Raw genomic sequence first — 72,089 nt, forward strand, 5'->3', positions numbered from 1 at the left:
GACAGGGGCCTTTTTGCAAAAACAGAGGGACCTATTTGTAATTATGGGAAAAATCAGGGACTAAACTGCAAAAAGACAGGGCTTTTAACTAATTTCAGAAGAGTTCAGGGCTTTATTGCAAAAGTACCAATTTCTGGAATTCTTGGAATTACTTTTGTACTAAAAAAGGCTGATTTAGCTGACTGGGCTGCTGCGGTTGACGTGGCATGATGACTGGGATGACACGTCGGTATGGTTGCTGAGGTGGCAGGCTGACATGGCGCTGACTGGGTTTAAGTGGTGACACGTGGCGGCTCAGGATGGGGTGGCTGAAGGGGTATTCGGGATCTAATCCAAACCGTCCAGAACAGATCCAACGGCTACCAGGCGAGGGGGGCTTCGGCCGACCGGCGCTAGAGGAGACGGTGGCAGACCGTTCGGCGCGGCGGTGCTACTCGCCGGAGAAGCGGCGGACCTCGTCGCTGGCTACAGGGGACGACGGCGAGCGGCGGAATAGAGAGAGGAGAGCACGGGGGTTCCATTTTAGCCACATACCGACGACGGCGCGGCTCGGGTGGCGTGCGGCGGCGGGGTAGACGTCGGCGGACCTCGGGCGATGTCGGGGAGGGTGTTCCGGCGGCCAAAAATCGATGAAGAAAGCTGCAGCGGACGCGGTGGATGACGGAGATGCTCAAGCGCAGCTTGGCTACGGCAACCGGGCGTCGGAACAGCGGCGGCGAAGCTCGGGTGGCTCGGCTATGGCGGCGGCGGCGGGCTAGACTTTGCGCACGTTTTAGATGGAAAAACCAAGGGTGCTCGGGTGTTTATATAGGCGGGTGTGCGGCTGTGGATATGTCCGAGTCAGTTGGGATTCGGTTGTGGAAGGTTCGGCGAATCGGCGTCGGTTTTGATCCTATCGAGCGGAGTCCGGCGCCGGCGGGAGAAGGAAGACGACGCTGTTCGGGTGAAAACGGAAAACTGCCAGGCACCACTTGGAGTATTAAGCCCCGGCGTTGATGGGCCGCGGCCTTCGGCCGGCCCAAGCGGGGAGGCGGGAAAGAAGCAGGCCGGCCCAGGTGGGGAGGAAGGGAAAAGGCCCGGAAAGATGATTTCGGCCCAGAGAGAGTGAGGAAGATTTTCCTTTAAAAGCATTTTCCAATTTCCCCCTTTTCTTTGTTTCTTCATTTGATTTTTCTTTTAAATTCCAAATATCGCGCTCGGAGTTTTTCAAAAAAGACTTTCCACACAATCAAACCCTAATGCATCTATTCCAACATGAATGCGACAAACAATTCCTACTTAATTATTTGCTTTATAAATTAATGTTTTTTTTTCTCTCTAGGGTTTTCAAGAGCTAGCACAACACTTCTAACAAAAATTCTTTACTGTTAGGAGAAGTTAAAAATTAGTGTGTTACAAATCGACCCCCCTTAGAAGAAATCTCGTCCTCGAGATTCAGAAAGATTGGCGAAAAGATGCGGAAACTCTGTCTTCAGATCTGCTTCTCTTTCCCATGTTGCTTCCTCTTCGGAATGGTGTCTCCATTGTACCTTGCACATGCGCACCTTTCTGTTTCTGTTAACTCTCTCTGATGTCTCTAGTATCCTGACGGGACCTTCTTGATAGGTGAGGTCCTCCCCAACTTCTACCTCCTCTAGGGGCATCTGCTCTTTGGGAACTCGTAAATATTTCTTCAACTGCGATACGTGAAAAACGTCATGAACATCTGCCAATTGAGGCGGTAGTTCCAACTGATATGCCACCTCTCCTCGCTTTTCCAACACTTTAAAAGGTCCTATATACCTGGGTGCAAGCTTTCCTTTTATTTTAAATCTACGAAACCCCCTTATCGGCGACACTCTTAAATACACAAAGTCACCTGCTTCGAAGGACAATTCACGACGTCAGTGATCTGCATAAATCTTTTGCCGTGATTGAGCTTTTCTCAAATTTTCCCTAATCTGCTGTACTTGTCTTTCTGCCTCTCTGAGAATTTCTGGGCCAAACACTTGATTCTCTCCGGTTTCATTCCAGTACAGCGGCGTTCTACATTTCCTTCCATACAAAGCCTCAAAGGGTGACATTTTCAAACTAGCCTGAAAGCTATTGTTGTAGGAGAACTCCGCATAGGGAAGATTTTTATCCCAACTAGTCTTATTTCGCAAGGCACAAGCTCTCAACATATCTTCCAAAATTTGATTTACTCTCTCGGTTTGCCCATCGGTCTGCGGGTGATATGCTGAACTGAAGTTTAACCTAGTGTCTAGTGACTCATGAAGTTTTTGCCAAAACCTGGAGGTGAACTGACTCCCTCTATCAGACACTATCCTCTTGGGTACCCCATGCAGACATACGATTCTAGCAATATGTAGCTCAGCAAGTCTAAGGCCTGTGTAGGTGGTCTTGACTGGGATGAAATGAGCCACCTTTGTCAAGTGATCCACTATCACCCAAATAGAATCATATCCGTTTTGAGTTCGGGGCAATCCAACAATAAAATCCATACTGATCTCTTCTCATTTCCACTCTGGTATTCTCAAAGGTTGGAGTAAACCTGCGGGCCTCTGATGTTCAGCCTTAACCCTTTGGCATATATCACATCTCGCTACATATTTTGCAATTTCCCTCTTCATTCCATACCACCAATATCGATCCTTCAGATCTTGGTACATCTTGGTGCTCCCGGGGTGAATTGAATATGCGGACTCATGAGCTTCTCGAAGTATAGTTTCTTTGATAGGCTTAATATCTGGAACACAGATTCGCTTCCCAAACCATACCATCCCATTCTCATCCTCGGTAAAACCTAAGGCTTTACCCTCTTTAATACGCTGCCTGATTTCCTCAACCTTCTCGTCCTCAAGTTGCCCTTTATGAATTTCTTGTCCTAAAGTCGAATCAACCTCCATTACCACGGCTTCTGCACTGTTTACCAACCCCAGATTAAGTCTCTCAAAATCTTCGCTTAGCTCAGGGTGTCTATCTCGTATGGACATTAATCGAAGATAAGTCTTTCTACTCAAAGCGTTAGCGACTACCTTCGCCTTTCCGGGATGATAGTTTATTCCTAAATCATAATCCTTGATAAGCTCCAACCACCTACGCTGTCTGAGGTTGAGATCAGGTTGAGTAAAAATATACTTCAAGCTCTTATGATCCGAATATATCTCGCACCTCTTTCCAATTATATAGTGCCTCCATATCTTGAGTGCGTGGACTACAGCGGCTAACTCCAAGTCATGTGTAGGGTAGTTCTCCTCATGCTTCCTTAGTTGTCTCGATGCATAGGCAACCACATGGCCTTCCTACATTAGCACACACCCTAATCCCTGACGGGAGGCATCACAATAAATGGAGAACGGTTTCTGAGTATCTGGCACGACCAGGACTGGCGTGGATGTTAGTCTTTCTTTCAACTCTTCAAAACTTGCCTCACAGGAAGGAGTCCATTTAAACGTTTGTCCTTTCTCTAGTAATTTGGTGATAGGCTTCGCAATCTTGGAAAATCCTTCTATGAATCAGCGGTAATATCCCGCCAATCCAAGAAAACTACGGATCTCGGAGACACTCTGGGGGGATTTCCAATTCAAGACATCTTCTACCTTTCTTGGGTCGACTGCTATTCCTCCGGCTGAGATGATATGACCGAGAAACGAGACTTGATCTAGCCAGAACTCACACTTGCTCAACTTAGCATACAACTGATTATCCCTGAGCTTCTGTAGGACCAACCCTAGATGTTCTTCATGCTCCTTTTTATCCTTTGAGAAGACTAGGATGTCGTCAATAAATACTACTACGAACTTATCCAGAAACTCCATGAACACTTTGTTCATTAGGTACATGAAGTAGGCAGGGGCGTTGGTCAATCCGAAAGACATAACTGTGTACTCATATAATCCATAACGGGTGATGAAGGCGGTTTTAGGGATGTCCGAAACTCGAATCTTCAGCTGATGGTACCCTGAGCGTAGATCGATCTTGGAGAACACACATGCACCTCTAAGTTGGTCAAATAAGTCATCTATCCTGGGAAGAGGGTACTTATTCTTGATTGTCACCTCATTCAAGGCGTGATAATCTATACACATTCTTTGGGTGCCATCCTTCTTGGGTACGAAGATCACAGGTGCACCCCATGGTGATGAACTAGGTCGGATATAACCCTTATCTAACAACTCTTGCAATTGCTCCTTAAGTTCTGCTAGCTGATTAGCAGCCATTCTATACGGCCTCTTAGATATCGGAGCTGTACCCGGTACTAGTTCTATAACAAACTCGATGTCACGGTCAGGTGGCATACCTGGTAATTCTTCTGGAAAAATATCCGGATAATCACGAACAACTGGAATGCTCTCCATCGGTGTTCCATCAGCTTGATTAACCGTTCCTTTGTCCCTTGGGGAACCTTTTGCAATGTATTCCACTTCTTTTCCTCCTCTCGCAGACAGACGAACGGCTCTTCTTGCACAGTCAATAACCCCATTGAACTTGGTTAGCCAATCCATCCCTAGTATGATGTCTATTCCTTCGGATTCCAAAACGATAAGGTTTGCCGGGAAATCTACCCCCCTTATCTCAATACTAAGGTTCGGGCATACATGCCTTGCTTTTATTTCTCCACCCGGAGAGCTAACAACCATTCTATTCTTCATAAGAGATATAGGTAAATTATGGCTTGCTACATACTTGGTTGATATGAAAGAATGTGATGCTCCAGAATCAAAAAGTACAGTAGCGGGGTTGGAGTTGATGAGAAACATACCGATCACCACATCCGAGGCATCCTGAGCTTCTTCCACTGCCACGTGATTCACACGGCCCCTTGCCATATTCTGCTTTGTTTGGTTCTGGGGTTGATTCCTATTGCGGTTCTGCTGCTTTGCACCTTGGGTGGGTATATGATCCGGACGCTTATGAGGGCATTGATATGCAAAATGTCCCTCTACTCCGCAATTGAAATAGGGTTTTCCTTTAGTGGAGGCTTGTGGGTTGTTACCAGTGTTGTTGTTCTTTTGAGGGATTTGACTTGAATTGCGGGGAGGTTGAAAATTGGAGTGCTGGTTCTGTCCTGCATTCCTGGATGAGTTCTGATTTGTTGACTGGGCCCTGGGTTGATTGTACTGCTGACCGGTACGATTTATAGATCCAGACTGAGGGGTGTCATAACGGGGCCTAGCATTACTGCCTGACTGACCCGGGCGATCCATCTTGCGCTTGCGTTCAATATTGTTTCTCTTATGTTCCAGGATAAGAGCACGATCTACCAGGGACTGAAAATTCTTGAAATCCCGAGAAGCCAGAGAATACTGCAGTCCATCATTTAGTCCTTCCAGGAAACAGTCTTGCTTTTTCTCATCGGTATCTACATCCTCTGGTGCATACCGGGACAACTGGGTGAACCTAGTGACATACTCACTCACGGTCATTCCTCCTTGCTTGAGCGACATGAATTCCTTTCTCTTAATTTTGATAGCTCCTTGGGGTACATGATGAGCTCAAAAAACGTTCTTGAACTCTTGCCAGTTGATGCTGTCAGGTTCTTCATGAGCAGCGACATAGGCATCCCACCAGTCCGCAGCAGGTCCCATCAGTTGGTGTGAAGCGAACAGAACCTTCTCCCTGGCGTTGCACTGGGCGACTGAGAGTTTCTTTTCAATGACCTTGAGCCAATCATCAGCGTCCATAGGTTCAACCGCATGAGAAAAGGTAGGCGGTTTAGTCCTTTGAAATTCCCCGAGCTTGTCACGGGATTGATGTGGTGGTGCTGGTGCGGTGACAAGTGGATTTTGCTGCATTTGGGACATGGTTCGAGCCACTCCTTGTAGAATCTGCGTTTGCACTGCCAAAAGTTGCTCGAGGGATGGCTGTGGCGGTGGGGAAGGATTCTCATTGTCTTGCCCGTCAGAAATATTGCCATTAGCGTTGGCGCGGTTCCTTAGGTTCACCATCTGAGATCAGGGCAGGTAGATGAGGAAACAAGGAATTTATGAAGAACAACAGAAGGAAAACAAAGATAGGCCCCCAATATAACTATTATATTAATTATAAGGATGCATTCGTGAAGAGAAACTTCACAAAACATCACTCACTCAAACAAAAATCCAAATCATTACATATCACACCACCAGATCAACCTACTCTCTAACACACGATTTGCTAACGACTCATAACCACTAAGGGGCAGCCTCCTAAACAACTACTACTTATGCCGAAACCTCAAGGGGCTGGAGCTGGACAACACTGTGCCTGGAGACGGTGCGGGGAACAGGTAGTCTCTTCCTCAGATCCAGAGTCAGACGCAGAAGATTCCCAGCAGTCCGGGTGGTGACGCTTCTTGTTGCGTAGCTCACTCTGAGCTTGAGCCAACTTGCCTCTGATGTACTGCAACTCCTCGGTGGTTCGATCCAACTCCTGACTCAGCTCCAAGGCCAGTGCTGTTTGTTCTCCCAGCCTGGTGGTTCCCTCCGCGATGACGGGTGTAGCGGTGATGTCGGTGAAGCCGCTGACGCGCTGAGGGTAATGGCTGAATTGCGTGAAGATCAGGTCGTCGCTGTGGCGGTGGCAGAGGACTAGCAGGGCTTGGCGGGCGGCGTCACGTATTCCAGCCTCGAAGGTAGCTCTTGGTGAAATGGCGCAATGGATGCTCGTCACCTCATAGGCTCCACGCTCTGGTAGCGAACTGTAGATCACCACTTCGACTTTCCACTCAGGAGGGGCATCGGCGTACTCCGTCTTCACTCCGGCATATTTTGGTACCTTCTCGGATCCCAAATAATGAAGTATCTCCCAAAGCTTGGAGGGAATCCATCCGGGGCGATGTCCGTCAGAGTGGTAGACACGGCTCCATCGTTGAACTCGGGGTGGCTGCGGTCTTGCCTAGGCCATGGCACGAGTCGGGGTCAAGGGTCGAGAAGGAAGGCGGCCGTTGGTGCTCTTTCGCGCTGTCTTACGTGTCCGGGCCATCTACAATCATTTTTAAAAAAAATAAATAAGGAGAGTTAGCAGCATGGTTTTAAATAGGATCAGCAAGGAAGGTATGAAATAAGACGGAGTAGAGTTTTTCAAAATTAGTTGGCTTTAGCAAAAAAGTCCCTAGAAACTCGTCCATTCTAACTAGGCTTGCGACCTACGGTCAACACGGCTCTGATACCACTTCTGTCACACCCGGTTTTAGAAAGGGGCAAAACCAGATGTAAACCACATGTATGCCAGGATCAAGTTTCATACATGTAGCGACTTCATCAGTGTATCACATCCAGTGTTATTATTACAACGCTTTAACTATAATAAATAATGAGACCAAAAGTCTTTAATAAAAAGCACACAGCGAAACTCCGCGAAACTCCAACTTCCATAGGCATTTGACCGGGGGAAACGCCAGCCTAGTAGTCTTCCTCTTCATCATCGAAGTAATCTGGATCTCCTTCATTATCTGAGCAGCGCTTGAACAGCATTTGGGGTAAAACAACAAGTGTGAGTACAACTAGTACTCCGCAAGTGTGGGAAATAAAATGCTATGCAAGCTTAAACAAGGAACAGACCATAACAGTTATAATTTTGCATAAAAGCCAACTGTACTATGAAGTTTTATGAAAGCAACCTACTTAACTAGGTTCATCATCATTAAACCTCCAGCTCCTAGAACCATCTCCACAGTGTTTCCCTCCACCTGAGTTCCCACATCAGGCTTCCCACAGACCAAAACGACCCAACCCTCTTGGCTAATCATGTGAGGATCCAAGTCTCTCATAACCGTGAGCACGACTGTTATAACAGTTTTTACACTCTGCAGAGGTTGTCTAGCTTTCCCCACAAGTCGTGATTTTCCTTGTTGCCGTGTCCGCGAAACACTTAACACACTCCAGTGGTGTGTCGCCCGGAAAGTCACTACAAAGCCGTTACAAAGTTTCATCCAGTATGTGCATACCCGCTAGGTTTCACCGCCGTCAAAGTGGCATCACACCACCCAGAAGCCCCCTTTTGCGCCTTGTAGCTCCAGGAAGTTCTCACCCTTCCCTTCCACTACACATCTCATACCACTAACCAAATGGTTTTGGCCCTTGCCGTCCCCACACAACCACCCTTCCGTTTGGCATGCACAAAACTGGAATCCACTAATTAATAGGCTAGGCCTGTCCCATACCAGGTCTCATGGTTGGTACGATATTTCTTGGGTTGTCGCTCCACGAACCGGTCCTTACTTAGGTTACGTGAGCAAAGACTAAACCAACATCATAACTTCATCATCACTGACCCAACTTTGCTCAAGGCCTAAGATTCCATGTTGCTATTGCCATCATTAATGTTCCCAACTCATAAATGCATTGATTAGTTAATCATGTTTAACCCTTAACCCTTCAATCCCTTTTGTGCGAAGCTAAGCATGACTACCCATCATATCCTCTACTATCAACATGGCGACAAGGAGTTATATGGAACAGGGTACTATACATACATAGGATTCAGGATTAACAGCATGCATATTTGAAAAGAACGCATTCTAAACAAACTGGGATCAAAATGTTCAAGGACACTTGCCTCTCCCAACTTGCTGCTCAGACTCTTCAAAAACTTGGTCCTGAAGGTTCTCGAACTGCTCTTCGTCTGCTTTCGACACGTACCGGAAAAGCAAACAACAAAGCAACTAAGAGCAGTACACCACACAGTAACTAACATCTATGAGAAAGGTACTACAAGATAGTACATGTTGCTACGAACGCGTGAGCGTCGGTTTTGATCCTATCGAGAGGAGTCCGGCACCGGCGGGAGAAGGAAGACGGCGATGTTCGGGTGAAAACGGAAAATGGCCAGGCGCCACTTGGAGTATTAAGCCCCGGCGTTGATGGGCCGCGGCCTTCGGCTGGCCCAAGAGGGGAGGCGGGAAAGAAGCAGGCCGGCCCGGGCGGGGAGGAAGGGAAAAGGCCCGGAAAGATGATTTCGGCCCAGAGAGAGTGAGGAAGATTTTCCTTTAAAAGCATTTTCCAATTTCCCCCTTTTCTTTGTTTCTTCATTTGATTTTTCTTTTAAATTCCAAATATCGCGCTCGGGGTTTTTCAAAAAGGACTTTCCACACAATCAAACCCTAATGCATCTATTCCAACATGAATGCGACAAACAATTCCTACTTAATTATTTGCTTTATAAATTAATGTTTTTTTTTTCTCTCTAGGGTTTTCAAGAGCTAGCACAACACTTCTAACAAAAATTCTTTACTGTTAGGAAAAGTTAAAAATTAGTGTGTTACAGTTGACAGGAGTACCCCCTTATGTGGGCCTATGTGGACACATGAGCCGAATGGTCCTCTTGTCATGTAGGTAAAGAAGTACCTCCTGCAGGGTGTAAAAACAATTCGAATTGCCGCGCTCTTGGTCATGAACATGCTTCTGTCCATTTGCATCGGTCGTAGAGTTTCCTATTTTGGGAATGTATGATATGGTATGGTATGTTGGGATGGTTGATTATGATTATTGGTTTCATGAGATGGTTCCAGTTACATTTATGTTCAAGTTGTTAGTTCAGGGTAGAAAGGTACTTTTGGTTAAGTGTAAATGCTCACATATAGGTGTCTAGGTTGCTTACGCACATGAATTTACTTAACATTGTGGCCTACTCCTTGCTAATGACTTAACTATATAATCCTTGGAGTCAAGCTATTATATGTACCCATTATAGATTAAGTCTTGCGAGTACCTTCGTACTCACGCTGCTCTTTCAGGTTCTGCCGGTGAGGAGGAGTCGTGTTTGGCTACTTCATGCCCGCCGATGTAGATGGCAGGAATGAGTAGTGCAAAGTACTCGTGTGGCGAGGTTTTTGGGTGGATCCTAAGGGCATATGACTTCACCTAGCTTTTGTTAGTTTATAGATGTTAATCTTCCGCTGCGCAGTCTCTAGTTTGATTAGGAGGTAATTTGTTCTTTATCCTCCTAGCTCTCTTTTGATGTAAATTGTTGTAAATGGTTAAATGCTTAAGAACTTGTAATATAATTTCATTACTCACTCTTTCTTAAGCTATGTTGTGATGCTATATATTGGAAAGACATTTGTTGCGATCTTGGGCACAAAACACGTGTCGGGACTACCGGGGTGGTATTCCGGTTAATTATCGTGGTCGTGATTAAGCAAATAATCATCCTGATGATTAATCGGAATGCTATTTGAACGATTGCTCATAGATACGCCTAAACTTCATGAGTTCATTGAAACTCACAAAAAATTAGAGACAAGAAAAATTCACTCACAGCTTTAGCTAACCAAGTGGAGCACCTATGGCATCGTCATGGAGACTAGTATTAAATGAGATCACAGGTGTGACTACTACTTTATGGATCCAAGCTTCATTTTTTTATACTCAAAAAGCACTCTAGACTATGATTATGTGAAGTTTTTGTTTATGAATCAAAGAGGGTCATATGTGTAGGGATCGGTGACGTCCTAAGAGGGAGGTGAATTAGGGCACTTAAAAACTAATGGCTTCAAAAACTTCACAAGATAAATATATCTTAATTTATATCTAAATATGCTCTACGTTTATCTAGTGTGTCTACTCTACCACTCAAGAGGATTGCAACCTACTCTAGCAAGGTAAATTACAAGTATGTAAATACAAAAACGTATAAGGTAGAGAGACAAACTCGACACAAGGGATTTTTATCCTGTTGTATCGGTGGCACACAAGCCACCCCTAGTCCATGTCAGAGCTCCACAAAGGATATGTTCCCGGTCGCCAAGTCTCTTCTGGTCACGGCTAGCTACCAAGTCACCAAGACAAGGCCTCAAGCATGATGAGCCACTAAGACAAGGTCTCACCGCTAACCTCTCTTCCAATCACTTGTACGCCATATTTACTTTGGAGCTTTAATCACAAATACAAGGGCCTCTGTGTCCCCGCACAATCTTCTTGCTGCCTCTCTACACAAAGTTGGAGGATCAACAAGTTACTGGTGAGTCACCAAGAATCCAAGGCGCCGGCTTACCTCTCAATACACGGTTGGATTACTTCTTGATCCACTCTCTAGGTTGCAGCACCTAGCAACACTTCTCTCTAGGCCTATAAGCACTAATCACTCTCTAATGGTGTGCCTAATCGCCGTGGATGAATACTTTAAGCACTTGGATGGCTTGGATGTCTTCTCAGGTGTGTATGAGGTTCTCTAGACTCCAGCCACTTCAAATGACTTAGTGGAGGAGTATTTATATCCTCAACCCCATGGACTACCCAATGCTCTAATGGCTTAACTTTACTGTGAACACCGGATGATCCAGTGACAACAATATTACAAGCAGTGGACCATCCAGTAAGTACAGCATCGGCAACTAGTCATTGGAACCCCACTCTAATACATTCTGAACACTGGATTATCTGGTGTATCTTTCACTTCCATCACCAGACTATCCGGTGTGTTGACCAGAGCCACTTCTTATTTGTGCAATTAGTCTGGTGTGTAGACCCTCTGATCATCAGGCCTTTCGGTGTGTTGACCTTCATCTGCTTTATCATCTTCCTAGAAAACACTCTGTTGTGATGGATTCTTCATCATCGGACCATCCAGTGTGTTGAAATCTTTCCTTCCCTCATTTGCACAGCTTCTGTTAAATGCTCCGGTATAGGCATCCGGTGTATAGTACTCTGATCACCGAACCATGCGGTGAGGTCTTCATTCCTCTTCTGAGTGAAAACACTCCAATGTGTATATCCTTCTAAGCATCAGTCCTTCCAGTGAGTACAATCTGATTTCAACTCAATTTTCCATCTTTTTGGAAAATGCTCCGGTGTGTATAACCCGGGTAACACCGGACCTTCCGAAGTAGTTATTTTTCCTAGGACTTGTCCAATTCAATCAAACCTTTTCCTGGCTGTGATGGCTTCTTCATGTATTGCATCCATAAGACCTATTAACATATATTCTTGACAAAATGTTAGTCCCAATGACTGTGTTGTCATTAATCACCAATATCACAATTCTGGTCTAATGGTCATTTTCGCTACAATCTCCCCCTTTTTGGTGATTGCTGACAACACAACCAAATCAAGAGGCAAATGATACCAATTAAGAAAAATACATGATTTCAAAAGCTCACAAGACCATACCTGTCGGTGAATCAGGAACCAGGGGTCCCCGAATCCCGAGGCCAGGTCAGCAATCCGCCACACAGTGCCCTCCCGCGGGGATCTCCGCGAGGTACGAAAAGACTAAGTCCTGGGAGAGGGCGCTCGGGGCCATGAATAGTGGTCCCCGAGTACCCGAGTTCCCCGATGATCTACAAAGACCAAGTACCGGGAAGAGAGTGCTTGGGGTCATGAACAGTGGCCCCCGAGCACCCGAGTACCCCAAGGACCCTAGGAAGGTAGTTCCGGGAGAGAGTGCTCGGGGCTGCGAACAGTGGCCCCCGAGCACTCGGTTCCCCGAGGATCCGAACAGTCAATTCCGGGAGAGAGTGCTCGGGGTCGTGAACAGTGACCCCCGAGCACTCGGTTCCCCGAGAGCCAAGAGAGGGCGTTTCCGGGAGAGGGTGCTCGGGGATATGAACAGTGACCGCCGAGCACTCGGTTCCCCGACAGCCCGAGAAGTCCTTCGTCGGTGGCCCCCACAGGGGTCCAACGGTGAGGTGTCAGCCAGTAAAAGGTCCGATGCCGCATTTAAGAGGGCGCGTGGCCTGTTACCTCCAACTGCTCCTGCCACGCTCGGTGTCAGTCCCTGCCACATTCTGGCAGAAGGGCGTGGGGACATTTAATGCATGAGTCCCATCCCGCGTCATCCGGCGCGCCTCGGGATAGCATCGCAAGGCTCGAGGCACCCCGCCTGCCGCCCTGCTGTGTCAGACGAACAAGACCGGGCAGGCACGCCGAGCTGCTTTGCGGCTGCCCAGTGGGCCCTCTCCACGGCGCCCGTTGCCAGCGCCATCATGACGACCGAAGACAGGGCGGGGGGTGCGTTTTCAACCCCCCGTCACTTCGCGCAGCAGCCCATAATGACCACTTTTTCATTTATAGTGCCTTGGAACTCGTGCCCACCCTTTCGGGGCACGCTACCACTGGCGGGTATTTAAGATAGCTGGCGGGCACGGACAAGAAGTCTCTCGGGCTCTCAGACTCTCAGACTTTCAGAGGCTAAAAGGCTCGGATACACATTCTCAGAGGCTGAAGAATTCACAGCGAAGACAGAAGAACACCTTAGTACAAGCACAGAGCTGAGACCACCGAAGAACAAGGAGCCCGAAGCTCTAGGATAGACAAACATTCTTGTAACCAGCAGCATTCCTGAGAGACATTCTCAGGGCATTTATAGCATCCACAGAGGAGTAGGGTATTACGCTCAGTGCGGCCTGAACCTGTCTAAAAATCCCCCCAGTGCATGTACTGCGTTCTGCATTAGATCATTCCATCCCACCTGCCATCGCATTTACATCCATTTATTTCTCCCGCAAACATATTCAGAATCATCCCCCCGACCGAACCTCAAAAAGGGGTCCCTCCGGACCCCTGCGATAGGAGTTCACCCTGTGACAATACCCCTTTGCTTGGATGCATGGTAAGAACAAATTATGATACTAATAGTAAGGACAACCATATTCTTACCAATATTATATCTCCCATTTTTCTACAATTTCCCTCAACATTATGTCTCCCTTTTAGTTGTGGCTACCATGCAGATATTTCTTCCCTTTTCTCCATGGCCACTATCTCCCTTGATCGACTCATGCAAGAGTTTTTTCACCTTTGTCAATCCGAGACGCATCCCTTTGTGTCAAAAATCTACCCGAGATAGTTCTTGTATCTTGCTTCTCTTGCATCTTGCTTTTGTCTCAAAATTCTCTCCCTTTGTCAACAATTTCAAAAAGGCTACAAACACATATTGAACTCCAGGGAAAATATTATAGCATTTGGGAGAGAGCTTCATAAAACATGATCCGTATGAATACCACTTATGAAGAATTATGAGGAATTGATATCAATTAAAAAGATATACTAATTATAAGGATATAATGCATTGATATCAATTGAAAGACAATAAGGATCATAATTCATGAAACTCGTATGATATAATCTGAACTCCCCCTATATATGTGCATACTTATAATGTAGCAATATATGCACAACTAGATAATAAGTAGAGGTAAGAAGTTTAAGCCATATCAAGCATGGAGGTAGCTTAAATGTAGAAATGAATTGACAATAATACCAATTGAAGCCTTTAAGCATTGCATACCTCTGGGGGCTTGTTGATCACTCCATGAGACTACAAAAGATATTACTTGAAGCACATGTTGGTCTCAAAATCACAACTCTTAGGATATACTCTGTCTAAATGTGTGCTTTTCAAGTGTTGAATACTTGTGAGAGATATGCTCTTGTTATTGATAACAATGGGGAGAGTACCTTATAGATTGGTTCATGGCACATAAAGGATACTATGTAGAAATAGTATCATGTAAGGAACCTACAACTAACATATCATGTAGGTTGCTCATAAGAAAGAGAGAAACACAAACAACCTACCATATGAAAAATATACACTAGGTATTATAATAAATTGAATTAAGAGCATGCAATCCTAGACAAGGCAAAGGTACAAATTTCAAGGATTTTGCATTTGATACCTTTCACGTTTGGATGGGGATTTGGGTATATGATGATCATTAGCTTCATCAATATGCCCAATCTTATACACTAGGCTTCTTTGCTTGAATTTTCACTTCATCTTGGGAGCCAAGTCTTCAAATCCCCGAGCCGACTTGTGGACTTCAAGTCTTCTTTGGAACCCAAACTGATTACGGCTCATTCATATTGGTGATGACTTTTTTCGGCACCTAAATGGGTTGGTTCCACTATTGGTCCTTTCTCCCAACCATGTGTGCAACAACTTTTCTATTGTTCTTCTTCTTGAGCTTGTATTGGTTGCTCTTGGTCTTGATCTTGTAGTTAGGCTTGGTGTAGATGTTGGAGGTCTTTTTGGAGAGGTTTATCATCTTCTTCTTCTCCTTGGTTTCCTTCTTGACTTGCTTGTATTAAAAGGACTTGTGGCCTTCTTGATGGCACTTAAAGCATGTCACATTAGACCCCTCCGTAAGCTTCTTCACTGTGGTAGCATGGTTATCTTGAGGAGGTTGGACATTGTTCTTGCTCTTTAATCTTACCAAGTCCTTCTTGAGCTTCTCCACTTCTTTCTTGAGCTCATCATTCTCTTGTACAATGAGTTCATTAGATGATTCTACAAAAACATTCTTAATACATGTCTCATTGCAAAGGGGTGAGCTAGATAAATCAATTAAATCATCATAAGAAGTGGAAGCATCTACCTTAGATTTGAAATTAAAGAGAGAGGTAGATTGCTTCAAAGGGGTCTTAGATTGAGATTCAATGTACTTAAATTTTACCTTAAGCCCTTCATGCTTCTTGTTTAGCAATTCAAATTTGCTCAATAATTGTTCATAATTAGATACAAATGTAGCATGAATATCATTAAGGGTATTGAATTTCTTTAGTTCTTTAGATTGTTTCTTTAAGGCCCTTTGTTGGTTATTGATCAAATCAAGAAGTTTTTCTTGAGAGGGTGAATCCTCATTTGATTCATCATCACTTACATCGATTTTCATACCTTTGGCCATAAGACACTTGTGTGATGACTTGCGCGATAACGACTTGTGTGATGATGACTTACATAATGATGATTTTGAGGAATAGCTTCTCTTGGACGAGTGGATGGTGACGCTCTCACCGCTTGAGCTTTAATCTTCATCTTCACTTACCCATCTTCCTATGCTTGCAAATGTTTTGCTTCTTACTCTTGTCTCCCTCTTATTCTTGATCTTCTTCTATTTCTTGATATGATCAATTGTTTTAACCAAGTCTTTCAAGAAGATTAAATGATCAATCTTGGCATCGATCCTTTTGATGTTCTTTCTTTACTTGTGAGAAGAGCTTGACCATCTTGGGATCAATCTCTTCACTACTTGAGGTGCTTTGCTCATCTTCTTCATCACTCTCTTCTTCTTCTCCATCATCATCTTCACTTGAGCTTGACTCTTACTCTTGTCTCCTCATCTTTGTCTTCATGTGTGAACATAGTACTTGCTTGCTTGTGAGGGCAAGATTCTTGGCGTCGGATGAAGTAGAAGCTTCAACCCTCATGTTTATGGTCATCTCATATGTGATGATCTTTCCTAGTAATTGGCTTGGAGTCACCTTGCTCATATCGTGGTTGTTGTAGATGATAAAGACGATTAGCTTGTACTTTGGAAGAAGTACTTGAAGTGTTCTTCTCACCACTTAAGCGTCTTCAATTTGCATCAAACCTAGTCCATTGATCTCATTGATAAAAATATTCAATCGAGAGTACATATTATTAGCATTTTCATGGGCAAATTGTTTCATGCTATTGAGCTTAGTAACAAGCACATGATATTTCTCATTGCGCATATTCTTTGTGTCTTCATATATTTCAATAAGATTAGTCCAAATATCATGTGCATTAGTGAGAGAATATAGTCTAATGAATGCATCGATGCTAAGAGATGATAAAAGGATATTCTTCGCCATAGCATCGATTCTCTCCCCTTGTTTGTGAGACGATGTCTCATCCCCTCCTCCCCTTGCTTGCAAATAACATATCATTAGAATTTTCCAACAAGAAAAATTAGAGCCGTCAAAGTGTGGAGCACTACTAATATCCATCCCAACACTGGACGTCACAACTCTAGATGATAAAACCTAACAAGAGCACGAGGCTCTGATACCAAATGTAGGGATTAATGACGTCCTAAGAGGGGGTGAATTAGGATACTTAGAAACTAATAGGCCCAAAAATTTTACAAGATAAATCTGTCTCAATTTCTATCTAAATGTCCTATAGGTTTATCTAGTGTGTCTACTCTACAGCTAAAGAGGATTGCATCCTATTCTAGCAAGGTAAATTGCAAGTATGTTAATGTGGAAATGTAAATAAGGTAAAGGGACACACTTGGCACAAAAGATTTTTATTCTGTTGTATCGATGATACACAAGCCACCCTTAGTCTACCTTGGAGCTCTACAAAGGATATGTTCCCGATCACCAAGTCTTTTCTAGTCATTGCAATCTACCAAGTCACCAAGACAAAGCCTCAAGCACGATGAGCCACCAAGCCACCAAAGCGAGGTCTCACCACTAACATCTCTTCCGGTCACTTGTCCGCCGTCTTCACTTCGGAGGTTTAGTCACAGAGACAATAGCCTCCGTATTCCTGCACAATCTTCTTGTCACCACTTCACACCAATTTGGATGATCAACAAATTACCGGCGAGTTACCAAGACTCCAAGGCACCGGCATACCTCTCAGTACACGGTGGGATCACTTTTTGATCCACTCTCTAGGTTGTAGCACCTAGCAACACTTCTCTCTAGGCTTATAAACACTAATCACTCTCTAATGGTGTGCTTAATCACCTTGGATGAACACTTTAAGCACTTGGATGGCTTTGATATCTTCTCAGGTGTGTATGAGGTTCTCTGGACTCCAACCACTTCAAATGACTGAGTGGAGGGTTATTTATAGCCTCAACCCCTCGGACTAGCTGGTGCTCCAACAGCTCAACTTTACTGTTAACACCGGATGATCCGGTGACAACAGTAGTACTAGCATCGGACCATCCGGTAAGTACAACATCAGCAACTAGCTGTTCGAACCCCGCTCAAATACATTCTAAACACTGGATTGTCTAGTGTATCCTTCACTTCCATCACCGGACTATCTGGTGTGTTGACCTGAGCCAAGCTGAGCCACTTCTTCTTTGTGCAATTAGTCCGGTGTGTAGACCCTCTTATCATCGGACCTTTCGATGTGTTAACCTTCATCTGCTTTGACATCTTACTAGAAATAGCCTGAAAAATAGGTAGAGATACGTGGTGAGTGGTGATAGGCCTGAGTTAGATTGGCTTGGGTGAAAATTATTTTTTTGACTTTTTTTCACGCCGAAAAAGTGTGAAAACCGTATATCAGTCATAAGTGACAGGTCACAGTTGTGACCCATCACCAATGACCTTAATAAGTGACGGGACAAGTTTTGACCCGTCACCAATGACCTTATTGGTGACGAGTCCTTACCCGTCACTTATTACATATCATCAGTGATGCGTTCGGGGTGACGGGTGCGGGACCCGTCACCTATGATGGTTATGACCCGTCACCCTTGTCCATTTTTCACGTAGTGCCAATTCATTGTTCTCCTAATTCATTAAGATAGTATAATACCTACTTCTGTCCATAGTCTCTATTAAATTCATATAAATGACAAGTATTTTAGAACAATATGCAGGACCACTATGCAACTGGGCATGTATTTTAACATGACAGAAAATGATACAATGTCAAAGCAGACATGCACATATAAATTTCATTTATAACAGCCAATGCCAAGATAATAGTACAGTACCTGCAAGAGATAAGCTTAACTATAATGTCTAAGAATCATTGTAACATCCAGTTGAACCAACTTGGAAGTGCCCTTCAATTACACATATCGGTCCATTACACACAAAAACTGGACTGATCTTCGAGCCTTTCTTTGATGTTTTTTGCTTATCAGTTATCAGCAACAAAGAGTCACAAGCTTCCCTAAGAACAAAGAATAATAAACCTGTTGGAGCAAGAGTTCGTCTTGCCCCAGCAAGTATGGTGAGAGTTTCTTCTAAGGAGGAGACTCAAGCTTGGAGACAAAGTTTGAGAGGAAGAAACACCACGAATATATTGATGATAGAAGAATGTATCACTCTGGGAGGAGTATCACAGCGTTCGCTGTTTTGCTCATTCTTTCCCGCTGTGTCCGTCCTTTGCCCAGAGGACCATGACCTCCTATTTATAGGGTCATGCGTAGCTTGGTGTACAAGTTATCATAATGTACAAATATCCGGGATCCGACCAAGTTACTAGGCCTTATCCCGGATAACTATCTTCTATCCTATCGGGAAGATAAATATCCACCATGGTAATTATCGTGGTGCCTATCCCATGAAGGCGGCGAGCGGGTCACTGATTGCGGCCTGATGCTGCACTGTCAGGGGTGTTAGGATAGCCTTCACCACGCCGAGGTGTTAGAGAGTCACCCATTAGCCTAGGCCTTTAATGTCGGTCACTTCCTTGCAGGCAAAGCATGACTGGTGCTCCCCTTCCAGCAAATCTTTCCTAAGGCCTGCTGACTCACCCTGCTGCCTTCGGGAAGGCGGCCTGATCAGCCTGAGGTGGGGGCCTCGGGAAGCATAGAACCGGGAGGTGAAGGCTTTGGGAAGCGGGACCCCGGAGGGCCGAGGCTTTGGGAGGCTGAAGCTTCGGAGGACCGAGGCTTCGGGAGGTTGTGTTTTGGGAGGCTTCAGAAGGTCGAGCTGGCGGAGCCAAGGGAAGTCTTCGTAGGTGCGAAGGTGTACCATGAAAGGATCTGATGACATCAGAGATCGAGCTTTTAACAAAAGGTTCGGAGATCAAAGCTCCGGAGGGACCTGGATGGTGATCTTCAACTATTATCCTCAGGCTGGTTTATTTTCCCCCCAACAATACCCTCTCATTCTCGGGCCCTGATGTTTCGGAGGGGGGAGAGGATGTAGAGGAAAAATCAACCCCAGCCGGGTGCACTATCAAGGATGCTTGATGGCAATTCTCTGTCCTTTGAAGTCGCTAGAGTAGAGGTTTCGTGTGGATTTGGAGAATCCCACACGTTCTCCTGGCGGGACAGGACATGCCACTACCGCGTTCTAACTGGATAATGAGAGGTGTCATTTAGGGTCTTGTGCCCATGATCCTGTCATGCACCAAAATAGGTTTGGGTTATTAATGTGACGGGACATTTGCACGAGAAATGAGGCATTTGTCGTGGAGCACTGCCACATGTTGGAGGGAAACTGGATATGGCCACGGCCCCCTCCCCAGGTGTTCAATGGGAGGACACGACGATGTTCGTCCCGCTTCATCTTCCAGACCTACATGGCTGTGTGGCCCAGGTATAAAGCCAAGGTTACTCGGTTGGAGTCTCCACAGCCCCATGAGCAAGCAGTTAACCTTGACTTGAGTATAGCATCATCTTCCTCCTCATCCTCCTCGGGCCTGGGGCTGGTTGGGCCTCCTTCCTAATTTGTTCCAGATTCTGACTCAGTGAAGTCCCTCTGGAACCTTTTGAGACAAACTCCGGAAGTGGTCCTTGACCCTTCGGGTTCCTTAGCGACTGTCCGGTTTGACGGTGATGATATGTTGGAGGCACAGCCCAAGGCTAGGCGAGAGAGGCGGTCCGCAACCCCCTCAGCCCTTAGCTGCTACCCGGCTCCGGAGGTATTCCGTCCAGAGCCTGGCGATGGCGCGTCGGAGGCGAAGTCGAAGGCCAGGCGAGAGAGGCGGTCCGCGACCCCCTCGGCCCTTAGCCGCTGCCCGGCTCCAGAGGTATTCCGTCCGGAGCATAACGACAGCGCGTCGGAGGTGAAGTCGAAGGCCAAGCGAGAGAGGCGGTCCGCGACTCCCTCGACCCTTTGCCACTGCCCGACTCCGGAGGTATTCCGTCCGAAGCCTAGCGATAGCGTGTCGGAGGCGAAGCCGAAAGCCAGGCGAGAGAGGCGGTCCGCGACCCCCTCGGCCCTTAGCCTATGCCCGGCTCTGGAGGTATTCCGTCTGGAGCCTTGCAATGGCGCGTCAAAGGAGAAGTCGAAGGCCAAGCGGGAGAGGCGGTCCGCGACCCCCTCGGCCCTTAGCCACTGCCCGGCTCCAGAGGTATTTCGTTCGGAGCCTGGCGATGGTGCGTCGGAGGTGAAGTCGAAGGCCAGGCGAGAGATGCGGTCCACGACCCCCTCGGCCCTTAGCCATTGCTCGGCTCCAGAGGTATTTCGTTCGGAGCCTGGCGATGGCACGTCAGGGGCGAAGCCGAAGGCTAGGCGGGAAAGGCAGTCCGCGACCCCCTCGACCCTTAGCTGCTGCCCGTCTTTGTGGTCTCTGCAATGGATAGTTGGGGGTTCTACTATGCTTCTCGCACCACGAGGCGCTAGCTTTTATTAAATGATAGTATAACCCTCATAAAATAACATGTAAAGGGTGTTTTCAAAGGAGATGGTAGGGTAATGTTGTTACCTTTTACCATACGTGTTTGAGACACGTGATCATACCTTCTCCTGTAGGGAGGGGGATCTTTATACCTCTTTGATCTATGTGCGGTGGTCTTTGGAGACCAGCGGGTTTCGTACCCCTTCGGCACGAAGGCATTAGCATTCAAGATGCCGGGGTACCTTTCCCGTTAGGCCTTTTCAGAACCTTTTCGCCCGGTGGAGTTTTTCGAAGAAACATCTCCATCTCGGGGGTTTTTGGAAGTCTCTCCATTGTGCGGAGGTTTGTAAGGCTCTCCGTTGTGCGAAGGTTTGGTAAGGCTCTCCATTTTTACCGGAGGTTTTTGGTAGAGTTCTCTGTTTTTGCCGAAGGTTTGGTAAAGCTCTCTGTCTTTACCGGAGGTTTTGGTAAAGTTCTCCATTTTTACCATAGGTTTTTGGTAGAGTTCTCCGTTTTTACCGGAGGTTTTGGTAAAGTTCTCTATTTTTACCGGAGGGTTTTGTAAGGTTTTCCATTTTTGTCAGAGGTTTTTGTAAGACTCTCCGTTTTTGTCAGATTTTTTTGTGAGACTCTGTTTTTGCCAGAGTTTTTTGTGAGACTCTCCGTTTTTACCAGACGCTTTTGTGAGACTCTCCGTTTTTTCCGGAGGTTTTTGCAAGACTTTCCGTTTTTGCTGGAGGTTTTTGTAAGACTCTCAGCTTTTGCCGGAGGTTTTTGTAAGGCTCTCCGTTTTTGTCGAAGGTTTTTGTAAGACACTCCGTTTTTGCTGTAGGTTTTTGTAAGACTCCTTGGCATGTATTAATGCCGAAGGTCCTACACACTATCAGAGCTACGCAATACCTTCCAGGAAACCTAGGTAGTCTTGTCTTCCAGGTGACCTAGGCATGCTATGTCCGCGGTGTGTAGATTTGTCGTGCTCCCGAGGAAATGCCCGGGGTGCACCGCAACATTGTCCACCAAGGATGTGCCCTGGCGCGTGGCATTTATATGACCAAAGCTATGCAATACCTTCCAGGGCACCCTAGGCATAATCTGCCTTGCAGATGACCTAGGCATAAGCAGTGCCCGTGGTATATAAGCATGTCATGCAGAGAGGATTCTTTGCAACAGCATTCCTTAGAGCACTGCATCCTCACATCAGGGCAGTCCCCTGATATGCAGCGTCCACACACTATCAAGGCTACACAATACCTTTCAGGAAACATAGGCAGTCTTGCCCCCCAGGTGACCTAGGCATGCTATGCCTATGGTGTGTGGGCTCTACTTCCTACCAAGGCAAAGCCTACCCTCCGGGAAACCTTTTCAGGTGACCTTGGGTTTAGGCAAGCGATGCTTACTGGTGCGTAGGCTTGTCACGCCTCCGGAGAAATCCCCCGGGGGCGCCGCAACTAGATTACCAAGGAAGTCCCTTGATAACCGGCATCTACACACTATCGAGGCTACATAATACCTTCCAGGAAACCTAGGCAATCTTGCCTTCCAGGTGACCTAGGCATGCTACGCCCACGGTGTGTAGGCATGTCGTTCAACGAGGATTCCTTGCGACAGCATTCCTCGGAGCACAGCAACTTCACCACCGGGAATATCCCCTGGCGCATGGCTTCGACACCCGAGGCTATGCAAATACCTTCTAGGGCACCTTGTGCATAATCTACCTTGCAGGTGACCTAGGCATAAGCGGCGCCTATGGTGTGTGGGCCTCACTGTCTACCAAGACTATGCAATGCCTTCCAGAAAATCTAGGTAGTCTTGCCTTCTAGTAGCCATGCTACATCCGCAGTACGTGGGCTTGTCACACCACCCGAAGATGCACTACGGTGGCGCCGCAACACGGTCTGTCAAGGAAATCCCTTGATACGTGGCAACTACACTTCCGAGGCCGCACAATGCCTTCCAGGAAACCTGGGCAGACCCACCCCCTAAGCGACCTAGGGACGATGCCTCTGCGGGAGTGTAGGGATTTTGCATGGTTATACTAGCTAAGTTTTGCAGTCTACTGTTGGCAATAAGAAGCTATTTGTAGCATAAAACATAGCTAAGGAATATAACTGTTCATGCTAAGTGAGAATGTAACTTAAGTTCTACTGTTTATACCTAGCAATAAGGTTGGAGGCCTCCAACAGACTCTAACCTTACCGTATGAAAGACGGATCACTAGGTAAATTACTTGGTAGTTAATAGTGGGCTTACCTTTGTAGGAATAAGGCCTCTATTGTGAGGCTTGGTGGCCTCGAAGCCTATGGCTAGGCTGGGAGAGGCAGTGCTTGACCCCCTCAGCCTTTAGCCGTTGCCCAACCCCGAAGGTAATCTGTCCGGAGCCTGACGATGGCATGTTGGAGGCATAGTTGAATGCTAGTCGGGAGAGGCGGTGCTTGACCGCCTCGACCCTTAGCCGCTGCTTGGCTCCGGAGATACCTCGTCCGGAGCCGGGCGACGGCGTGTCCCCGACTCAATTCTCGTTGCTGGATGTGGTACCGTTGGTAATAGGGTCGGTAGTGATGGTGCAGGGTTGAGGGGCCGAGGATTTGCCCGGGAGTTTGCCCCAGGCCTCTGAACCCTGCGTCGTCCTTCGCCCGCTCCTTCTGTGGCCAGGTGTTCTGCTTGCCTTTCGATGTATTCCTCCCAGAAGGTCATGAGGGTGCGGCAATCGTTGGTGTTGTGGCCGCGCCTTGGTCCGTGCAGGATGCACCTGTATGCCTTCGGAGGCGCCGGAGCTTGGAGTTGTCGTCGGGGTCACTGCCGAAGGCAGTGTGTCCCGGAGCCTGTAGTTTCCCCAGGGTCTCCTTCCCCTTTGGGAGACCATCAAGACTGCCCGGTGAACTGGCTTTTGGAGCCGAAGTGGTTCTTACTATGCCTCACCGGACGAGGTGGACTTGGGGTTCCCTGCGCTTGGTTGGCGTTGTGAGGGCGATGTCGGAGGTGCTAGCGGGATCCGCGCACCCCGGAGCCCTCCGTCTCCTTGGAACCCTCTTTCGCCTGTGGGGCCCTAGGAGGGCGCTGGGTTGACAGACTTTCCGAAAATGTTGACTCACCCTGCTGCCTTCGGGAAGGCGGCACGATCAACCCGAGGCGAGGGCCTCAGGAAGCATAGAACCAGGAGGTGAAGGCTTTGGGAAGCGGGACCCTGGAGGGCCAGGGCTTCGGGAGGCCTAAGCTTCGGAGGATCGAGGCTTCGGGAAGTCGAGCCGGCGGAGCCAAGGGAAGGCTTCGTAGGTGCGAAGGGGTACCATGAAAGGATCTGATAACATCGGAGATCGAACTTTTAACAGTAGGTTTGAAGATCAATGCTTCGAAGAGACCTAGATGATGATCTTCAACCATTATTCTCATATTGATTTATCCCCCCCCCCCCAACAAAACCAAAATAATCCCTATTGTGCAAAACGTTAGCATTGCCTTTGTATTTGAGTCCCAATGATGACAGCAACAGAAGCCATTGAGCTTGGTGATTTTATATGAATATATTGGTAGTGATCGTGATATTTTCAGTTATGCACTGGCCTTTTCCTGTATTGCTTTTGCTCTTACAACTTTGTATTATTAGCCTCTTGTCAGCTGCACATGGAAGGGAGCTGATGAAGCATCTTGCTGGAAACTTTAGAGCTTAAACAGAGTTTTGATCAGAGCCTTCAATAGTTGTTACACATTATATGCCTGACAAATGTGGTCTCTTAACTACCAAAAAATATGCAATACAGTCATTTAGTATAACAGGAACGAGATGCCAAACGTTAACATAATCAGTACTCGTACAGTTTTGAGCAGTTTCATCTAGCCTCATTTTCACCCAAAATATTGGCTCTTTTGTCTAATAAGCTTACCGACATAACAGAAAAGAGTTCAAATCCATATGCGCTCAAGTCCAAAATCCAAACCTCCTAAACTCCAAGACCGTCCTTGGTGCCAGAAAGATGACTATAGTAGTAGAATAACCTTAAGCTGTCCATTTGAATGTCATATGGTCAGCCATCTCTCTCTAAATCCACAGTAGTTGATATCCACAAAACCACAAAGACACCATGCTATAGATTGTTGATATCCCAGATGGTATATTTCTAGTACACAATCCAGATTCAAGAGCACCTTTTTGTCCATTTGATTTTACCTGCTTCCGATGCGTCCTTGGAGCTGGAGGAGGAGGAGGGGGCGTGGCCGAGCAGGGGTCGTCGGTCGGGAGCATCGATGGCTCGCAGCGGGAGGGTGGGGTGGTGGCAGCCAGCGGAGCACGACCTTGGAGCGGAGGGTTCAACCTTAGAGTGGGAAGGAGGAGGAGGAGGAGGCGCAGGCCGGGTGGGGGTCATCACGGTTGGGGGTGTCGACGGCGCGTAGCAGAAGGGTAGGGGTCATCGCAGTTGGGGGTGTCGATGGCGCACGGCGGGAGGGTGGGGTTGTGGCAGCCGGCAGATCGTGCGGCTGGAGGGCGAGGTCGCTGCTTGGGTGTCGAGTTGACGCGGGAATTGGAGCGGGAAGACGAGTCATGTGCGGGAACCAAGTGGGGGGGGGGGGGGTTGGAACGAAACTCGCTCGGTAGATTTAGCTAGGATTGGGATGTGTTTAGAGGAATGATAAAAATAGAAATCTTGTTTGGAAAGCTGTTGGAGGGTGTTTTTAGTTAAAAATCTCTAAATTTGTCTATAGGAAATAGAATAGGATGTCTCCTGAGATGCTCTAGGTAAGAGGTCATCAATGACTATATAAGGATAATATCGACTTTTCACTTCGTATAATTAAGGAAGAAAATAATATTACCATTAAAGCACAAGATAAATAAAGAAAGTTATAATTATGGTAATTATTGTTAGTTGTACATGCCAAATTTGGTTCTAATTTCTCATGCATGCACAAACTTGAGCTACGCTACTCTCTTTTCTCGAGACTCCATTTTCCTTCAACATGTTGTGCAAATTACAAATTACGATATGTGATTGTCACATAGAAATTGAAATAACGAACTTTCAGTGTTAAGGCAAGTTAGATATAAATTTACATATTATTTCTGACAACACATATAATATGCTTAATATGTTTTTAAGTACTATACTGCAGATTTTCAAAAATAGAATCACGCCCCCACGTATATATCTAACTTATTAAGATATGATGTCTAATTTTTTGTTTAGTTGAATGGATAAAATATACTAGTTTTTTGTTTGATTGGTGGGATTATAGTAAATAAGATGATCTAGTTTTTTTTCCGATGGATTGGATGAGCTGAGTTGGTTATAATAATTTTTTAGTGAATTTACCTTTTTATTGTGCAGTATTTAGTTGAATTTATGTATGGTTGAATGTATCTGAATTAAAATGAAACAATACAAATACATATAAATAGAGTATTATAAAGGAACTAACTTTTTTACCACATAATCTAGGATTGAAAATATTTTTATAAATTACTATATCACATGAGAAGAATATTAGTGGATTTTTTCAGATTTTTGGAATTTATTTGAGGCATTAAAAATTGCTAGAAATTATAAAAATATGCTTTTGAAATTTTTAATTAAATATTGGCTTAGTCTTTTTGGATCAAATTAATTAAAATAGGTTGCTAGTGAGCTATAGTTTACTCAAAAAATATTTAAAAAATTTAGACTACTCTTGTACTACCAGATAAATCGAGAATTAAATAAAAAATATAAATATGCATACACACTTCCCATCAACAGCTAGAGAGTGCATAGCGTGTGTCCGACTCACGTGTAGAGCTGGGATTTTGGGCTGTGCTTTTTGGGCCGGCCCAAACCCGGCACGGCCCGATCCAACCTAAGCCCGATCCGATCCGAACATTGATGGGCCGGGCTGACCCGACCCGATTTATGGGTTGGACCGGGCCTTGATATGGGGTTCAATGGGCTGTCCGATCCGGTAAAAAAATAGATCCGCGCCCTCATGCGCCCTCCAGTGCGGTGGAGTGTGGCGGTGCTAGGCCCGTGCTAGCCCGGCCCGACAAGGCTCATCGTGCATTCGTACCGGATCTGAGCCTAGCTGAAGATGGCTTGGACCAGCCCGATCCGACCCGAACAATTTTTCGGATCATCCTAGCACGGCCCAAAAGACCCAAGTCCCACCTCTACTCACGTGCATGACAAACGAAGGTTGGATGGCTCGGTCTGGCTGGTTCTTGCCGGTTCCAGCCATCAGTATCTTAAGATATATTCTTTATAGTTGGTCATTTTATTCACTCCATTTACCCAACTAAATACTTTTAAAACTGAGATTGTCACCTCCCATCTATACATATTTCATAAACCAAACCCACTCTAAAAGACCTCAACAATGCGAAGTCAAGCACCCGTGAAAAGCAAATTAGATTGGGCTACCAATGCTAGTTTTGCGTTTTTATGCTGCCGCTAGAAAAGACTTTGATCATCGGGAAATGGAGTCGTTAAAGTATTAGCTATCATAAAGCGGAAGAAGATAGGACCTTAGGGCACTCTGGCCATCTAACAGGGAAGCAAATTTTCTAAATCTTTTCTGAAAAGATTCTCGTATGTAAATTGTATAAAATCTTATCTAAAAAGATTCCCATACGATCTCATTTATATTATCTAAGATGTGATCTGATAACTCTAAACTGAAGAGAAAAGAGATATTGAATACATGTCATCCCTGAAGAGAGAATTTTTAAAATTTGCTTCCATCTACGAGCCAACAATAGCCTGCCAGGTGTTGTCCACTACTCCACTTCGTTTAGGGGCTTCTGGTGAATTCGTGGTCCACGACGAAGTCGATAAATGATAGCGTTCTAGTTTGGTCGCCCACACCGTGCAGGCCCCTCCTGATGCTCACCAGCCGTGAGGTGAATCAATGCCAATTCATCCGCATACTGTCTCATTCCCTCCCACTCTTCAACATCCTCGAATCAGAAACATGAAAGTATCTGCATAGTAGTATCATGCAGGAGAATTACATAATAAAGAGGCCCAGACGTGTCACCTTGTTTTGCTGCTCCTGATACAGTAGCCCGTACATTACGTCTAACGACGTGATACAGTAGCCTGTACATTACGTCTCACGACATGATTTATCTCTACCATATCATAACCGGTATATATCTTTCGTGTACGTTTTATAGTATGAGCATCTTCACATCCATCATTTCTTAGCTCGAATGTCCCGCGTAAGCTCTTAACCATCTTGACCTTTAGTTTCTTCCTGAAACTAGTTTGATCCTGTCACCTATCATGTCCGTCCTTAGAATACACCTGAATAAACAACTAATTCCGAACATAAATTTTCAAACTTCTCACATCAATCCGCACAATACCACTCATATAGTGTATTGTATATATCAAAATCACAAATATTATTATGCTATCACGATCATATCTAAATAATATATTAGCAACACATACACATCATCTAAATTACTTTGCTTTTGTTAATTTCATAATAAAATCAATATTTTAGCATACATGATCTCACAACCTCTCACTGAAATTTTCCTGTTGTCCTAATGATATCCTCAAATGCTAGGTTCCCATCAAAATTTCACACTGAAAGCACATCTCTTCTATCTATGGCTACGGTATTCCTGTGATCCTCTTTTCCTTTTTGGAATACTCATAATTACACTGAAAGTTGTGAGAATAATGACTATGCACATAGGAATGGAAATAGCTAACGCCAAGCGCGCTGTGAATTCTTCTTTTGTGATGTTCCATTATTGGAGTTGAGGCATTGCGAAATATTCGTTCCGTTGGAGAGGCTCTTCCATCTTGTTGTACGACATATCAAGTGCTGACAAACTAAGATCATTTCTAACTATATTTCTTTTATTTCGTTCCTTTTCTGATTTTCTTCCCCGTTCTCATTTCTTTTATTTTCTCTCATCTTCAACAGCTTCCCTTCGAGGGGAATCGCGAAGAGAAAGGAGAGAGAATCCCGTCCTGAAGAGAATGACCTTGGGAATCTCGTCGTGAAGGGAACCGTGAAGGGAAATTATTAGAACGCTGAAGGGAACGAAAATCTCTTCACGATGGGAATCTCGTCCGTGAAAAGAATCCCTTGGACGTGGCCTAACCATGCCAGCAAAGACGGTGGAATGCTCCCACTGAATTAACTGTGGGAGAGGTTCAACCAACAATGCAAAGTTTCCGAGCTGCGTTTGCTGCCTGGGTGTGAGATTGTTGTCACTAACACCCGAAACAATCTGGCAAATCTAATGATGTTATTTGCATTTTACTTAGCTAAATACTTTATGAATTATAGTTAGTTAAAGTTTAAACAGTAAAACTAAAAGTAATAAGTATTCTGAAATAGAGGGAGTATCATTAATTCCTCTGTCTTTTGCCCCCGCTCTCCGTCCTATCTTTCAAGAACAACAGAGGGCATTCTAAAGCAGTTGTATTCTTCACTTCCTAGGAAGCCATTATCTTTCTAAAAAGCCATTCTAGCAAACAAAAGAGCAAATTCTATTAAAGAGTAGTAAAGGTGGGCGAACAAGGAGCTTCCAGCAAAGGTGGCCATGGGCGGCACACTTTTTTTTGGGGGGCGGGGGGGACGGGAAGTGTGTATGAGCGAAAGATCGATGCAAGTCAATTTATATAAGGAATTAAACTGTTCCTATTAAGTTCTAGTAAAATATTTGTCACGGTCAATCCATACGTAACGAACATTCCCAAAGTGTAGCTAGCTAGCAACCTAGAAAAAAACTTTGTTTTCGAAATCACCATAGGCATTTTGTTTCTCCGGATTGCATTATATTATTGCCAATTCCATCTCTTCTTGTCGCCCGTGCTTGACCCGGCATTGTTGAAGTCTTGGACTCGATCGATCTCTTCTATTTCTGGTCATGCGCGCACCGAATATATCTAAAATTTGTACCTTTGCGTTATGATGCGCGTGGTGCGGTGAAAGTGTGTATTTTGAGGGAAATTTTATTCATATGGTTCTCACATGTTCAGACCTGTTATTAATAATAAATCAATTGCAGATGGGAAGTGTGTACATACTTCAAGCTATCAAACAAATCAAAGAAAGGGCCTGGAGTGCTTCACACGGTTTTTTCAGATAATAAAAGCTTTACTAACCCTTTTCATCATATCGTTAAAGAGTATACTCTCAGTCCCTATATAACTAAGATATAGATAGTAAAAAAATTAAAAAAGAAAAAAAAAGACCAAATACACGAAACTGGAGGATGAAATAGTAAGTGGGTCTAAAAATAAAAAATAAATTAAAAAAAAGATACAACAGAACCGAGTCTAAAATGTTTAAACAGTTTAGGTGCTTGACCATCCGCTCTAAGTACATACACGTCGTAGCCGTCGAAAATCATCGCTGCAAGTGCAAACGCAGTATACTACCATCGTTTTTCCTGTACCAGCTTACCATTGCAAATGTTCAAGTGAACATTAACTGTTGTCTCCTCGCAAAAAATTGAACATTAATTCATACATATGATTTTTCACACGAAATGCGTGTGCCGTATTCCGTAGGAATCGAATCCCGACAGAAAAAAGGCAATAATGTGATCAGAAGACTGCCTTTTTTTTTCAAAATGACCATGCACACTACACGGCGTTGTCTGAACGACGATCAGCTGCCACGCACCCTATATATACACCCACCTCTCCAGCCAAGCTGCTCAAGACATGCAATCCACTGGACCAAAGGCTAGCCCCCAATATCAATTGGACAGTGTGTGACCACCTCTGCCTCCCTACCTTAGAAACAAAGAAACCATGGCGACGTTGCACGCAAAGGTGGAACCAATACTAGTACTAGCTCTATTTCTCGTCCTGTTCCAGCCGTGCCTCCATTTCCTGCACGCAGACGCGGCGGGGCGTCACGGCCACGGCGGCATGTCTCTTCGTGCCCAGCAAGCGGCCCTTCTCCATTGGAAGTCCACCCTGGGAAGCTCGCCGGCGCTGGACTCGTGGCAGCGGCAAACCAGCCCGTGCAACTGGACCGGCGTCGCGTGCGACGCCGTGCGCCGTGGCCACCGCACTCCCCTGGCAGTGACCAGTATCTCCCTGCCTAACGCCGGCATCCACGGTCGCCTCGGTGAGCTCAACTTCTCGGCACTTCCATTCCTCTCAAACATCGACCTCGGCTACAATAGCCTTCAAGGAGAAATCCCACCAGCCATTGCCTCTCTACATGAGCTCTCCTACCTCGATCTCGGCCGCAACTGGCTCCATGGTCAGATACCATCGGAGATGGGCAACATGGGACACCTTATCGCGTTGGGACTTGCTTTCAACAACCTCACAGGTTGTATCCCTGCATCCCTTGGTAACCTGACAATGCTTGCCGTTCTTATCCTCCACCAAAACATGCTCACTGGGCCAATCCCGGAGGAGCTTGCGAAGCTCACCGCACTAGAGGCTTTGGACCTAGGCAGCTCCTTGTTAAGCGGCCAAATACCTGATAGCCTTGGAAACTTGACAAAACTAAGCATCCTCTTCCTTTACAGCAACCAGCTATCAGGACCCATTCCACCTTCTCTAGTCAACCTCAGGAACTTGCAGGAACTTGAGCTCGATGACAACCATTTGAGTGGTGGAATTCCTATTTTTTTGGCTAATCTCACTGAGCTAAGCAAGCTAGTTTTATATGAAAACCAGCTAACAGGTCCCATACCTCCTAGCTTGGGGGACCTTACTAGGCTAAACTACCTTGACCTCTCGCAAAACCAGCTTGCTGGCTCCATCCCAAGTGAGATAGGCAATTTGGTGGATATCAAAATTCTGCGGTTATCTGTAAATATGATTTCAGGTTCAATCCCTGCAACTTTCGCGAACCTGACGGTCATGAGAAAGCTATCGCTCTTCGATAATATGTTGTCAGGTCCTCTGCCCCGAGAATTCGCAAATCTAACACGCTTAGTTGAGCTTACTCTAGTTAACAACTCTCTCTCGGGGGAATTGCCCTCTGATGTCTGCAAAGGAGGGAATCTCAAAGTACTCAATGTTGGTGTCAACATGTTCACTGGCCCTATTCCTAGAAGCCTGAAAACATGCCGTAGCTTGAAGAGTTTTGGCCTGGCTTCCAACCAGATAACAGGAGATATATCGAGTTTTGGACCTTACCCACAGCTTCTTGGTGTAAACTTAATGGGAAACAACCTTCGAGGCCATTTGTCAAGAACTTGGGCTTCAAGCATCAATTTAACCAAAATGGTTATGTCAAAAAATATGATAACCGGAAGATTGCCACCTGAATTATCAAACCTCACAAAATTGGAGGTACTTGGACTCAGCACCAACAACCTAACTGGCAAAATACCACCAGAATTGAGCAATCTAGCCAATCTGTATGATCTCGATATATCGCAAAACCAATTGTCAGGACATATACCGCCTGAATTAGGTCGCATGAGAAATTTGCAGTACCTCGATATATCTATCAATAACTTGAGTGGGTTGATTCCACAAGAGCTTGGGAGTTGCACGAAGCTACTATCCTTGAAGATTAACCACAATAGCTTGAGTGGAGATTTGCCAATGACCATTGGTAATCTAGAGAGGTTGCAGATTGTGTTGGATGTCAGTAGCAACAAACTCACAGGCGGCCTACCTGCGCAGCTCGGGAACTTGGCGATATTGGAGTTCTTCAACCTCTCTCACAATCAATTCAATGGGAGCATTCCAACCTCCTTTGCTAGCATGGTTAGTTTGTCAACACTTGATGTGTCATACAACAACTTGGAAGGGCCTATTCCAACGGGACGACTACTCCAGAATGCCTCAATAGGATGGTTCCTCCATAATAAAGGTCTTTGCGGTAATCTCTCAGGCCTACCAATATGCCCGTCAACTCCAACGACGAACCATTACAAAGGAAAAAACAGCTTGGTGCTCGCTATTTCCATTCCTGTGGGCATAGTTATTATTATTATTGCAACTTCTGTTGTAATTATGATTATTCACAAAAAGAAAAGACCCCAAAAGACAACAGCCACAGATAGAAAAGATGTGCTTTCAGTGTGGAATTTCGACGGGAAACTAGCGTTTGAGGATATCACTAGGGCAACAGAAAATTTTAGTGATAGATACATCATTGGGTCAGGGGGGTATGGCACTGTCTATAAAGCTCAGCTTCAAGGGGGGAGATTGGTTGCAGTCAAAAAGCTTCATCCAACTGAAGAAGATATGAATGATGAAAAGAGATTCCTTAGTGAAATCGAAGTATTAATGAAGATCCGGCACCGAAGCATCGTTAAGCTGTACGGATTTTGCTCCCATCCAATGTATAAATTTCTAGTATACGACTACATTGATAGAGGAAACCTTCATGCAACCTTGGAAAATGAGGAGCTAGCAAAGGATCTAGACTGGCAGAAGCGTGCTACCATCACAAGAGACGTGGCTCAAGCTATGTACTACTTACACAATGAATGCAACCCGCCAATAATCCATCGTGATATAACAAGTAACAACATATTGCTAGACACAGACTTCAAGGCCTACATTTCAGATTTTGGCACAGCAAGGGTGATAAAACCTGATTCATCAAATTGGAGCGAACTAGCAGGGACATATGGTTATATAGCCCCAGGTATGTGGTCGGTTTCTGCTTGCACATATATAGCAAATATATTGCAGTTTGTTTTCTTACTAGATTCTGAATTTAATTGTGGTGCTTCCTTCTGCTGTAGAGCTTTCGTACACATCAGTGATAACGACGAAATGCGACGTCTATAGCTTCGGTGTGGTTGTGCTGGAGATTGTGATGGGGAGATACCCCAGGGAGCTGCAATCCTTTGCTTCCCTGGGGGAGAATCATGAGCTTGCCATAGAGGATATGTTGGACCAGCGCCCATCATCGCCAACAATGGTGGAGAAGAAAGAAATTTCTCAGCTTGTCGAAGTGGCATTAGCTTGCCTGCAAACTTCTCCTCAGTCAAGACCAGAAATGCAGGATGTCTATCAGAAACTGATCCGGCGCCGCCCTTCTAATTCTATTGCCACACCTTTTCATGCATATGCACTGGAAGAAATAACCGATAAAGAAGTGTAAGGTCAATTGCGTTGTCCAAAGGATTGATAGTATCAGGATTGAGTCAGCTGTAGATTATATTTCAGTTTGCAATTACAAACTTTTACTACTTCATATATGGCATTGAGTAAGGCCAGCAGTTCAGGGTGTAGCCAACATGTAGGCACCAAAGCAAGATTTCATGTAAATGTCATTATGGATGGTGTTACATGATTTTGTTCTTTTGCGTCGTCTGTGTAAATATTGCCATAGCAACATTGGTTCTCTTAGCTCATTGTTTATTCCGAAGGTCTTTGTACATATCAAGGGATCTAAGGTCACTACCGGAAACGATGTGTATGCCGAGTGCCTACGTGTATGTCGAGTGCATTATATCGAGCACTCGACAAACAACCACCTACGCCGAGTGCCCGACTAAAGCACTCGGCAAACAACTAAGCACTCGGTAAATACCTCAAAAAACACTCGGCAAACAATAGCACTCGGTAAAATAGAGAAAAAACACTCGGCGAATTCGGGCACTCGGCAAACAACGCGCCACGTGTCCTTCCATTCGGCGGCTGACAGCGAGTCGCCCTTTTGCCGAGTGCCGTAATGTTTGCCGAGTGCCCGATATGAAGCACTCGGCAAACTATTTTTTTTTCTTTATTTTCTTTTTGGTTTCCTTTTGTGCTCTTTTCTTTCTCATAATAACAACCAACCAAAGGCCGTCACACATCGATTCCGGTAGTACTACAGTATGGTTTATGGATGATATTGTTATGAACTTGGAGTTAAAATTCAGTCGTGCTTCAAGATTGAGATGCAGCAGATGTGGACTCCTGGGAGCGGCCCTTGGAATCAGTTGTGCTCTGAAAGAGAATGACAATTCTTCTTCCTTGCCTTAAAAAAAGGAATTTATCTGCTATATACTATCATTCCAGCTGTCATCCAGACAAAGAAGGAATTTTCAATGCTTGCCAAGTGGAAGAAGCAAAAGCAGATCAGCTTGACACACCAAGCTGCCCTTCTGATCTATGGGTTTTGCTTGGTTCATCGTTAAGTGCATCAGAGGAGGTAGTTGGTAGCATAGTGAGAAGTGGTGGAACAAAAAAGCGACTTCATTTGGCGATTCTTGGATGGATAACATGTTTGCTATGTTCCATCGAAATCTAACTTTATGGACAACTCTTTTTCATAAGAAATTATTTGATGGATATAAGTCAAATTTGATCTGCAAGTACATAAAATAACGAACAAAAATGGGTAGAAAAATATGAGACTTGCCATAGTGTCATGATATGATACGTAGAGACTGAGATAAAAAATTGAGAAGGTTTCGCAAAAGTTGTCACGTACGATGCTTAGAAACCGAAACATCTCCGAGGAAGAATCGTGGTTTCGAGAGGGAACGGATCAGGTTTGAACCCGAAGTGACGTTTGAATCGTCGTTTAACCTTGAAACTTTTTCTACACTCAACATACAACATAGCATATTCGATGTTAAAATTTGGCATTTTTCTGGGTCCGTTTACTATTTTTAATTCATTAAGTGGATTTCTAGGCTTTTAATGGATATAAGTCAAATTTGATCTGCAAGTACATGAAATAATGAACAAAAATGGGTAGAAAAATCATATTCATGTTGTTGAGTCTATTTTTAGGCCTTACCCAAGAAATGAAAAGAAATTTGAAACATCTGGGCGGCAACACTCGACCAGCAACATGTAGCTTATTGGTTTTTTAATTCTAAAAAAAGCAAACGAAGTCAGAAAAACATGAGACTTGCTATAGTGTCATGATATGATACGTAGAGGCTGAGATAAAAAATTGAGAAGGTTTCGCAAAAGTTGTCACGTACGATGCTTAGAAACCGAAGCATCTCTGAGGAAGAATCATGGTTTCGAGAGGAAATGGATTAGGTTTGAACCCGAAGTGACGTTTGAATCGTCGTTTGACCTTGAAACTTTTTCTACACTCAACATACAACATAGCATATTCGATGTTAAAATTTGGTATTTTTCTGGGTCCGTTTGCTATTTCTAATTCATTAAGTGAATATTTAGTCAAAAAAAAATTTCAGGTGTTTGCCGAGTGTCTTTGTTTTCCACTCGGCAAACCAGTTGTTTGCCGAGTGTCTTCCTCTCACACTCGGTAAACCAGTTGTTTGCCGAGTGTTCTAGATTTGACACTCGGCAAAGTAGACACTCGGCAATGCAGCGAATATAGGGTTTCCCCACCCCGCGCGCAGGGACAGATCGAAAACTGTCCCGCGCGCGACTCCCCTCCTGCCGCCGCCGCCTCGGCCCGCCGTCGCCGCTGCCGCCAACACTGCCGCCTCGGCCCATGCCCCCCCCCCCCCCGCCGCCAACGCCGCTGCCCCCCCTCCGCCGCCAGCGCCCCCGCGCCCATCCGCCGCCAGCGCCGCCTCGGCCCACTGCCGCCCCTCCTCCGCCGCGCCCCTCCGCCTCGGCCTGCCGCCCCCCCCCCTCCGCCGCCAGCGCCCTCGGCCCGCGCCCCTGCGCCGCCCCCCCCCCTCCGCCGCCACCTCGGCCCGCCGCCGCCGCCGCCGGCAGCGCCCCCGCCCCCCTCCGCCGCCACCTCGGCCCTCCGCCGCCGCTGTCGCGCGCTGCCCGACGCCGCCTCCCCCACGCCGGCCAGTGCCACCCCGCGCCGCCCCCCTCCGACGCCCGGGTATAAGGTACCGCCACACGCCATGCGCCGTTGAAACCATGTGCTCCTCCCTCCTCCGGCCAACCCCTCCTCCGGAGAGTATTGCCATGAGGACTTCATATGTGACTCATGTAATTGTGAGCATATGGGGTCCTCGTGGCAATACTATCCGGGGAATGGATTGTGAAAGTTGATTCATATTTCAGTCTGGGTTGTCCTCTAATTAGTCTTTAGATGGTTGTATCATCCATATTTGTCATGCCTGTGTTGTTGTGTTGGTATGCATGTGTTGTTATGCCAGTTTTGCTATTTATTACAAAGGAGGTGCCGTCGAAATTTTGAATTTTGGCTAATTTAGGCTTTAGGATGTGCATGTCGCGTAACCTATGCGTCTCCCGTTTGAAAGAGTTATGGTTATAAATATGCAAGTCTTTGCATATCTATAACCGTAACTGTTTCGAATTGTCCACATTTTTTGGACAGCCCGAGGATGTGTAGATTGGGTTCGTTTCAATGCTCTACTCCGATCCGAGACAGAGTTTCGGCAGTGTCTCCCCGTTGTTCTCCGGATACACATTCTCTTGGCTTTGTTGCCGAGACGTGTATTTGGAGAACAGCGGGGAGGTGCTGCCGAAATTCTGTCTCGGATCGGAGTAGAGCATGGAAACGGCCCAATCTACACATCGTCGGGTGGGATTAGGACCTATCTTTACCTATTAGATAGTTTGATGCATGCCGATTCCCTCTTATGGTAAAACACAAATATTTGATGGAAATAATTAATTGTATAGGTAGATGAAATTGATTTTTATATTACTTGCTGAATAAAAAATATTATATGTGTATGTTTCCCAATATGTTAGAGGATGGATGATCGTGAGTGGATGTACACTGGCCGCTCTAGTCAGGGTTTTTTGACCGATGAATGGATCCAGAAGACCGATGCGTTCTTGGAATTAGCATTTGCTAGGCCTAAGGGACCTCGTGGAACTTGGTGCCCCTGCAGTATTTGTGCAAACGCGCATCAACAAACAAAGGAGGTCATGGGTCAACACCTTTGTAAGAATGGGTTTATGCCACACTATACCCGGTGGACCTACCATGGTGAGTCCAAACGTGCCAGAGAGGAGGTGGTGCGTCAACGCACCAACGACTATGATGTCGGGGTCGTAGACATGCTAGATGACTTCCATGATGCACATTTTAATGAAGCACGTATGGAGGAAGTGCCAGAGTCAACCGCAAAGGCCTTTTATGATATGTTGTCTACGGCGCAGCAACCCCTTCACGGGCATTCCAAGGTTTCTCAACTGGATGCCATCGGACGCCTAATGGCTATCAAGTCCCAGTTTAGCTGCAGCTGAGAAACCTCGATGCAATGCTGACAGTTGTTGGTAGCCTTCTCCCGGAAGGTCACATTCTGCCAAAGAGCATGTACGAGTCGAAGAAAGTCCTCCGTGCACTTAAGATGCCATATGAGCAGATACATGCTTGTCCAAAGGGATGCATCTTATTTAGGAAAGAACACACGGACGCAAAGTACTGTGTGAAGTGCAATTCCTCTAGGTATCTTGAGGTAGACTCTGGTGATGGTCAGAAGAGGCAGCTCGCAATCCCCGTGAAGATCCTTCGGTATCTTCCATTCGTACCGAGAATCCAACGGCTGTATATGACTGTGGAATCTGCTAAACAGATGACATGGCACAAAGATGGGCATCGATACAATCCTGACAAGCTGGTACATCCATCGGATGGTGAAGCATGGAAGAGGTTCGATCTGATTCATCGTGAAAAAGCTCTAGAGGCTCGTAATGTACGAATTGCGCTCGCAACTGATGGGTTCAATCCATATGGTATGACTTGTGCCTCATACAGCTGTTGGCCCATGTTTGTTATTCCCCTCAATCTCCCCCCCCCCCCGGCGTCATCTTTCAACGACAGAACATATTCCTGTCGCTGATAATTCCGAGGCCTGAATACTCGGGGAAGAATATGAGTGTGTACATGGAGCCGCTGATGGATGATTTGGTCCGTGCTTGGGAGGATGGGGTCTGGACATACGACCGAGCTACAAAGACAAACTTCAAAATGCATGTTTGGTACCAGTACTCCCTGCATGACCTACCAGCATATGGGATATTCTGTGGCTGGTGTGTGCATGGGAAGTTCCTGTGCCCAGTATGCAGGGCGGCTCTGATGTTCATTTGGTTGACAAAGGGTGGCAAATATTCTTCCTTCCACAAGCATCGACAATTCCTTCCTCTTGACCATCCATTCAGACAAGACGTGCAGAACTTTACGAAAGATGTAGTTGCCGAAGGCTCAGCACCACCTAAGATGACCGGTGCCGCAGTTCGTGCTCAGTTAGACGCTCTCAAGGCCAATGCCCAAGGAGATGGATTTCTGGGATATGGTGAGAAACACGCCTGGACTCACAAGCCATGCTTGTGGAATCTCCCCTACTTCGATGATCTCCTTCTTCCACATAACATTGATGTAATGCACACTGAAAAGAATGTCGCTGAGGCCATTTTTGGCACAATCATGGACATTCCTGAGAAGACGAAGGATAACGTTAAGGCTAGAGTCGATCAAACGAGATTATGCAATAGACCACAGCTAGACATGGCTCCTCCCAGAGGCGGGAAATCGTGGACGAAGCCAAAGGCCAATTTCGTTCTTACAAGGGCCCAAAGGAGGGAAGTATTTGAGTGGTTCCAAACCTTGATGTTCCCTAATGGGTATGCAGCGAATCTGAAGAGGGGAGTGAATTTAGCTACTTTGCGAATCAACGGGCTCAAGAGTCATGACTATCACATATGGCTTGAGCGGCTACTGCCGGTGATGATTCGAGGCTATGTCCCCGAGGATGTTTGGCTAGTGCTTGCGGAGTTGAGAAATTTCTTCCGCTAGCTTTGTGCTAAAGAGTTATCTCATACCGTGGTAGCAGATATGGAAAGACTGGCGCCTGTGTTGCTCTGCAAGTTGGAGAAGATCTTTCCACCCGGCTTCTTTAATCCGATGCAACATATGATTTTGCACCTCCCGTATGAGGCACGAATGGGGGGGGGGGGGCGTGCAGGACCGTTGGTGCTACTCAATTGAGAGATTCCAAAAGATTCTTCGAAATAAATGTAAAAATAAATGCAAAATTGAAGCATCCATAGCCGAGGCATACATCCTGGAGGAGGTGTCAAACTTCACAACAAAATACTATGCTGACAATCTTCCCAGTGTGCATAATCCACCCCCTCGTTACAATACTGGAAACCCCGAAGATGAATCAAAGCTTAGCATCTTTAGAGGGCAACTTGGCAGTGCAAGTGGTGCGACTAACAAGACCTTGCAACATGAAGAGTGGCGCACTATTATGTTCTATGTCTTGACCAACCTATCCGAAGTGGAGCCGTACATGCAGTAAGTGCTCAATACATTATTTCTCAACTAGTCACAAGTTTGTGTCCAACTCCGCTTCTTCTCATTGCTATAGGGAATTCAATGAGCAATTCTGGCATGAATCAAGGGAACCTACCCTCGAGGAAGCTTCGGCCCTTCTTAGAGATGGTGTGGGAAATGACATGCCCGATTTCATTTCTTGGTTCAAACAGAAAGTACTTTCTAACTTGGCTATTACACCAACTTGATTTCATTTCTAACTTGATTTCATTTCTTACATGCGACTAATACACCAAGCTATCCCGCTTAAACTTGTAGGGAACAACCGACGAGTCTATGAGTGCCAACTTGAGACAAGTTGCTGATGGTTGTGCCTATAGGGTCAAGTCATTTAAGGCTTACGACGTGAATGGATATCGCTTCCACACAGCAAGCCACGAGCAGAGTCGGCCCAATCGTAGAACAACAAATACCGGAGTTTTTACTCCACGCTTAGATGGGGCTGAGTACTACGGAAGAATTGAAGAAATATATAAACTGAATTTTGATGGGAGCAAACCTCTGAATCCCATCATATTCAAATGCCATTGGTTCGATCCAGAAGTAGTGAGACGGACCCCTAATCTTGGGCTAGTCGAAATTCGACAATCTACCGTCTTACCAGGAGACGATGTCTATATTGTGGCTCAACAGGCCATGCAAGTTTAGTATCTCTCGTACCCGTGCAAAACCGTTGAGCGTCTTAAGGGTTGGGATGTTGTGTACAAGGTACCGCCACATGGTAAACTACCAGTCCCAAACAATGAAGATTACAACATAGACCCCAACACATATGATGGAGAATTCTTTCAAGAAGATGGGCTTGCAGGGAATTTTGAGATCGACTTGACGGAAGCTCAGGGCATGGAAGTAGACAATGAAACTGGTGCTGACGAGGATGAAGAAGACGAGGTTGAGAATGCGAGGGACTTGGAATTACTTGAGTGGTTACATTTAGGCAATGACAGTGATGACGCCATTCCTCCTCCCGAGCATCAGGATGATTATTTCAACACGCATGATAGTGATGATGAGACTTATGATCCAGCTGATCCCGATGATGATTATTATTTCTAATAACTGTATGTTTATTTCTAATAACTGTATGATTTATTCTTTCTCATAGCATGTTTTTTTAAGTATGCTTCATTTATTTACATCAAGTTGTAACATCCGTACTAATTGGTTTACTCGTTCTCATAGCATGGTGGGCGGTATGAGGAAGTTAACGTCGCTATACAAAAAGGCGACGGGGAAAGCCACGGATGCAGGTGACGGGTCCGGAAAGAGACCCCGGGGAAGACCTCCAGGAAGGCCGAGAGGCGGAGGCAGGGGTGGAGGAGGTGCTTCTATACCTGCTGTTGAGGAGGAGACTGAGTCGCCTCTAGGTGCGGCTGAGTTTGAGTCTGACTCGCCTATACCTACGGCTGCGACTCAGTCTGGGGATGAGGAGGAGCAGGTAGAGGAGGAGCAGGTTGACCAGGGGGGTAGCTCTAGCTCTACTTCTTCTCGTGTGTGGCTGCGTGGTCCTTCTAGCCTCCCGAGGCGACCGGTGCCAATGGCTAGACGCCCGCTCATTTAATATTTCAACACATACTAATAAATTGCCTTTACACTTGTGTAGGAACTGGCTGAGGGTTGGAGAGGGTGACCACTCACGCCATGTAAACGGCATCCTTGGACTTTTGATCAAGGAGAAGTTCCTTGGCATGGTTACTTTGGGCGGAGTAACCGAGCCGGCATACACATGGGCCCACTATGCAGCCGCACCGGACGCTCGTGATCGGGAGGGAAGGGTGTTTCCCAATAGAGCCGAGCGGGTGAAGGCCGAGCTGTGGGTAAGTTTCGTTCGCACTACATTAGTCAATACTAATCGCATGGAAATTATTTAACTAATGAATGGATCCGTCGCGTCTATATGCAGGATTTTTTTAGATGCAAGCCGGGCTTGGAGGCTAGGGCAGCTGCTGTCGTCGACAAAGCTGCCAAGAAGCTTGTTAAGGATATGCACTATGAGGCGCGCGTCCAGGCCGTGATCAAATTTCACGCGGAACACCTTGGAGCGAAGGTGACAAAAAAAGACGCTAGGACCATATCTCTGACCCGGGAGCAGTACCTGCAGGTAAAGTACATTAAAGCTTATTGTTCCTTAGATTACTAACACTTAATTTCTTCTTCTTATATATCATGTACTTGATTATTTAGGTGCCTCCGGGGTGGTGTGCCGGAGACCTTCCGTGCTGGACGGTGATCGTGGACAAGTGGTGCGCTCCCGAGTGGGAGGAGAGTCACAATGCTTGCCGGGAAAGGTGATTGTTGATGCCTGGCACGCCACACCATCAAGGCAACCTCAGCCTGACTGGTTTCGCGGCTAGATGGGTATGCAATAGCATCTGTTGTTCCCAAGCTCAGTTCTCCTTAATTTCTGTGCGGGCGTCCCCTTTATGAATGTTATTGCTTTTTTGTTGCAGAAGGGCAAAAAATGATGGTCAGCCTCTCTCCCAGTTCAAGGCTTATGCTTTGGCCCATAAGTCAAAGGCGATGCACGGGGTTGCTTATGACCCGAATGACCCGGCCTCAGCGTACACCAACGAGAACGTCAAGGCTCGCCTAGATGGATACACATCGATGGCAAAGGAGGTCCACGGCCCAGACTTTGATCCGAGCGAGCATGATCTTGATGGGGAAGTGGTTATGAGGGCGGTAGGAGGCAAGAAACATGGCCGGTTCTGGATTGGCGACGGCACACTCGATACGGCCACAACTCCCTCTCTCTCTCAGCTTAGAGCTTAGAGCACGAGCTCAGGTCCGGGTATACGCCCTCGCCCAGAGCCTACACGGATTGCGATGAACGAAATCCAGGTTAGTTCTGTTTCATTCATCCTCCACGATCTTTACATGCTTTGCATTGGAACGATGATGAGATTGCGATGACATACTGTAGGCCCAACTGGATGAAGAAAGGAGGCTCCGGCACGAATTAGAGAGATCGTTCGAGGAGAGGATGGCGGAAGAACGATCCCAGTGGTATGCGATGATGACGCCCCTTTATGCTGCAATGGGCCAAACTCCGCCACCGATGCCAACCCCTTCTCGTCCACTTGCTCCACAGGCTCCACACACTCCTGTGAGTTAGTTTATAACCTTGTAATCACAATTATTGCCATTCCTACAACCATAGAGTGTTGTGCTAACTATCTCTTTTGTGCAGTATCCATCAGAGGGATCGAATACGCCTGGAGCTGGAGGTTCGCACTTTGGTACTCCACCTCACTTTGGTTCGTTCTTCTCACTTTGAAAACTTACTTTTGTAACCCCATATCCATACTTAGCATTTTTGTTTACTTTCAAATGCATACTTCTTACTTAGTGTTTCTGCTCCTTGATTGATGCAGGTTAAGGTGGTAATCAAGTGTGGAGTCCGTTACGGCCTGCAACATTTTATTTTTGTTTGGACTATGTTTTGCTATCTTGTCACGACAATTTGTGATGTTTGTGTCACTTGCGATGTTTATGCGACGGTTTATGTGATGTTTGTGGCATATGTGATGCGATGGTTTATGTGATGTTTGTGTAATATGCGATGTTTATGTGAAGGTGGTAATCTGTGAAATATGTATAAATTGTTTTGAATTGCAGCGACAGTTTTGAATCTGGTATGGATCAATTGTTGATCTGGTAAAAAACAGTTTGCCGAGTGTTACACTCGGCAAACAAGGCTATGCCGAGTGTAACACTCGGCAAACTTGACACGTGTCGCAAGGCTGTTCAATCTGGCATTTTGGATGCCAGTTTGCCGAGTGTGCTCCAATACACTCGGCAAAGAGTGGCACGTGTCGCCAAACTGTGCTATTTGGGCGCTATTCTGTGCTCACTTTGCCGAGTACCCTCCAATACACTCGGCAAACGTGCCATGATTTGCCGAGTGTATTCCACGGACACTCGGCAAAGTGTCCTCGTGTTTGCCGAGTGTATACCTGAGACACTCGGCAAAGAGGTCGTTAACAACTTGGCACCGTTAGGTCACTTTTTTTTTTGCCGAGTGTCGTATTTGGCTCTCGGTAAATATGTTTGCCGAGTGCCCGATATAAAACACTCGGCAAACAGTGGTTTGCCGGCAACAATCTACAATATCACCATTAATCAAGCAAAATCTAGGCACTGAGAAGCAAGGGATATTACCGAAACCAATACCGACTGGAGGGCATCCATACCTTCGTTGGAAGACTGACTGGACTAGCTGTTGCAGTCGGATGGTGGGTCGCGTGGGCAAACGTCGCTGCCGAGGAAGACAAGCCCTTCCAGGGCTACTGCGTTGCCCCAGAGACATGGCTGCTGTGCCGACTTGCACCACAATGCAGCGCCATCGGGGTGCGCCGCCGACTTCGCCGAGATGCGTCGCCGTGCTGCTCCATCGTGGGGCACCGCAGATCTGTGCACAGTCGCCTCTATTTTGTGCTACTAGAGTGCGCCGTCGTAGCCACCATCTCTTTTCTTTTTGAAGGGGTGCACTGTCATCTATGACATTTCAGATAGTAAATTGTTTAATTTGAGTATATTCTAGTAAATAACTGAATTGAGAATGTGTTTGTGGATTTTATGATTTCTTCTATCATGGAACCATTTTTTTTGTTGATTTATGTTGCACGGTACAAAGATTTATAAAGCATGTTGATTTATTCTGGGCACTATAATGAGCTGTTAACTTTTTTCTTATTTGAATGTTTGACACATAGGCAGAAGTTGGATAAATGCTAGACAATTTAGCAAGGCACATATTGATGGGGTCAATGATTTTGTGAAGTTTGTTAGGGGAAGATTTGATGAGAATGAAGAAATACTTTGCCCATGTCATAAATGTTTGAATCGGATTCATTGACCTCAAGGATATGTGGATGGTCACTTATATATTTATGGGATGGCAAGCACATAAAATAGGTGGATACATCATGGAGAACCATTTGATGCTGGAGTTCATGAAAATGCACACCATCAGGATGAACATATTGGTGGTCAAGAGGATGTTGGTTTCAATGAGGATGAAGACATTGATGGTAGAATTCCTGATATGATAGAGGAGATGTACACAGCTGAAGGCCATGGTGGTGGGAAAATAATGTTTGCAAGTGTAATAGAAGAGTTAAAGCGTGAACTTTACCCTGGATGTGTTGGTTTTACTAGATTTTCATTTGTTGTGAAGTTACTTCATATCAACTCATTCTATCGGATCAGCAATGTTGCATTTACTGCACTACTAAAGTTCTTATCCTTAGCATTCCCAGCTTGCTCTCTTCTAGCATCTTACAATGAAGTAAAGAACTTTCTTCGTTCCATTGGACTTGGATATGATTCAATCCATGTGTGCAAGAAATTTTTTTTCTTGTTTCGGAAGGAGTATGCAAAAAAATGATGAGTGCCCAATCTGTGGTGCATCAAGATGGAAATATGCAGTTGGAAGTAAGCGCATTTCTGTGAAGGTATTGAGATATTTTCCATTGATTCCAAGGCAGAAGATGATGTTTGCTTCTAAGAAAACAGCAGAGGAGGCACAATAGTACAAGTTGAAGCGACAACCGATGGAGAATGAACTTAGCCATCCAGCTAATCGTGAGGCATGGAAAGATTTTGATAGAAAATTTGGGTGGTTTGCAGAAGATGCTAGGAACTTGAGACTTGGCCTTGCGACTGATGGTTTCAATCCATTTGGCAACATGACCTCCTCATACAGCATGTGGCCAGTATTTGTTGTGCCTTACAACATTCCACCATGGGAATGTATGGAACAACCCAACTTAAAGATGGCCTTACTCATCCCTGGTCCGAGTTCTCCAGGAAAGGATTTTGATGTGTTCTTGGAGACTCTCATTGAAGAGTTGCTTGAGCTTTGGAAGGGTGTCCATACTCACAATGCATTTAGTGGTAGAATGTTTGATCTACATGCTGCAATTATATAGTGCATTCATGATTATCCAGCATTGAGCACATTGTCGGGGTGAGTCACAAAAGGTTATTATGCTTGTGTGCGTTGTGACAAAGATCCTTGCCCAAAGAAAATAAGGAACAAGATATGTTATATTGGACACCGTTGTTTCCTTCCATGAGACCATCCATGGAGAAGAAGGAATTTTTTTAATGGTCAGACTGAAACACGTGAGAAGCTAGGGGAATTTAGTATAGAGGAGCTGCTAGAGCAACTTCCCTACGGAGCTGAAGGGTTTGTTTGTTTGACTTGTTGTATTGGATGAGTTTGAAGCTATGGCATTATCTTGATGTCATGAACATCGAAAAAAAATATATGTGAATACCTTCTTGGAACATTTCTTAACATTTTTAGGAAGACAAAGGACACGCTTAATGCTAGGCTTGATTTGGAAGACATGGGCATAAGATCAGAGTATCATTTGAAGCTTGATGGAGATTCATACAGTGTGCCAAAAGCCTGGTATACAATGATAAAAACCAACATAATGCATTTTGTGAATTTATAAGAGAGGTCAAATTTCCAGATGGATATGCTTCTAACTTAGCAAGATGTATTGCTGCTGATGGATGCAAACTCCAAAGACTAAAAACTCATGATTGTCATATCCTTCTCCAAAGGATTTTGCCTGCTATCATTCGAGGAATCATGGATAAGGAGATATATGAAGAAATTGCTGAATTGGGAAACTTCTTTCGGCAAATTTGTTGTAAAACTCTAAATTTAGATGTTTTGCATAAATTGAAATATGAGATCCCAATCATTTTGTGCAAGCTTGAGAAAATTTTCCCTCCTGTCTTCTTTGATGTTATGGTGCACTTGGCTGTTCATTTACCTGATGATGTAATCCTTAGAGGCCCAGTACAATATGGATGGATGTATCCAGTCAAAAGAAGGTTATGTACATTGAAGCGTTTTGTGAGAAATAGGGCAAGACCTGAAGGATCCATTGCAAAAGCATATGTTGATAATGAGTGCTTGACATATTGCTCAAGGTACTTTGATGATGTTGAGACCTGAAGGATTCATTGCAGGAATAGAGAGCATGTTGATTTAAGAAAAGGTGATCTATCTGTTTTTCAGCATGGTGTTGATTTACTTGGAGTCTCAAGGGTTACATATCTTGAAGCTGATTATGACAAGATTGTTTGGTATGCGCTAAACAATTGTCTTGAGGTTGAGCCATATATGGAGTATGTAATCCATTATACACTTCTGAATTTTTTTTATACAACCTATTATTTACGTCTAATTTTGAATTAACTATGGTATTGCAGGCTATGCAGGTAAGAGTTATTGAAAGATGCACATCAAGCTGTTTGACCATAAGACACTGCACTGGGATGGTCTGCACAAAGCCTCAGGGGTGTGAACATATAGAGATACTTTGATCGCTTCCCTGGATTGACTGCTTTGCTTTTAGAGTGCAACAGATTTGTTGAGAATTAGGTCAGAGTTTTCTATGCTACAATTTGGATTCCTTAGGGCCGAGATTATATTCAATTCATGTTTGATGGCGGGCAGTTCAGACTCTATAGACCCCAACTAGCTCAGATGCTTGGAGTTGAGGAGAGAGACATGTCTCTACACAGCATAGTCTATGGGGATGCTAATCCACCTCGTCATGCTTTAGTTGGTGGTAACTTCTCCATGGACGATCTGATGCGTCCGCTTTTTTAGTAGCCGCTCCATACCTGATTGAACCGCTTGCCTGACTTGTTTATTCCTGAGGAGAAGGTGGTTCTCCTGGCACTAAGGAGGAGCTTGCTGCCACAGATCGAAAATGTCGAGGCCATCACTAGTCTTCAACAGCGGCTTCTTCTGTCCATCCTCAGTCACGAACAGTTTGATATTGTGGACTTTCTTATTTGTGAGATTGAGGATGTGATCTTCGATGGGATGGCCCTGGCCTGACAACGGCCATACGCTCACTTCATCTCCTACATTATAAGCTAGCTTTACCACCCAGAGTACGTGTAGGTGTACCAATCATCTAGGACACGATTCTACCCATACACGCTATCTGCACCAGGAGATAGATGCCATGGCTAGAGGGCCATGAGGCGGGCCCAGGAGTAGCTCACTAAGGTGGAGCATGAGGAAGCTACTCAGGAGGACCAGGCACTTGCAGAGGCACAGTTGCCTACTTACTTTGATGTGGAGCTTGACAGTGACAGTGATGACGTTGAGTATCTACCTCCTGTCAGAGGCACACACGACCACGAGGCTGGTGGCTCGAGCTCCGTAGAACCTGTTTTAGCACTGCCACTGCCTCCAGTCACTACTGCCACAAGCAGTCAGCTATCAGAGCTTGTCGCTATTCTTCAGAGACTGGTTGAGCGTCAACAGTAGCAGGTTGAGCACACCCGACATTTGGAGGAGCAACAGGCATGTCAGGAGGAGGGATAGACAACTTTGCTAGAGCAGTTAATGTAGCGGCACGAGGCGTCACTTATAGTAGTTTAGCGGTCCATGATCAACATGTTCTCGATCTTCTCCAGCTGCATCAGTCATGTGCACCAGCAGATCAGATTACCACCACCTCAGTTTGCAATGCCAGCACCTGGTTCAGCTCCAACTTTGACTCCACCACCGACCAGTGTTGGCAGGTCAGTCTCGATGCACATGTCTTCGATTCCACTATCTTCGTTTCTTCAGACAGAGCTGTTGCCTTGACCAGGTGGACCCTTTTTGCTGCTAGTTACCTCTCAGGTGTCCTCTCCACTGTCTACAGCTACACTCACATTTGAGGAGACACCTCGACCGACTCTGCCTGGTCTAAGTTCCATAGTTGTCCAACACCTCAATTCAGTAGCCTCAGTTTGGACTTAACTCGACAAAATCAGCACTTAGGGCTATGAACGCTCAGAAGCCAAGGAGATGGCCGCACAAGGTGTTGTGGTTTCTTGCTTCGAATCACCTGCTACTCTAGTATTTGAGGTCTCTATCTCATCGATTCATGATGTTAGCACTACTACTTCTATATTAGCGACCGCACCTACTCCTACACCTGCTGTCAGTGCACCTCGTCCAAAGGATCCTGTTGTGGCGATGACACCTACTCCTGCTCTTGGTGTTAGTGCACCTACTTTGGAGGATCCTATTGTGGCAACCGCGCCTACTCCTGCTCCTGTTGTCAATGCACCTGCTCCGGAGGATCCTGTTGTGTCGATTGCACCTACTTCCTCTGCAAGGCCTTTGTCTCCTAACTTCGACGCCCTTTCTACTTCTAATGAGGCTGAGCACGACCCCGACTCTGGCTCTGACTTCGGTTTTGGTTCCAGGTTCAAGGTTTGTCCTTCTACCGCCACAACGACACCTCCTTCTTCTCCGAACTTGGATGCCAAGAGGTAGATATTTAGTGGGAGTAGAGTGCTAGATATGTGATATCTTATGTGCTTTTCATGTATGGACAAGCTATTTGTATGTGTGGATAAGTAATGTAATGTGTCTTATACTGATTTGGCATGGCCTTTGTGCTCAGGTGCTAACTTCGGGCCTCTTGACCTCAGAGGCGAGCTGAAGGTGGGACCGCGGAGCATCGGCCTCCACCTGCTTTCAAAGTTGGTACCGTCGAATGACTCTTCAACAGAATGGCCTTCTAATGATGATGCGAAGGAGGAGCAAGAAGCAACAGACTGTAAGCGTGCCTAGGAGGAGGATCAGATGCTGGCCCATCAACGATGCGTTGCGGAGGAGTCAGAAGCAGTGTCCCATAAGCGTGCCCAAGAGGAGAAGGATGAGAGGGTGGCCCGTCAGTGCGCTGTGGATGAGCATGATAGGTTGGCACATCAGTGCGCTGTGAAGGAGGCTGAAGGCTCAAACCATAGTGGTGTTCAGTCGTTGGACTTTAATGTCTTTGACACACCAGCGAGCATGGAGCATAAGCGATGCTGCTATCAATCAGGAGTGGTCGGGTCCTCCACTCCACCATCATCGGCCCCTTGGTGTCCCCGAACGTACACACGCCATCAGGCATCTGTGCGAAGACACGATGCTCATAGCGGGAGAGGTAGAGGGATACTGGACTGGCTCAACTTGACTAACTTTTTAGGGGGTGACCTATGAGAACTATTATGTATATATGTGTGTTTGTCGATGCCTATAACTTGTAATATGTGTTCACTCAAATATAGCCAAGAATGCAGGGAGCGTACCCAAGTTCGAGGAAAAGAACTTTGCCTATTAGAAAGTTCGCATGGCGAGATACCTAGAGGCTTTCCCCCCCCCCCCCAATGTTTGGATCGCTGCTTCCGAAGGATTTGAAAGACCTATTAGTGAGCTTCAAGTTAGATGGAATGCTAGAGCTAGGAATGACCTCGTAGTGAGCTTCAACTTGGTCTCTCTCAAATGTCTCAAGGTGACATCATTCGCAAGATCTTGATGGTGCTCCCCAAGTCCAAGTATAGCATTAATTATTCCTTTGTTTTACATGGCATTAGTTCATCACAAGCGATATGTTACTGTCATCGCGATCTGTTACTGTTATGTAGTTCAGATGAGTCTTGTTCAACTGAGTTTTGGATTTGGATTCCTCCTATGTTACAAATGTTGTTTGTCAGTCAGATAACAAATGTGCAATCAAAAAGCCATTTTTCAGAACACTTGAATTTGGCATGAACCGGAACATATGGATTAATAGTTAAGCAAGATGTTTGCTGCTAAACTGCACACTTTCTGTTTAATGAAGTTTGGACATTCTTGGGATGTCACATGCATATATGGCACTGTTGCTTCTAAATGTTGTATTGTATTTTCATGAAAGTGGAATCCTTGGAGTATTTTTTAGTATTTAATATTTTTATTAGTCTTACACAAATGTATCATCTGTAGGATAAGTGTATCAAAAACCAACTGAATCGTGAGAAAGTCTGGTTTCAGCAGTGGATAGGCTCTCAGTGCTACATTGCACAGGCCCATGTCGTGGTAAGAAACTAAACAAATGATGTTTGTGATCACTACTCATGAAATCCTGATCATGATCCAAGCTAATAGTTTGAAATTGTTTGTACATCATTTTAGAAGCAAGACAAAATATAATGATGTAGATCCCACTACGATTGATCTTTTCAAGGACTGCCATTGTAGCATAATATTGGTTTCAGTGAGCTAGTAAAGAAAGCTATTGTAAGTCCTTGTTTCCTTTTTTTTTCTTTTCTACAAGAAGTACACTTGCAAAAATCTGAGTACAAGATGGAAGTCTGAGTTGTAATCCTTCTAGTGATAGGTTGATATGGAAGCAATCATGGCTCAATTAGTACAAGATGGATAGGAACCAAAGTCTACTGCTGAAGTTGTTTCTCAAGTTCTGCAATCAAGTACATTTATTCAAAATGTTGGCCTTCAATCAGCCTCCAAGTAAAGCTTCAGAGGTGGCGTCTCTTCGCAGGTAGAAGAGCTTCAGGCTGAACTTGAGATCGAGAAACAAGGAGCATCAGAACTTCGACAATAAATTGATGCTTAGCAGCAAGAGTTTCTTATGCTATCTTCTTCAAACTCTCAATCTCTTCTGACTAGTTTTTCATTGCTATTTCTAAACTAGTACAAGTGGACAGGAACCAACTGCTAAGCTTCAGTCAGGGTTAGGTCAATCTACTCCCTAAAATTTATGGGTTCTGCTTATCAGCTTGATGTAGCTCCAACTGTTGGTGAACTGTTGTGGTTTCTATTTCCATGATTTTGAGACCTGGGAGATAATATATTCTATGAACTTGTGGTTGTTTTGTTCTATCTAGGGTCTATGAAAATTATTATTTTATTTTGGTCTGTGGGAGGTCATATTTTGGTCTTAGAGATAGTGATATTTTGCTTCTTGGGAGCTATCTATGAGCAATGTGAATTGTAGTATTTATGATGTGAACTAGTATTATAAATTAGTGTATGTTTCTGCACATTTTGTGTTTTATGAATGTATCTGATATATGCATATGTATGAGCTGCCAACTGGGCCAAAGAAGATGGATTGGCAGCCAACTGGGACAAATTTTCCTAGTAAAATGAGCTTAAGTTCATATATATGTGCATATATGAAATCGGCTTTAAATTGTTATGATCGTTAGAATGGGCTTGGCCCATTGATAATTGGGCCCAAAATACTACCAACTGTAAAATGGGCCCAACCCACAAACACTATACCTCAAAATGGGTTTAGCAAAAAACCGAATTGGGCCTCAAAATGGGTTCGATTAATTTGACCTCAAAATAGGCTGAGCCCACATTACTTGGGCTCAGCAATCAACATAGACTTAGCAATCACATGGTTCTTTCACTAAATCATGACGACAAAATTCATCACAACATTTTTCCACGTCAGATCCACAATTCGTCACAACATTTTGTCACGTCAGATATATGTCACTAGGTTGCAGAATTTTTGACGATCGCTATCCACATGGCAACACCGCAGCCACCAACTTGTGACATTTTTGGTTTTAACAGTGACAATGCATAACGTCATAAAAGTAATGACGATACAATATCGTCATAATTTCTATGATGAAAAAGCTTTCATCGTTGAATTTGATTAGACATGCAAGAAAGGTGACAAACAAATATTCATCATACAACGATCACAAATTTCATGCCATGACAAATATTCAATAATCAGTGACGAAAGCTTATGGTCACGGAATAGCATATTTGTCGTAGTGATTTTTTTATGAGTTAGATGAACTCATCCAGAGTCTCCCTCCTTACAAGTCCAGTCGTGCCCCCATTTATATAGTAGAAGGTGAGGTGTACCATATATATACAAGCAGACTGTGCCAAATACGGTGACGGCCCTATGCCAGATGAAAAATAGCTACGCCTAGGTCATCATTACAGGGGGTTGGCACGCCCGGCTTGCCCTATCCCATCCGCCAAGCGTCGCCCCACCCGCTACAAGCCCGTCACGCTCGTGTGCCAGGCCGTCGCATTGGCCTGCCAGGCAATCACGTAGTATTAAATGCTACAGGCCATCACACCATCTCTGTGCCAGCCCACGACCCCACCCGCTTAAAGGGTGCCTCGAGAAGGAAAGCACATGATTGGATGGCATTAAATACGATTAGACTGGTTAGGTGAGTACCTACCCCACGACCAGCAGGGGCTAGTCGTGGGGTTTCCATTTGCGACCAGGGGACTAGTCGCACGAGCCCGCCTGGTCACACGGAGGGGAGGGCCATGGTTCTAATAATACCAATTGTTAGCTGGCATCCGCCGATGTGGGCCTTCCTGATAGGAGACCCCCTTATTCTTTACATCGATAGTAGCCTCCAAGCTCCATTGCGGATGGGCAGTGGTTCACCGTATGGTTCTAAGATTGCTGGACACCATTTGGCCATGGCCAAGCCTGGTCAAATAACTTGGGCCCCGTGTGAACATAAGTTTGTCGAGAGAGTGGTTGCCGATGCGGCCTGCTTTTGTGGTCGACTCAGGAACTCCCATCTTGGGTGGAGGTTTAAATGTCCAGAGAGAGTGAGAAAGTGTGGGGGATAGAAAAATGCGAGTGGGAGAGAATCATGGGAGAGAAACATTAATTGCCGCTAGACCCAAGGTGTCAGTGTATCAGGAACCGGGGGTCCCCGAATCCCGAGGCCAGGCCAGCCATCCGCCACATGGCGCCATTCCGCGAGCTCTCTCCTGTAGGATGAGAAAAGGTCAAGTCCCGGGAGAAGGTGCTCGGGGCCACAATTGGTGGCCCCCGAGTACCCCAATTCCCCGATGATCCACGAAATCCAAGTACCGGGAAAAAGTGCTCGGAGAGGTGTACCGGTCACCCCCGAGCACCCTAGTCCCCCGACGATCAGGAGAGCTAAGTTCTGGGAGAGAGTGCTCGGGGCTGCGTGCGGCAGCCCCCGAGCACTCGGTTTCCCGAGGATCCGTACAAGAGTGCTCGGGGCTGCATGCGGCAGCCCCCGAGCACTCGGTTCCCCGAGGGTCCGTACAAGAGTGCTCGGGAGAGAGTGCTCGGGGAGGTGAATAGTACCCCCGAGCACTCGGCACCCCAAGGACAAGGAAAGGCATTCTCGGGGGAGAGTGCTCGGGGATGTGAACAGTACCCCCGAGCATTCGGTACCCCGACGACCCAGAAAGACCCCCGAGGGGCCTACCGATGAGGTGTCAACCAGTCAAAGGTCCGAGGCCGCATTTAATGAGCGTGCGTGGCCTGTCACCTCCAGCTGCTCCCACCGCGCTCAGCGTCAGTTCCTGCCATGTTTTGGCAGAGAGGCGTGGGGTTATTAATTGCACGGGTCCCGTCCCGTGCCATCCGGCTTGTCTCGGGATAACGTCGTAAGGACCAAGGCATTCCGTCTGCCACGCTGCTGTGGCAGGGGAACAAGACAGGGCGGGCACGCCGGGTTGCTCTGTGGCTACCCGGTGGGCCCTCTCCACGGCACCCGTTGCCAGGGCATTTATGGTGACGGATGACCGAGCGTGCAACGCATTTTCCACCCCCGGTCACTTCGCCCAGAGGAAATGATGACATCCTATCCATTTATGGCATCTCAAAACTCGAGCCCCCTCCTTCCGTTCGGGGCATGTCGCGGCCGGCGAGTACTTAAAGCAGTCGGTGGCACAAACGGAGGGGGGGGGGGAGACGAAGAATAGAAAAACAGAGACCAAGTGAAAAGAGCAGAGCTGAAGAAGACGGTTAGAGGTAATGGATAGACAAGAACACCGCGCAGGAGAACACTGTGAGGAAGGCTGAGCCCAGTTCCAGCCGAAGAACAAGGAGCCCCAAGCTCTTAGATAGATCAACATTCTTGTAACCAGCAACATCCATGAGGGACTTCCTCAGGACAGTTATAGTATCCATACAGGAGTAGGGTATTACGCCCCCGTGTGGCCCGAACCTGTCTAAATTCCGGTGCATTTACTTCTTCTTGCACTAGGTCAACACCCCCACCACCGGCCGTTGCATTCATTCCCATTTATTTCTCTGACGAACGTATTCAGGATCATCCCCCCGGCCGAATCTCTAAAAAGGGGTCTCTCGGGATCCCTGCGACTGGAGTTAATCCTCCGACACAAGGGAATTTTGGTTCCCCACACGAATCCTTTGGAATTTCAAACCAGCTGGAATCCACAACAGTTAGGATATTGCGTTGGCCCTATAAATTGAAAACCACAAGGTTCCCCATCCTCTTTCCACCTCCTATAGCTGCCGAGCCTTTTGCACTCAAAGCCCTTCTTCTCTGTCCCTGTTCTTGCACCCGCAATGGCGCCACGCACTGACAACAAGCCAGATTTCCCCAATCCAAGTGCAATGCGGTGAGGCTGAAACAGATGCACGACACTGGCCCACTCCCCTCTAGGGGAGGCCGTCTTGTTTGTTTCTTTCTTCCTGGGCGGCCTCGTGCCAACGTTCTCCAAGTTCTTCACCGCCATCATTACCTTCTACGACATCCACCACCTCCATCTTAACCCAAATTCCATTATCATTCTGAACATCTTTGCTCATATGTGTGAGAACTTCATTGGGGTTGATCTGTGTCTCGATCTCTTCTGATTTTTCTACTCGGCCCAGTCCGTGACCGGATCGTCCACCGGGAGCAGCGGGTACTATCTCCGTGATGGCATCACAGATTCCTACCTTAAGATGGACCTCAAATCATCATGGTTGGACTGGAGGGAGGATTTGTTCTACCTATTGATAGACAATGCCTGGAACAACCAGCACGTGCCGAGTGCACCAGCACTGGTCACCGAAAACTAGGGGAGCGTCCCAAAGACAACTTTTGGAGCTGCTGACCCTCGCCACTTGGGTAAGCCAGGCTGACGGGGTCAGACGTTGTCCATGATTTCATCAAGTGCCAACTGTTCCCCTTGCAGAGGATAGCTCATCTAGCATTCATGTATATTGGGAACGATGATGACACCTGGGAGAGCTCTATGGGTAACATCGTAGCCATTTCTCTGATGTTTTTTATGCTAGGCGTATGACCCTTTACATACTTCTACTATCCAGATCTCACTGATGAGGCCATCGATTCGCGGGTCCAAATCCTATTGTTAGTTGTCCTGAGAAAAGATGGCCCTCCACGTGGAGCTCCTCCCCTATATGACCTTCCTTCGTCAGAGTGGGCTCAGCTCAGACTGGTAAGTTTGGCCTCTCTCTGCAATCATCACCCTAAATCCTTGTCCTGGGAAAAGGGATTTGTGACTTGGGCTGTTGAAGGGTCTTCCTAAGGTCGATGTCCTATGTCCGATAGTAGACGAGATCATAGAGGTCATTTGGGACATCAATCTAGTTGCCCAAACGACCAACCTATCGCCCAGCACCACCCTAGCTGCCCACCAATCTGGTCATGGTATAGAACAACCTGGTCATGGCTATGACCAGAGTGCTCAGAGCCAGCCAGTGACCATGGGTGGAATTTCTGTGAGCGGTGCTAGACGGTATAGGGTTGACCAATCCTGCCCTGACCAGAATCGCTCCGATTAGGCACACACTGACCAGACCCCCTTCGTCTAGACACGCTCTGAATAGGCCAGGGGTGATCAGGTTGCTGATGGCCAAGGTCCTACACCAGCGGGGAAGAGAGCGGCGGAGGACTTGGCTTCTGCGGAAGTGTCCAAATGAGCTCGTGGGACACCAGTCATCGGCGGCTTCACGAGGACGAGGCTCGTGCTCACCCCTCTGCCTACACGATAAGTTTCCTAGTTAGGTGTAGATGCTTTAGAAGTTTTCTTTCTTTCTTCACTCCGTAGTCTATTGCCACTATAGGTTCTCGACCCCACCACAGGCCCCAGTCATAACTCCTCCTCTGATGCCTCAGCAAGATGCTCCAGCCCCCTAGCCTCCAGTGGCTCTGACGCTGGGAGCACTGGTCGTGACCTCCGCATCTATGGAGCTGGTCGTGGAGCATGCTCTGGGCTCCGGCCTGCTTTCCTTGGTCACCAGCCTTCCCGCCTCTATCCGAAGACTGATCACCGATAAGGAGGCAACAGACAGCAGGTGCGAGGAGCTGGAGAGGCTGGTGGCTGAAGAGAAGGAGGCAAGGCACTTTCTTTAGCGGGAAAATGCCAAGCTTCACTAGGAAAATGCTACGGTCACTGTTGAACATTCTCAGCTCAAGGCGGATGAGCAAAAGACCCACGGTATTCTTGAGGAAGCCTTTAAGGCAATCCAGTGACCCCTGAGGAGTGTCAGGCTAGACGCTGCTGACCCGAAGGATGGTACGGCCCCTCTAGGCTGGGCCTACGCCATCCATATCCTAACGGAGAAGTTTGCCTAGCTCCAGGGCATCCTGGTAGCGAGGACATCGGAGGACGTGATGACGGCGGCGAAAGCCATGGCGGAATACGTTCTCAAGTGCTACCATTTTCGTGACCCCAGCTTAAGAATTGATTACGACGGCTTCAAAATTGAGGTTGAGGTATGGTCTCCAATGGCTGCAGGAAGAAATTGAAGGCGGTGGTGTGTTCCTCGGGTGTGAGCGGAGCTCCTAGGGGTCTCTTCAAAGGCAATTGTGGATCGACATGGTGGATCAACGTGGCGGGTCGACAAGTTAGACTGAGGTGCTCCAATGGCGGTGGCGGCAGCTAGGATTCACGAGACTTAGTGAAATACGGCACGGGAAGCGACGACTTCAAGTTGTATAGATGACAAGGGAGTTCAGCCGCTATATAAAGGGCGGAGGAGGATGCGTGAGTGGTCGGGAAAGGAGCGGCGGCTGCTCTGACTTGGACTCAGCCAAACTCTTGGAGGACGTCGATAGGCCTGGTAACTAGCAGGGATGCGCGACTGAGCTATGGCACAGAGGGCAGGCGGTGGCAGCGGCCCAGAGAGAGGAGGCTGGGTGGAGCGTGGGAATGGGCAAGGACGGCCGGGCCCAGGTGGGGAGAGGGAAGAGGAGGCTAGGAGGAAGCAAGCTGGTGGGCTAGGCTTGCTTCGGTCGGCCCAGAGGGAGTTGGGTTTGGTTTTCTTTTTATTTAGGAATTTCTAGAAAACAATAATGGCAAATCAAATCCAAATAAAGCCTAAAATTTCTAGAAAATTACAACAAGCTTTTGAAAACATTTAGAAGTCAAATAAAATATTTTGAACTTATGAAAACATGTTGATAGTTTGAAAATTAAATTTAGCTCAAATAAATTCAAGTAAACTCTAAATGAGCCCAAATAAAATCCAATAAAATCCAGAGAAAATCAACAACTCAAAATAAAAGCCTAGATGCCTTTTATTTAGCATGAATCCATACAAACAATTATAACCTAATTCATATTTGAATTTGAATTTAGAAAATAGTTTTTTCCTATTCTAATTATTCAACCTATAATCTAATCTTGAAAAAATTTAGAAATTTATGAAAATTGAAAATTAGGGTGTGACACCTTCCTTCGACCATGAGGAAGTGTTCGATGCCACTGCCATGGAGGATTATCGGACCCTCATTGTGCAGCAAGTATTAAGCACTCAAATGGAGCAAGCGGAACAGCTACAACGTCACAATATATTTCTGATATTCCTCATAGTCAAGGATTATCGTGTTCGAGTCATTATTGATGGAGAAAGCTACAACAACCTAGTAAATTCAGATATGATCAAGAAGCTTACCTTGCCGATAAGAAACCATCCTCACCCTTATCATATTTAATGGTTCAACAACAGTGGTAAGGTGAAGGTAATGCAAACAGCTAGGATACATTTTGTATTGGTTCATACCATGATTGTGCTAATTTTGATGCAGTACCCATGCAACCATGTTCACTTTTGTTAGGACGACTATGGGAGTTTGATACTGATGCAACACATCATGGTGGAAGTAATAAGTACACCCTTATGCATAAAAGAAAGAAAATAACTTTTCTACCTTTAATTCCTGCTAAAATTGTGAAATGTGAACAAGAGATAGCTAAATATAAGAGAAAAGAGTTTGAGAATGAATCTGAAAATTAGTAAGTAGCAGAAAAAGTTTTTTCACCCAAAAAGGAGAAAGCAACATCAGACTTAGACTGAAAAGGTGTGTTATGCTTGCTACTAAATCTGATCTTACTGAAATTTATGTTAATGAGCTGTCATGCTATGCTTTGATATGCAAAGAGGCCTCAGTTTCACTCAAGAATATATCTAGCTCTTTGCCTCCTACTGTTGCTAACACTTTGCAGGAGTTTGTGGATGTATTTCCAGCAGAGGTACTCCCGGCATTACCACCTATTCGAGGGATTGAGCATCAAATTGATTTGATTCTGGAAGCAACTTTGCCAAACCGTGCTGGATATAGGACTAACTCGAAAGAGACTAAGGAAATTCAGCGACAAGTACAAGATCTATTGGATCACAGGTACGTACAAGAAAGCCTTAGTCCTTGTGTTATTCCTGTTCTTTTGGTTCCTAAGAAAGACGGTAGTTGGCGTATGTGTGTTGATTGTAGAGTCATCAATAATATTACTATAAGATATCGTCACCCTATCCCTAGGTTAGATGATATGCTTGATGAGTTGAGTTGTTCTATAATTTTTACTAAAATTGACTTGCGAAGTGGATACCACCATATTAGAATGAAACTTGGAGATGAATGGAAGAATGTATTTAAAACTAAGAAACAGAGAAACTTGAGAGAGAGTTGTTTTGGGATTTCATGGAAATCCTTGTTGGATGCTTTGGAGAGGCATCTTGTAAACTCATAGATACGATGAAAATCAAGTTTCGTAAGTTGATGAGTTGCTGATTCAGAATTTTCTCTCTATTTTATATTCTACATGCTCGGTTTTGGTTTTCAATTAATTTCATGTGTCTATGAAGTTTCATCTTGGTTTAATCCATCCAAAACCTTGCTAGAATATCCAGTGTTTGATCTGAGGAAATTTCGAGTGGATTTAGTTTGTTCTCGAGTAGCTTTTTGTCAACTTGACTAAGTTTTGATCTACTCGATACTAGTTAACACAGTCTTCTTCGTGTAACACCCAGTTTTAAAGGAACCAAAACCGGGCACAACACATGTATGCCAGGAACAACTTCCATACATGCGCTTACATCATTAGTGTTATCATCACAGTGCAAAAGATACATCGTACTTAACCTTATTACAAAATGACCCGAGGGTCTGACAGAAAGCACAGCGGGAGACAAGAGGGGTCTTCAGCGCTAGCGGCTCCAGCTTCCACAGGCGAAGACATCAACCGGGGGCTCCACAGCCTAGAACAGCAGCTCGGGTATAGGAATGCTCAAGGGCACTTGCCTTCACCGGGTTGCTGCTCAAAGTCCTCGAAAACTTGGTCTTGGAGGTTGCCGAACTGCTCAGCTCCTAAACGACGGACCGGAAAAACACAAACTAAACAAAACTCTAAGAACAGTATACCAAACAGTACTGAAAGTATTCAAAAACTCTACAAAAAGATTCTACACGACGCTACGAACGATTTGACGCGAAAATCGCCAAAATCGGAGCTACGAGCAAAAAGTTATAAGCTTTTGAAGATGTAGGGACTTTACTGCAAATTTTACATGTTTTCCAGAGAGTAAACCGAAATATTTTTATACTGAAAATTGGATTATGACGCAATAAAATAATTACTGAATTATTTCTCAAATGGGAAATGATATGGAATTGGTCTACGGGCTTGTGGACCACTGAAAGAGCATCGGTCCACCGGTCCATGGTGGACCGAAGGGGTATAAAATTGGCCGGTCTAATCCGGGCCGAAGAACCGGGATCCGACGGCCGGAAATCAAAAAGGGGGTGGCGCCGGCGGTTTCAACGGTGGGAGCGGCGGCCGGCGACGACGGGGACGGCGGCGGGCTCACCGGCGATGCGCAAAAGGCGCATCCGGCCACGGATTACATCGGGACTTGGCGCATAGCAACGAGGAGCTCGCGGGGAAACTTACCGCGGGCTTGTCGGCGGCGGAAGAGGTCCGGAGGTGGCCGGCGACGGAGAACGGCGAGCGGAGGTGTTCGGTCTTGGCGGGAACGGCGTCCGACGGCGGGAGAAGCTCCAAGAAGCGCCGGAGTGAGCTCCTAGAGGTCCGGCGGCACCAAAAGAGCGAAGAACGAGCTTAATCGCGGTTCGGTTGAGGAGAAAAAGAGCGGCGACCGAGCTCCTTACCGGCGGCAATGGAGGTGACGGCGGTGGCTCGAATCCGTGCACAAGAGAGAGGGGAAACGGGGTATTCGGGTGCGGAACCGAACAAGGATGCCGATGGAGCCCTTATATACCCGAGAGGAGGAGTGGAACGGCCGGATTCGAGGAGATTCGACCGTTGGCTCGAATGAACTAAAAACTTCGGTTTCCATGCAAAAGAGTGGGAATTCAAGGGGGAAACGGCTCAAATGGAGGGAATAGGGGGCGGCGATCACGGTGGTGTGGTTTGATTGGAGAGTTAAGGCACGGGGAGGCTTCGATTTGAAACGGCCGCGGCGATTGGGGCGTCGACGTCCGGTGGCGGGATAAAGAAGAAGGTGAGCCGGCGGCTCGGCAGCTTGGGCGGGAGAGCGGCTCTGCTCGGAACCGGGCCCACTTGGCAGCGAGGCGGGTGGAGGTGAGGCGGCTCGGTGGGCGCGGCAGGCCGGCTCGGCCTGCGGGCCTGCGCGGGAAAAGGAGGGGCGCGGCCCACGGCGGGAGGGAAAAGGGAGGGGGAAAGAGGCGGGTTGGGCTGGCGTGGGGAAGACGGCCCAGGAAGGGTTTTCTATTTTAGAAATCTTTTTCTTTGCTTTAGGTTTCAAACTATTTTCAAAAGAGATTTTAACCGAGCGAACTCTAGCGAATTTTAGCAAAATTTCCCACACAATAAAACCTTATTGCAACTACAACGGCATGAATGCGACAAACATTCAACCTATTCCAAATTAAATTTAGAAATTAATTTCCTATAGAGCTTAAAATGAAATCCACTTATTTAATTTCTAGCAAAATTTTAAATTATTGCAAATTTTGAAGTTTTGGGTGTTACAAACCTACCCCCCTTACGATGAATCTCGCCCTCGAGATTCGAAAGGATCGGAGAAGGATGGGGAAACTCCGTCTTCAAATCATCTTCTCTTTCCCAGGTGGCTTCTTCTTCTGAGTGATGCTTCCACTGCACTCTATACATTTTGACTCTCCTGTTCCTGGTAACTCGTTCTGACGTCTCAAGAATCTTGACCGGATATTCGGCATAAGACAGATCTTCTCGCACATCCAGTTCTTCTACTGGTAACTGTTCCTCAGGAACTCTTAAGCACTTCTTCAACTGTGATACGTGAAAGACATCGTGTACTCCTGAAAGTTGAGGTGGTAACTTCAGCTGGTAAGCTACTTCTCCTCGTCTTCCCAATATCTTGTACGGACCAATAAACCGAGGTGATAGCTTGCCTTTGACTTTGAATCTACGTAGCCCTCGGATTGGTGATACTTTGAGATACACAAAGTCTCCTATTTCAAAGGTTAGTTCCCGACGTCGATGATCCGCATAACTCTTCTGCCTTGACTGTGCGGTTTTCAAATTATCCCGGATCTCGTGTACTTGCCTTTCTGCTTATCTTAGGACTTCAGGACCAAAAACTTGGCGTTCCCCGGTTTGATTCCAGAACAACGGGGTTCTACATTTTCTCCCATACAAAGCTTCAAAAGGGGACATCTTCAGACTAGCTTGGAAGCTGTTATTGTATGAGAATTCTGTATACGGTAGATTCTTGTCCCAACTGTTACCATTCTTGAGTGCACATGCGCTCAGCATATTTTCAAGAATTTGATTTACTCTTTCCGTTTGCCCATCAGTCTGTGGGTGATAGGCTGAACTGAAATTCAACCTTGTATCCAGCGATTCATGCAGACGTCGCCAGAACCTTGAAGTAAACTGACTGCCACGATCGGATACAATTATCTTAGGCACTCCATGCAGACATACAACCTTGGACATGTACAACTCGGCTAACTTTGGACCTCGATAGGATTCCTTAACTGGAATAAAGTGAGCCACTTTCGTCAACCGGTCAACCACGACCCATATAGAATCATATCCTGATTGCGTTTGTGGTAGACCCACTATGAAATCCATGCTAATTTCTTCCCACTTCCATTCAGGTATTTTTAGTGGCTGTAGCAGTCCTGCGGGTCTTTGATGTTCAGCTTTGACCCGATGACAGATATCACACAAAGCTACGTGTTCTGCTACTGCACGTTTCATTCCATACCACCAGTACTGATCCTTAAGATCTTGATACATCTTGGTGCTCCCAGGGTGAATAGAATACGCTGAATCATGAGCTTCCTTTAAAATAGTATCCCGAATAGACTTTATGTTCGGAACACAAATCCTATGCTTATACCATATTGTACCCTGCTTGTCTTCAGAAAAGTCCGGGGCTTTGCCTGCTTTGATCAACTGCTTGATCTCCAAAATCTTGTCATCTTCAAGCTGACCCTTCCTTATATCTTGTTCAAGTGTTGAGTCTATTTCCATAGCAATCATCTCGGTATTACACACCATACTTAGATTCAACCTCTCGAATTCTTTGCATAGTTCGGGACTCAACTCTTGGAGAGTCATAGAATTAACCTGAGATTTTCTGCTCAAGGCATCGGCTACTACGTTTGCCTTTTCTGGATGATAGTTGATTCCCAAATTATAGTCCTTAATAAGCTCTAACCATCTGCGTTGTCTTAGGTTAAGATCCGGCTGAGTGAAAATATACTTTAAGCTCTTATGATCAGAATATATCTCACATCTTTGTCCAATCAGGTAATGCCTCCAAATCTTGAGTGCATGAACAACTGTGGCCAGCTCCAAATCATGCGTTGGATAATTCTCTTCATGCTTTCTTAGCTGCCGGGATGCATAAGCTATAACGTGGCCTTCTTGCATAAGCACACATCCCAAACCTTGACGGGATGCATCACAATATACCGAGAACGGCTTCTGAGTGTCTGGCATGATCAAAACTGGTGCTGAGGTCAATCTTTTCTTTAATTCATTGAAACTGGCTTCTCTAGCTGTTGTCCACTTGAACTCTGCTCCCTTTCCTAGCAGTTCGGTCATGGGCTTCGCTATCTTGGAGAAACCTTCAATAAATCGACGATAGTATCCTGCTAAACCCACAAAACTACGAATCTCAAACACATTCTGCGGTGGCTTCCAATTCAGAACGTCTCTTACCTTGGATGGATCTACGGACACACCTCCTGCTGATATGATGTGACCGAGGAAAGGAACTTCCTTCAACCAAAATTCACATTTGCTTAGTTTGGCAAACATCTGGTTCTCCCTGAGTTTCTGCAATACCATCCTTAAATGTTCCTCATGTTCTACTTCGTTCTGGGAGTAAACCAGGATGTCATCAATGAATACCACAACGAACTTGTCCAAATATTCCATAAAAACCTTGTTCATCAGATACATGAAGTATGCTGGGGCATTGGTCAGTCCGAAAGACATTACTGTACTCGTATTGACCGTACCGAGTAACAAATGCAGTTTTGGGGATATCCGAAGCACGAATCTTCAGCTGGTGATATCCAGACCGAAGATCAATCTTGGAAAATACACATGCTCCTATCAGCATATCAAACAGATCTTCAATGCGAGGCAGAGGGTACTTGTTTTTGATTGTTACTTCATTCAGAGCTTGATAGTCTATACACATCCTCTGTGTACCATCCTTCTTTGGAACGAAGATTACAGGGGCTCCCCAGGGCGAAGAACTGGGGCGGATAAACCCTTTGTCTAGTAGCTCTTGCATTTGCTCCTTGAGCTCAGCCAACTGATTGGCATCCATTCTATATGGCCTCTTATATATAGGAGCCGTTCCAGGTACTAATTCAATGACAAATTCAATTTCTCGATCAGGTGGCATACCTGGTAAATCTTCCGGAAAGACATCATGAAATTCGCTGACCACCCTGCTATCTTCCACTGCATTGGTTTTGTTCAAACTGGCGTTGATAGCTGACTCTGTTGTAGCTTGGAATTCCACTTTGGTACCCTCAGTATGCGTCAGCTGTACTGTCTTTGTTGCACATCCTATGACTCCTTTGTACTTGGTTAGCCAATCCATTCCCAGAATGATATCGATTCCTTTGGATTCCAGAATGATGAGATTGGCAAGAAAATCTACCCCCCTTATGCTTATATTTACTTTAGGGCATACCTGCCTTGATTCCATTGCTCCTCCAGGAGAACTTACTAGTACTCTATTTTTCATTAATGCTCTTGGCAATTTATAAGCATTCACAAACTGGTATGATATGAAAGAATGCGTAGCACCTGAATCGAATAATACTGTTGCGGGGTGAGAGTTTGCAGAGAACATACCCAGCACTACGTCGGGAGCTTCTTGGGCTTCCTCCACTGCAACGTGGTTGACGCGACCATGCATCGCGTTCTGGCGGGGCTGCTGCTGCTGGTTGTTGCTACCTTGGGCCTGACCTTGCTGCTTCTTAGGGCATTGCTTGGAAAGATGCCCGAATTGGCCGCAACTGAAACACGGACCAATGTTGCCTGACCCCTGACCTGTGCGGTTCTGCTGTTGTGGCTGGTTGTGGTTGGGTCACTGCTGCTGGAAGTTGGGGCGAGGCTGTTGTTGTTGCTGAATCGGGGGCTTGTAAGACCCTGCAACCTGACCTTGCATCTTCTGCGGCGGCCTCTACTGGTTTTGCTGTGGCTGGTTCTGACCTCCCTGGCGGAACATCGGACCAGTGGCAGGGGCGTTGAAACGGGGGCGAGTGTTACTGCCAGAAGACTGACCCTGCAGATGGCGCTTACGTTCTTCACCTAGATTCTGGCGCTTCTTCTCTAATATGAAAGCTCTATCCACCAATTTCTGAAAATTAGGGTACTCGTTGGCAGAGAGGGCATACTGCAGACCGGAGTTTAGACCTTCAAGAAAACAGTCCTGCTTCTTCTCGTCTGTGTCAACATCACTGGGGGCGTAGCGAGACAATTGAGTGAACTTAGTGAGGTACTCTCTCACAGACATAGGGCCTTGCTTGAGACTGAGGAACTCCTTCCTTTTCAGCTTTATTTCTCCGATAGGAACATGGTGAGCGCGAAAACTGTTTCGGAATTCTGCCCAGGTGATCTCCTGGGGGTCCTCATGAGCGGCAGTGTAAGCAGTCCATCACTCCTGAGCTGGCCCACTGAGTTGGTGGGATGCAAAGAGAACTTTTTCTCTTCCATTGCACTGAGCTATCTGAAGCTTGCTGTCGATTGTCCTTAGCCAATCATCTGCCTCCATTGGCTCTATTGCCTGAGAAAAGGTAGGTGGCTGGGTGCTCAAGAAAGTCCTGAGTCTAGACTGTGGCTGCTGCAGCGGTGCCTGCTGAGCCTGAGGCTGCTGGTTGATGGCTTGGACCAAACCTTGAAGAAGAGTCATGACTTGGTTGGCGTCCATGAGGGGTGGCGGGGGAGGAAGGTTGTTATTGTTGGCAGCATTGTTGTTGACAGTGTTGTTGTTGATGTTGTCGTTGGTGTTGTTGTTACGTCGGGTGTTCACCATCTGTTGTTGCCAAGGCGCGTGAAGCATAAGGGAAAAACAGGGACGGAAAACGAGACAAGAACTAATAGAAACTGAAGGAAACAGAAAGAAAGGACTCCCGACTATTATTATAATAACTGATGAAATGTAGAGGGGAAACCCCTACATCACACCAACACTCAAGCAAAGATCCAACTCAAAACAAGGTCTACACAGAACAGGCACAAGCACAAGCACACCCTACTACAAACGACACGAGTCTAAACGACTTATTCTGCTAGGGGACATCTTCCTAGCTCGACTCTACTCCTGGCCGGCGGTGCCTGAAGGTCCTGCAACATCTGCCTGACGGAGCCTCTTGCGCGAAGGAGAACGGGGCGGTGCAGGGGCGGAAGGCGGTGCTGGTGGAGCCTCGTCGGGGTGCTGGTCGGGATCCTGCAGCATGATCTCTAGCTCGTAGATCATTTGCTTGTGCTCGGCGTGGTGCTGGTGAAGATCCTCCAACTCATCGAGTGCTCTGTCCAGCTCGGCGTAGAGGGCGGCGGTGAGGCGGACCTGCTCTCGCAAACGGAGATCCGGCTCATTGTTGATGGGCGCGAAGATGACCTCCAGACTGCCTGACGGGCGCTGCGGGAACTTCCCGAACTGAGTGAGGCGGAGGTCCTGTCTGTTCTCCCGGCAGAGAACAGCCAGAGCCTGGCGAGAAGCGTCCTCGATCCCTGCCTCAAACGTAGCTCTGGGGGCGGTGGCTGTGTGGACTCGGCGAACTCGGCGAAGGTCGTCGGCGGAGGGCCTCTCGAACATTGTTACCTCCACTGTCCAGGAGTAACCATGGTCTCCAAGCGGAACTCTTACACCTTTGAAGAGTGGAGCGTCGTGGTAGCCGAGACCCTGCAGCAGATACCACAACGTGCGGGCGAAGTACCCTGCCAACTGTCCGTCGAAGTAGAACTCAGCTGGGGGTTGGTACCTCCAGACTACACCAGCAGGAACCTCCACGTCGGGAACCAGCACGCGCTTGCGGGGGGTGATCTTCGTACGGGCCATCTAAAATTTTGGAAAAGTCAGAAATTAGTAACCATTTTATAAAAAGCAGTAGACCGAGAAAGGAATAACTGGAGGAATACAATTTTGTGAAAGTAAATTTTGTACAAACATAAGTCCTAAGCGTGTCCAGTCTACCTAAGCTGCGTCCTACGGTCAACACGGCTCTGATACCACTTCTGTAATACCCAGTTTTAAAGGAACCAAAACCGGGCACAACACATGTATGCCAGGAACAACTTCCATACATGCGTTTACATCATTAGTATTATCATCACAGTGCAAAAGATACATCGTACTTAACCTTATTACAAAATGACCCGAGGGTCTAACAGAAAGCACAGCGGGAGACAAGAGGGGTCTTCAGCGCCAGCGGCTCCAGCTTCCACAGGCGAAGACGTCAACCGGGGGCTCCACAGCCTAGAACAGTAGCTCGGGGTCGAAGTCGTCGAGGTCGAAGGTACTAGCTTCAAAGACAGCTTCTGATTTGCGGAAGAATGCAGGGGAGAATAACAAGGTTGAGTACAAAAGGTTGTACTCCGCAAGTGCAGGGGAAAGTAGGGTATGAGGCTTTAGACAAGAAAAAGGCTTGACAGGGGTTATTAGCACTAAGCAACTAAAACTATGACTTAACCTATACTTCCAACAACAGGCATCCTATTTACTAGGTGAAGACACTTGTTATAACCAAAGGGGTTTGACTCACCGGGTATCCCATATCCGGTTACCCAAAGCTCACCAGATAATCCCATTACCTGGCTACCCGACCAACCATACCAAAACCCAGATCCAACTAATCTTGAAGAAGTCCAAGCTCGCTCTTGACCGTGAGCACGACTGATCGACCAGTTTGATACTCTGCAGAGTTTGCACAGATCCACGAGTCGTGATTCCCTTGTTACTCCATACTTCCGGGGTACGGAGCCGGGGTCTCACTACAAGACCTTTACAAAACTCCCGCCGATTTGTAGGCACCCACTAAGGTTTCACCGCTAACAGCCGACCAAGTCGCTGCAGAAGCCCCCTCTTGTGCCACATACTCGACCAGTGATGCCCACAGAATCGGTGGTCGCTAATTATTTGGCCAGGCCGTACCCATATAGGCCTCGTGGTTGTACGGATATAACTTGGTTACATGCCCAAGAACCGGTCCTTAGGACCCCAAATAGATACATACACAAACTTGCCATAGGCACCACCACAATCCATCCATTCTGTTGGGGAAGACCTATACCATGTTGCTACAAAAGAATTACCATTTTTCCACCTGAACAGTATTACATAGTTCATTAATCAATATTAACCATTTTTCCCACCCGGACAGCGCTAGCATGATCTACCCATCTTCTTAACCCGATACATCAACAGCGACAAGGAAAATATCGAGACAAAACTAGTAAACCCTAGCATGGGATATCATTTTGGATAGCATGCATATTGAAGGATAAAAACTACACCTGCAAGTCCTAAAACTGGTATAGGAATGCTCAAGGGCACTTGCCTTCACCGGGTTGCAGCTCAAAGTCCTCGAAAACTTGGTCTTGGAGGTTGCCGAACTGCTCAGCTCCTAAACGACGGACCGGAAAAACACAAACCAAACAAAACTCTAAGAACAGTACACCAAACAGTACTGAAAGTATTCAAAAACTCTACAAAAAGATTCTACACGACGCTACGAACGATTTGACGCGAAAATCGCCAAAATCGGAGCTACGAGCAAAAAGTTATAAGCTTTTGAAGATGTAGGGACTTTACTGCAAATTTTACATGTTTTCCAGAGAGTAAACCGAAATATTTTTATACTGAAAATTGGATTATGACGCAATAAAATAATTACTGAATTATTTCTCAAATGGGAAATGATATGGAATTGGTCTATGGGCTTGTGGACCACTGAAAGAGCATCGGTCCACCGGTCCATGGTGGACCGAAGGGGTATAAAATTGGCCGGTCTAATCCGGGCCGAAGAACCGGGATCCGACGGCCGGAAATCAAAAAGGGGGTGGCGCCGGCGGTTTCAACGGTGGGAGCAGCGGCCGGCGATGCGCAAAAGGCGCATCCGGCCACGGATTACATCGGGACTTGGCGCATAGCAACGAGGAGCTCGCGGGGAAACTTACTGCGGGCTTGTCGGCGGCGGAAGAGGTCCGGAGGTGGCCGGCGACGGAGAACGGCGGGCGGAGGTGTTCGGTCTTGGCGGGAACGGCGTCCGACGGCGGGAGAAGCTCCAAGAAGCGCTGGAGTGAGCTCCTAGAGGTCCGGTGGCACCAAAAGAGCGAAGAACGAGCTTAATCGCGGTTTGGTTGAGGAGAAAAAGAGCGGCGACCGAGCTCCTTACCGGCGGCAATGGAGGTGACGGCGGCGGCTCAAATCCGTGCACAAGAGAGAGGGGAAACGGGGTATTCGGGTGTGGAACCGAACAAGGATGCCGATGGAGCCCTTATATACCCGAGAGGAGGAGTGGAACGGCCGGATTCGAGGAGATTCGGCCGGCGGCTCGAATGAACTAAAAACTTCGGTTTCCATGCAAAAGAGTGGGAATTCAAGGGGGAAACAGCTCAAATGGAGGGAATTGGGGGCGGCGATCATGGTGGTGTGGTTTGATTGGAGAGTTAAGGCACGGGGAGGCTTCGATTTGAAATGGCCGCGGCGATTGGGGCGTCGGCGTCTGGTGGCGGGATGAAAAAGAAGGTGAGCCGGCGGCTCGGCAGCTCGGCTCGGAACCGGGCCCACTTGGCAGCGAGGCGGGCGGAGGTGAGGCGGCTCGGTGGGCGCGGCAGGCCGGCTCGGCCTGCGGGCCTGCGCGGGAAAAGGAGGGGCGCGGCCCACAGCGGGAGGGAAAAGGGAGGGGGAAAGAGGCGGGTTGGGCCGGCGCGGGGAAGACGGCCCAAGAAGGGTTTTCTATTTTAGAAATCTTTTTCTTTGCTTTAGGTTTCAAACTATTTTCAAAAGAGATTTTAACCGAGCGAACTCTAGCGAATTTTAGCAAAATTTCCCACACAATAAAACCTTATTGCAACTACAACGGCATGAATGCGACAAACATTCAACCTATTCCAAATTAAATTTAGAAATTAATTTCCTATAGAGCTTAAAATGAAATCCACTTATTTAATTTCTAGCAAAATTTTAAATTATTTCAAAATTTTGAAGTTTTGGGTGTTACACTTCGACCAAGAAATACTGTTGATCCACATATCTGATTTACTCAATATTTGTTGGTTTAGTTTCGTATTTGAATCTGATGCTGATTTTAGAGGTTGTAAAATTGATAGAAAAAATACATCTGGTATATATCATTTTTTGGGTAATTTTCTTGTTGCATGGTCATCTAGGAAACAGTCCTTTGCTGCACAATCTACTGCTGAATCTGAATATGTAGCTACTGCTAATTGTTGTTCATAAACTCTTTGGATAGTTGCTACACTTAAAGATTATGGTGTTAATTTAGAGACTGTTCCACTTTTCTGTGATAACACTAGTGCTATAAGTATTGCTAAAAATTCCGTGCAATATTCTCGGACTAAACACATTGACATCAGATTCCATACTCTATTACTATTATATTTTTATTTGCAAGCTGTGTTGGCATGCTACTCTATTACTATTATGCTTTTATCTGCAAGCTACGTTCACACCCTCTTAGAGTAACATATTTATATCAGAATTATATTCTGTTTATATTTCAATATTGTATTTCCCATTATTACACATTATTATCTATTAATATTGCAATTTGATACTATATTTTAAGTTACGCTTGTATTTCTAGAGTAGAAATGCATATGTTGTCGATCACTAATAGTAGAGTGGATACTGATGTGGATATTCGATATATTTTGAGTTAATGGGAGTGCCTAGCGAAAGATCTAATCATGTAGCTGGGACTGTCTTATTCACATGTATGGTGTGACACGTGCATTTGGAACTATCCATAGGAAAAGCTCAGGCCTCGTCGTGGTACAAAACACGATGTGATATTAGTGATTAGACAACCTTTGCAGAGATAATAAATAATAAAGTTTGGATATAAGAATAATTCAGGTTTATTTATAGATGCAATGTCTTTATCTTGCTGAGTATTTTATACTCATACTTGCCTTTGGTGTTAAACGCAGAATCTCAAGCTCATGATCAAGATATCAACAACAATGTGCTATACACAGTAAATTTTAGGATATATCAATAGTGTAGTGTTTAATATTTGTTTACATCAAAATAAGTTGTATAAGCAAACACTTAACCATGTAAATTATGACTTCTCATATAAATAAAGCTTCCGCTAGTTGCTCTATAAACCACTAATTTTATTTGAGTATGTTTTACCTTAACATGGTTATGAGTTTTTAATCCATAATTATGTGCCGACTGTCGTGTGTGCCCATTTTCGAGGCGTGACACTTGTCCCTCTGATGTCCTTTCAGGGCATGAACTGACCCAGGTAAGTTTATCATCATGGATGACCTCCTCATGTTCATGTGAGCACAAACTTTTAGATTCCTTTTTGCATGATGCTCGGAGCGCCACCGCCAGCCCCCAAGCTGCGACCACTTCGGAACATGGACATCAATCCCTCCGAGGGGGGTGGGAATGAGCCTACTGAGCCCCGGCCGCCTG

General features: G+C 46.0%; 2 protein-coding genes and 1 long non-coding RNA gene across 3 annotated transcripts; all 3 read left to right on the top strand.

Annotated features, from left to right (window-relative positions):
- Positions 1 to 30,722: 30,722 nt before the first annotated feature.
- On the top strand, positions 30,723 to 34,002 carry LOC133892214 (MDIS1-interacting receptor like kinase 2-like). Its single transcript, XM_062332918.1, has 3 exons — positions 30,723 to 32,058; positions 32,332 to 33,540; positions 33,641 to 34,002. The coding sequence occupies exons 1-3, from the start codon at positions 30,723 to 30,725 to the stop codon at positions 34,000 to 34,002; spliced, it is 2,907 nt and encodes a 968-aa protein (XP_062188902.1).
- Positions 34,003 to 43,040: 9,038 nt separating this feature from the next.
- LOC133892383 (uncharacterized) lies at positions 43,041 to 43,510 on the top strand. Its single transcript, XR_009904374.1, has 3 exons — positions 43,041 to 43,195; positions 43,280 to 43,346; positions 43,464 to 43,510. It is a non-coding gene; the product is annotated as an uncharacterized LOC133892383 (long non-coding RNA).
- A 5,418-nt stretch (positions 43,511 to 48,928) lies between these two features.
- LOC133892215 (predicted GPI-anchored protein 58) lies at positions 48,929 to 49,402 on the top strand. The gene has a single exon (XM_062332919.1). It carries the CDS (start codon positions 48,929 to 48,931, stop codon positions 49,400 to 49,402), a length of 474 nt encoding a protein of 157 aa, XP_062188903.1.
- The last annotated feature ends 22,687 nt before the right edge of the window (positions 49,403 to 72,089 follow it).

This window comes from Phragmites australis, chromosome 15 (genome assembly GCF_958298935.1).
Source record: "Phragmites australis chromosome 15, lpPhrAust1.1, whole genome shotgun sequence".
NCBI classification, from domain to species: Eukaryota; Viridiplantae; Streptophyta; class Magnoliopsida; order Poales; family Poaceae; genus Phragmites; species Phragmites australis.

Coding starts and splice junctions, on each gene's coding strand:
- LOC133892214 (XM_062332918.1), top strand. CDS start 30,723: ATGGCGACGTTGCACGCAAAGGTGGAACCAATACTAGTACTAGCTCTA. Junction 32,059..32,331: donor GATAACAGGAGATATATCGA/GTTTTGGACCTT, acceptor ACCAATTGTCAG/GACATATACCGCCTGAATTA. Junction 33,541..33,640: donor ATATGGTTATATAGCCCCAG/GTATGTGGTCGG, acceptor CTTCTGCTGTAG/AGCTTTCGTACACATCAGTG.
- LOC133892215 (XM_062332919.1), top strand. CDS start 48,929: ATGGCCGCACAAGGTGTTGTGGTTTCTTGCTTCGAATCACCTGCTACT.